The sequence below is a fragment of the Nilaparvata lugens genome, chromosome 1, assembly GCF_014356525.2.
Source record: "Nilaparvata lugens isolate BPH chromosome 1, ASM1435652v1, whole genome shotgun sequence".
In the NCBI taxonomy this organism is placed as follows: domain Eukaryota; kingdom Metazoa; phylum Arthropoda; class Insecta; order Hemiptera; family Delphacidae; genus Nilaparvata; species Nilaparvata lugens.
Window position 1 is genome coordinate 96,078,859 of NC_052504.1, and position 72,089 is coordinate 96,150,947.

The window sequence follows — 72,089 nt, forward strand, 5'->3', positions numbered from 1 at the left end:
AGTGTACAGTCTGTACAAAAAGATTTACTCAGTCAAGTCATCTGACACTTCATTTGCGTACTCACACTAAAGAGAAGCCATTCCAGTGTACAGTCTGTACCAAAAGGTTCTCTGAGTCTGGTACCTTGTCTGTTCATATGCGTACCCACACCAAAGAGAAGCCTTTTCAGTGTACATTCTGTAATAGAAGTTTCTCCCAGTCTGGTCTTTTAAGTTCTCATTTGCGTACTCACACTAAAGAGAAGCCATTCCAGTGTACAGTCTGTACCAAAAGGTTCTCTGAGTCTGGTGCCTTGTCTGTTCATATGCGTACCCACACCAAAGAGAAGCCTTACCATTGTACAGTCTGTACAAAAAGATTTTCTCATTCAAGTAGTTTGACATCTCATTCTCGTATTCACACCAAAGAAAAACCATTTCAGTGTACAGTCTGCACCAAAAGGTTCTCTTACAAATGTATTTTGACAGTTCATATGCGTACCCACACCAAAGAGAAGCCTTTTCAGTGTACATTTTGTAATAGAAGCTTCTCTCAGTCTGGTCATTTATCTTCTCATTTGCGTATTCACACCAATGAGAAGCCTTACCAGTGTACAGTCTGTACAAAAAGATTTTCTCATTCAAGTAGTTTGACATCTCATTCTCGTATTCACACCAATGAAAAGCCTTACCAGTGTACAGTCTGTACAAAAAGATTTACTCAGTCAAGTCATCTGACACTTCATTTGCATACTCACACTAAAGAGAAGCCATTCCAGTGTACAGTCTGTACCAAAAGATTCTCTAAGTCTGGTGCCTTGTCTGTTCATATGCGTACCCACACCAAAGAGAAGCCTTACCAGTGTACAGTCTGTACAAAACGATTTTCTCAGTCAAGTCATATGACACTTCATTTGCGTACTCACACTAAAGAGAAGCCATTCCAGTGTACAGTCTGTACCAAAAGGTTCTCTGAGTCTGGTGCCGTGTCTGTTCATATGCGTACCCACACCAAAGAGAAACCATTCCAGTGTACAGTCTGTACAAAAAGATTTTCTCAGTCTGGTGACTTGACTAGGCATATGTGTACCCACACTAAAGAGAAGCCATTCCAGTGTACAGTCTGTACAAAACGATTTTCTCAGTCAGGTCATCTAACAGTTCATTTGCGTATTCACACCAAAGAGAAGCCATTCCAGTGTACAGTCTGTACAAAAAGATTTTCTCATTCAGGTCATCTAACACTTCATTTGCGTATTCACACCAATGAGAGACCATTCAAGTGAACAGTATTTAAAAAAGGTTCTCTCAGTGTGGAAAAATGTATCAGTATAGGCATTGGCACACATCAGTTTAGAATGACTGAGTTTCTTCTCTATTGGTGTGTTGTTTGTATGTCTATCTTTCCGATATAGTTATTATCAAAGAAAACTTAATTATTTGGAAGATTTGCATTGCAAAATAAGTCGACTGGATGTTCCATCCACAATAATTGTGAATTAATTCTTCAAATATCAATATCGTTTGTATAAAATAAGTTGTGACTTGAAAGAAATATGCATGTTGCCAAATTGTGCAAAATTTCCAATCTCTATTCAATTCGACAACACTGTCGTTGCTGAGTTGTCAATATGAATATATCCAGTCATATTGGCTTGCATGAACAATTGAAATTTCGCACAATTTGGAAACACGGATATTTTCTCCAAGCCTAAACTAATTTTATACAAACTCTTGTATCAAGTTATATTGTTCTTATAACGTAGCCCTATTATGGGTGAACTATTGAATGCTATTGATAGCATTAACACACTTCATTTGCGTATTCACAATGGAAATGGAAATGGTCACAGTGGAATGCTTGTTGAAATTTATTATTAAATCGAGAAATAATAAAGAAGGTTCAGAAATGTATTAGAAATACTCCTTGTAAATAACATTGATTTTCGTTGTCTTTATTCATTTCAAGGATTTGTTGTTGTTGATTTTATTATGTATTTTGACCTAGTTGTGATTTCGTTGTGTGCTGTGATTTAAGTTGTGATTGCGTTGTGCTGAATAAATTGTTTGATACATAATTGTTTATTCATAGATACATAAGGCGGTTCCCAGCTACATAATAGTGTATTCATAGATACGTAAGCTTGCATTGTAAAATTGTGGAATAAATAAATGAATAGATAAATAAATAAGGCGGCTCCCAAATTTGAGGATTAAGCAACAATCAAAATAAATAAATAAACATGAGACATTAGTGCAATATTTTCACATACAGATCGTTCTTCAACAATGTAGATCTATACTTAATTTACAAAATACTCTATCTAAATATTATGTAAATTTATTATTGAATCGAGAAATAGAGTAGGCTATAATGGCAGTATTTGATTAACATTGGCGTTGCTATCCTTGTCTAACATTCAACAAAGCAGATAGCGCTATCATTTTACACCTCTGCAAATTTGCCGGATTGTTCTTCAACTATGTATAAATATTATTAATCAACAAAATACTTATCTCAATTGTTGAAATTTATTATTAAATCTATAAATAATAAAGAAGGTTCAGAAATGTGTTAGAAATACTCCTTGTAAATAACATTGATTTTCGTTGTCTTTATTCATTTCAAGGATTTGTTGTTGTTGATTTTATTATGTATTTTGACCTAGTTGTGATTTCGTTGTGTGCTGTGATTTTGTAAAGTGTTTTGTGACGTGGCCTTATATACTGCTGTATCACCGGGCTGAATAAATTGTTTGATTGATACATAATTGTTTATTCATAGATACATAAGGCGGTTCCCAGCTACATAATAGTGTATTCATAGATACGTAAGCTTGCATTGTAAAATTGTGGAATAAATAAATGAATAGATAAATAAATAAGGCGGCTCCCAAATTTGAGGATTAAGCAACAATCAAAATAAATAAATAAACATGAGACATTAGTGCAATATTTTCACATATAGATCGTTCACCAGTTTGTTCTTCAACAATGTAGATTTTTACTTAATTTACAAAATACTGTATCTTAATATTATGTAAGTTTATTATTGAATCGAGAAATAGAGTAGGATATAATGGCAGTATTTGATTAACATTGGCGTTGCTATCCTTGTCTAACATTCAACAAAGCAGATAACGGTATCATTTTCCACCTCTGCAAATTTGCCGGATTGTTCTTCAACTATGTATAAATATTATTAATCAACAAAATACTTATCTCAATTATTGAAATTTATTATTAAATCGAGAAATAATAAAGAAGGTTCAGAAATGTGTTAGAAATACTCCTTGTAAATAAACTCTTTTATGGAGATAAATTATATTAAAGGGATTTTGAAGTCAATATAAAATAATGTATTGTAGTATATGAATGTATATTTGAGTCCAATTCTCTTTGGCTGTTTAATATTGTAAGAATAAGATGTTGATATTAACATTAAAGTGGTATTGACAATATCACATCTTATTCTTTCAATTATGAAGATATATCACAACATCTCTTAACATACTATCAAAGTGTTTAATATTGTGTTGTATAAACCTTGTTTTTATTGTACTGTGTTGACTGGTCTATATATAAAACTAGGATATCGGGGATGATATTCTACATCCAATTCTGACGTTGAATTGGACATTTGAGAAAGTTGAAATATTACATGAATTGGCAACCTTGTAATTTCTTCGGATGGAAGGTCAAGTCTCAACTTATTTTACACAGACCATAGTGCAAGCAATATTTTTACTTATTACCATAGGTAAGGAAAGTATTGCACACACACACCCAAAAACCACTTTTGGGACTCAGGGGACCTTGAAACGTATAGAAATTTAGAAATTGGGGTACCTTAATTTTTTTCGGAAAGCAAAAATCGCTCAGACATCGTAATCTTATGGTGTTTGAAGCGAGAAACACAAATCTGGAACCAGATTTGGCAAAATTCCTTACCGTTCAGGAGATATGACCATTTGAGAATTTTATGTTTACAGCTTCATAACTCATCCTGTATAGTGCCAAATTTGGCTAGAACATTTCTCAGGTCTATAGCTTTATCTATGGTGCAAATTTCAGCCAAATCTGAGATAATTTTTGTTGTGTGTTTCACGATGGTTAGACCATGGTTTTTATCAATTTTTTTGTGAAAGCAAAAAATCACTCAAACTTCGTGATCTTAAGGTCTTTGATGCGAGAAACACAAATCTGGAATCAGATTTGCGAAATTCCTTACTGTTCAAGAGATATGCCCATTTGAAAATTTGATGTTTGCAGCTTCATAACTCATTCTGTATAGTAGCTGGGGGTGCCAAATTTGGCTCCGACATTTCTCAGGTCAAGCTTCATCTATGGTGCAAATTTCAGCCAAATCTGAGATACTTTTTGTTTCAGTGTGTTTCACGATGGTTTTATCAATTTTTTGTGAAAAATAAAAATCCACTCTCCAAGTCTCTAAGAAAATATAAATAAGCACAAATGATTATTTATCTCAGTTTCAGTGTGTGATTAAATCATATAGTATAGCAAAAAAATTCGAAGAAAGTTACAATTTGATTATTATAAAGTAATGACATAGTGAAACAATAGCGCACCTTATGCTATCTTAGCGTGCTCAGCGTATCTATGGTAATGATGTCTAGACCTAAGGTTTAAATTTCCCTCTTCACTGTTCCCCATCTGTATGTTTATTTTCTAGTTTTTGTTGACAGTTCAAGTAAGAAGGTTATATAGAATAAATTATCATTTCAGGTAACAAGATAATAAATTAGCGTAGATATACAGTATATATCTTGAAATTTTCATCATAAATAAGTTTGTTAACTAAGGTAATAGGATATCTTGATCAAGAAGGCTATGCTAATTTGACAATCAACATGGAGAAATTTTTGGATTTTGATGTTCGTTTATAAACACGGGTCTGAATTGTGTTCTGTTTGTTAAAATATCAAATTATGGAATTAGAATTTATTTTCTGTGGATTCAGACTTATTTTATGATAAACATTCTTGTTAAGGACAATGGCTTAGGTATTATAACCTCAAACATGATTCTTTGGTAAGTAGTGTCAGAGTACCTACTGGAATTTGTAAATGAGGTTATTCAAGAATTTTTCAAAAGTAGTTCAATAATGATTATTACTATCAAGCAACATATTACATCTATTTATTTGGTATCAGGTGTAGTAAAATAAACGTTATCAAGTTCTTTATACTTCTGGTTTTTTAAATTCTGATAGTCCTGACAGAAGATTATGCAAATTCACAAATTGGCCAAATAGACAGTTTCTTCATACAAATCGTTATAAGATAGTTTTGTTCTCATTTCAAACAGCATATCTTACTTAATTTTTTTCATTTTTCTAATTACAAATGGAATAATCAGAAAATTAATGAGCTTGCTAGTTATTCAACTTAGTTGTTAGAGGTATCATTAAAATTCAACATGTATACAATAAACGTTTGAGTTTAATTCTAAATTTCAATAAATTGTGCATTGCAATCTCAAAGCAAAAACGTAGATTTATATAGATTTAAGCTATTTTTCAGTCAGTGTGTAATCTTATATATTAAAAGAAGTGTCGTTCTTACATTTGTTATTTAAAGCTCAACAGTCAAACCCAGAGAGAAAGACACACTTTACTGTAAAACAGACTGTTATAACCTTTTAAAGGATGTTGAGAACCAACCTATTTCACCTTACAGTAATGCCCACATTGTACACCTTACAGATCGTTCTGTCTATAAGAAAAGTTTTAATAAGTATGTTTTGTTTTAGTTTTCTGCTAATTCAAACGTGAAATTATTATAATTATTGGCACTTTTAACTTGAGTGATAGACCGTTTTTACACCTAGCCTACCAACTGTCGGCCGACCCTCAAAATTGCCCTCCGATTGGCTGAGAATCAGCTGTTAGTGGGATTAGCTGCTAGCCAATCAGAGAATAATTCGGAGTGTCGGCCAACAATTTATTGGTAAGTGTGAAAACTGTCATACTTGTACATTGGGGCCATGCTTCAAAATACTGGAAAAACCTGTCGGGTACAGAAAATGTCGGTAATGATTGCAATCGTCTGTTAGGGCCAAGCCACACGTGGAGTTTTTCAGTCGTCAGGACAGGAAGCTCTCTGTTTACGTTGGCGTATCGACTGAGCTCCCTATCCAGCCAATGGGAGAGCTTCCTGTCTTGTCATGCAGAGTGAAAAACGCATCCTTTGGCTTGTCCCTTATATGTTTTGATCTAATAATGAATACAATATTGTAATTTATAATATTTTGCTTTTAAATCTATTAAAATAAAGTAGTAGTTTTACCAGGCTTCAATTTATTTGAAATAATTTTTGTTGCAGACGAAGACAGGTCCAACTCTATTGCCTGAAATGATTTCCGAAGTGCCAATAATATGGCTGCTGTCGTTGTGCAGTATGGGCTCAATCGTAGCAATTGTATTTGGCTGTGTGTGTGGCTGCCGAAAGAAAGTTCCCAAGTAAGATTATTTATTTAAAATGAGAAGAATATTAGTGCCGGTTGCACAAAAGCCCGTTGAATTATAATCGTTATTAGTTCTATAAAAACCAATTAGAGAAGCCTTCTTTTCGAAAAAGCCTTCTCTGATTGGTTCTTGTAAAACTAATCATAATTAAAACTAAACCAGCTTTTGTGCGAGTGGGCACAAGACATTAAGGGCCGTTTGCACAGTATAGATTGCTTAACTCGATTAAGTTAATCGAGTTTAAGTTAATCTGAAAGTTTAAATTTGAATCGGGTTTCTCAGTGCATTTACTAATCCAGTTTAAGTTAAACTAGTTTAGCTTGTCTACTTTAGAATGTCATCGTTTGTAATATCAGGAAAGGTAATTTTTACAGGAAATTTGCTATTTGTTTACAAACCATCAGTAAATTGAGGTTATGTAGCTACTATTTCCTGGTTCAAAATCCACAGAGCTGTAAGCTGTACGGTAATGAAAGTGAAAAGCGATCAAGAAATTCTTCAAAAAATGATGAAATGCTATATTACTATTAGAAACAAACTTATATTTAGTTGGCACCAAAAAATATAATGTAGAATGTAAGATAAAAACCTTATTTTGTTATGAAAATCCACTTAAATCTACTACGGTCTTCCTCGTTTATTAGAAATCTCTCGAAAGCAAAATATCTCGGTTATGTGTTATTAAAAACATGTTTTCTAATAAAAAATCACTGATAAAAATTGTCTTATTTTCTATCAAGTGGCTTATTTAATCAAATACTAAATTGGCACTTGCTTGACTCAAGCAAAACCGTTAAAAAAATTCTCTATCATCCCAGAAATTTAAATGATTCGTTTTTTGCCCAATTTTTCTCAGTTCCAAAATTTCTTTGGAGTCATCTCTATCAATCGCATTGAAAACTTTTATCAATTCCTGTCAATTCTATCAATAATGATTCACTATAACCTAAACAATATCATCGTTTACAGAAGCATAAAAACAAACGTCGAAAAATAATTTACTATTAGCTGTTTCCCCATCAAATTTTACAGATGTCTAGTTTATCCAAATTATTTGGTTTAAACCTCCTGTTTTGGAGGTTTAAACTTTCCCAGAGTTTAAACTCAATACAGAGTTTAAACTGATACTGCGCAAACGGAATTTTAGTTTAAACCAAAAAAAGATCCAGATTTGGTTTAAGCTTTAGTTTAAACTTACACTGTGCAAACGGCCCTAAAGATGACAATAACAGTATTGACAACATCAATGTATCATTTTCTATTATGTTCAAATACAATAACATCTCTCCCTATATAATCAAATTACAAATGATTTATTATTTATTTATTATTATATATTATTATTATTATTATTATTATTATTATTATTATTTTTATTTATTATTTATCTATTTATTACTTATTTATTATCATTCAAGTACAAGCACAAATCAGATATAGAATGATTGGGAGAGGACAACAGGTTAAGTCGCAAACGATCCCTCTCCCGAATTTAGATTTATTATGTTTCCAAAAATATTGTTATGTTCTCACTTGTATTAATATTGTCCGTCCTATTAAAAGTAAATAAAAAATACTATTTAGTAATATTTCATGTTTTTCAAATAAATTTAATTTCAATACGTTCTTATTCATTCTAGTTTATTGTTGAGTCATATTTTCATTACCAATTGAATCAAGTAAATTCAATATTAGTTTGATTTGTCGAAACTGTGTAATGATTGCAGAATTCACCGTTTCAGTGTATTAATTTATGTTTGAACTTTGTTATAAACACTGCTAATCTGATATTTATGATTTCGACCAAATTGAATATGTTCAAATTCAATAACAGGAATGAATTGATGGGTCTGGCTGGTATGGTGAAACTGACCAATCCTGAAGCAACAATCAGTTACAATTCGACGATTGTCGACTCAGTTCAAGTCGACCCGAACTCTGCCACTGCGGCGGACGGTGGTGCACATTTTCACCATCACACTGACATGAATAAAAGGTTCCTTTTTGTCACAGATCTTGCATGGGTGATGGGGCCTGCCTTGCTATTTTCCAATTTTGCAAATGTTTATTGAAAGTTTTCCGTATTATTTCGATCATTGTTGTACTACTGTGCTTGTAGTCTGATTGAAAGCCATGCAAGTTTCAATAATTTTCCGTATTAGTTATAGAGAAAAAATAGCATAAGTAGATAGATATCCCATGGTATAGGGTAGGGGTCTCCAACCTTTTCCATCCAAGGGCCACATTTTTAATTCTAGGGAGGCTTAGAGGGCCAATAAAAAGGATGTACGTGGAATTTGACTTGTGGGCCACAAACGACAGGGGATTTGGGGGGTGTAAAATTATTATATTTCCATTCAAATAATATGAGGAGTTTTAAGTAGGTTTGATTAAAAACACAGGAAGGAACAAACCAATTCATTTCATTTCAATACAAAGTCAAATTTATTGAGTGTAAAAAGGTCATAAGAAAACTTGAGAATGCATGAGTTTAGCAAGTTGAACAAAATATGATAACTTTTTTTCAATAATAATAAGACAACTTGATTGAATGAAAAAGACTAAGAAATTGTCAAAAAACCACTGATTTATTGATAATTAGAAAGACCGGTTTCGGTTATTACACCATTGTCAATCTCTGATAAACGAGTTTATCAATTATCAATAAATCAGTGGTTTTTTGACAATTTCTTAGTCTTTTTCATTCGATATGAATAATTACCACAATATCAACTTCTCAACTACACAAAAAGACAACTTGACAATACACGAATTTCCATAAGTTACTAAGCTAAAAGATAATACTTATTTTTAGTGAGAATATTGCATTTGTTTTTCACTCAAAATGTATGCCCATTTAGGATCAAACTTAGTGGTTCCAATTATTAAAATTTATTTCAAATGTTCATCTGATAAGGAGGATTTGTATTTGGATTTAACAAACTTCATTTTTGAAAATGTCTGCTCACACTTGTAGGGAGATCCAAAAAGAGAAAACATAGCTTCAGCATGGTTTTTTATGTTTTTAGTCTTTTTCTGGGAGAAAACTGTAAAATGGAAGTAGGCTACCTTCTTTGTGTAAATATATACAGTATTTTAAAAAATCTGTTGCAATAACTCTTGGCGGGCCGGATGTGGCCCGCGGGCCGTAGGTTGGAGAGCCCTGGTATAGGGCGTTTATGTCGCAACTTTTCATGTTATCTCAAGCCGATTACTGTTGATTATTGTCGATTTGTACTGTTTTGTTGGGGTGAGAATGTATGAACGGCACAATATGAGAGACTACCAGCGTCACACAGCTTCACGAGAAAGAACTACGTGGACTATCGGCTTGAGATAACATTAAAAGCTGCGAAATAAACGCCCTATACCATGGGATATCTACTTATGCTATTTTCCTCTACGGTTATACTATTAGTTACTTTTCATGAATAATATAGTCTAACAAAAAAAGATCACTGAAGATGATGCGTCAACTGCATTTAAACTTTATTTCCACTCAAATAGATTATGTGGAACTTAACTTTAGTTTATGACACTTGATATTGCTGAAAGTCCATTGATTTATGAGTTATTGTAATAATATACGGTTTACAAGGCAATAAAATGTAACAATCAATAACAGTGATAAAATTTCTCTCATATTTCAGAATCTTTTCTTGACATTTGACAGAATAGTGATTGCGCACAATCATCGTATTTTGAATGATTCAACAATATTGATAACAATATTCAAAACATCAATATTAATATTGTCACAGCACATCTCTTGAGCCGGCTAATTGAGCTCGTAAATGGAAGATTAGGTGACTCACCAGTAAATTATTATATTATTCATTCTTTCATGTTATTTTGTCAATTGGAGAAGTTCATAATGTAATAAATTCATCATTTCACTCACTGTTTTTCGGGGACATAACCACAAACTGCCGAATTGCTTGTTTACAATATTCAATTATGAATAAAAATGTTCAGTTAATTTTTTTTGTTTAAACGCATTCAAACCTCATAAACCAGGATTCAAATGAGACAGAACAGACAAAAAATAGGGCATTTGAATAATATTATTTCTTTATTTATTCATCATCTTTTAAGAAAATCTCTGATTTGATCAATAAAATACCAGAATTGTGAGTTTTAATTGCAATATCAATATCGAGGTGATGGAAGAATTCAGATTTGATTTGTTAATTATTTATTTATTTAGCGTATGGCAGATACACAACAAATATATAGCTAATGAGTCTCAAATGCCTAGATATACACTGTATATTTCCAAATTCTTTGAGATGTTGTGTAGTTTTCGGTCAGGAGAACATAAGTTTGTCTGACCGCCATTATTTGCTAGTCCATTTAGCGTTACCCAATGTGCACCATGGAGGCGAACAATTAATGTACAATTAATTATTATTATTTGTTAATTATTAATGTACATGATTAATGTGGCAGTGCCACAGCCACTGTCAGATGGTAGAAATGAGATTTGAATTGTTAAGGAATGAATGTAACTTTTCAGACCATCCATTGCTAGAATTAAGATTTGATTTGTTAATGATTTAATGTACCTTTTCAGACCATCCATTGCTAGAATTAAGATTTGATTTGTTAATGATTGAATGTACCTTTTCAGACCATCCATTGCTAGAATCAAGATTTGATTTGTTAATGATTGAATGTACCTTTTCAGACCATCCATTGATAGAATTGAGATTTGATTTGCTAATGATTAACTGTGCGTTTTCAGACCAACGACTGCCACAGCTACTGCCACCCGTAGTCTTCCTGATCTTCCGGTGGAGCCTGGAATGTCTGCTTGGGACCACAACGACACCAGCTCGGATCTTTATGCCACAGTAGATGAGAATAAGGGTATGATCACATCATAGGATGCACGTAATTTAATATTAAACCGTGTAATTCAATAATAAAGAGTGGCCGCGAGAAACATTTACATTTTAGAAATAAAAAATCTGGTGTGGTGCACTCACACAACTTTCCTTGACTTTATGAAAATTGATTCTCTGACGCTAGTGTTCACGCCCATCTCAAGTCTACTATTTAAATATCTGTGCCAGCTAGTGACAGGACAATACGCTGGAGACACACGAGGTCTGCTATCTTATTTAATTTTTTTAAATAAGTGCAATATTTCTAAAGTTTTTAATTTATTGTCATTCATTTAGAGTATAAAATCAACCTTCAAAATTCAAAATTTTAAATCATCATTTCTGGACTGAAAATGAAGTGACGAAGCAGTGTGTGACTATATAACCTTATCTTTTGGACAACATTAACATTTTATCACAATTTTTGGAGAGAAATAGTACAGGCCTAGCCTAGTTTTTCCTCCAATGTCATAATTGTATTATGATTATAGAATTTTATACAATAAATAAATAAAATAAAAAATAAAAATAAATCTCTTCATAGTGAATGATTTAATAGAATCAACAGTTGCCAACAGTTTGCAATTGAATAATCAAATTTTCTCGAATTTCGAGCTTATTTTCAATTTTAGGTGAAAATGTTACAAGACATTAATTGAAGAGATTTTCATGCTCAATCTTTTTCACTTGAATTTTTTGTTTAAATTGTATCTGAAGCCTGATAATTGGGAAACTAAAATCATACTTTGCATAGATGGGGCGGAGCTCCTGAAATTTTTACAGATATGGTACTTGTGGCAGTTGATAGATATTATCAATAACTATTCTAGGTATAAATTTGATAAAAATCGTTGGAGCCGTTCTCGAGAAAATCGCGAAAAACCCTGTTTTTGACAACATTTTCGTCATTTTAGACACCATCTTGAATCGCATTTGATCGAAATTGTTCGTGTCGGATCCTTATAGTGTAAGGACCTTAAGTTTCAAATTTCAAGGCATTCCGTTAACTGGGAGATGAGATATCGTGTACACAGACGCACATACACTCATATACACACACACATACAGACCAATACCCAAAACCCACTTTTTTGGACTTAGGGGACCTTGAAACGTATAGAAATTTAGAAATTTAGGTACCTTAATTTTTTTCGGAAAGCAATACTTTCCTTACCTATGGTAATAGGGCAAGGAAAGTAAAAAAAAACATTAATTTTTCAAGATACTATTTATACAACTTGAGTAAAATAGTTGAAGGTATATGCCATTTACTTTTCGTAGAGAAAATTATATGTGGAAAGTGACGTCCTTCCTCCCTGAAGCAATTTTCCATTCTGTTCAGGAAGCTTTTCCACACTCGTTCCAGTGCATCCTCAGTTATGAACTTGAATAAGAATCGCCGCTTTGAAGTAATTTAAAGTGATTTTTATTTGTGGAGACATTTGAAAGAGCAAGTCTATCGCCCCTTACTTTAGATGACTTGAAAGCGGCGATACAGTGGCGCCATTTCACCAAACTGCTAGGGGGGGGGGTAAAAACCAACAGGTATGAGGGGGGAAGGAATACCCCCAAAAGATAGAGGGTCCTGGGTTTTTCCCCATAAATGTTACATTCAAAGATATTATTATATTCTTCATTTTTCCAGTTTTATACAAATGTGGTTGAAGTATCAATACAAACATATACATTATTAGTTATTAAATCATGAAGTACTTATTAGAAATATAGCCCTGAAGTAGAAATACACTGAAACAGATTTCTTAAAAATCATGGAAACCGATAAATTTTTCTTCTACTATGAAAATTCCATCTATTTCAATGGGGATCATATTCTAATTGGAACATAACTTTCAGTGAGAAAGCTAAAGAAACATTAAGCTGTTCCCATAATTCTCACCAACTCTGTAATACATTTTTGATTGTCTGATTGTGCCCTTTCTTTTGCTTTCACTGTGACATCTTGCAACTTGTTAATTCTCACGTTGAAACTCATGCAATAACTCACTTATTGTGCCCTGATCAATAATTGTACCCATTCTATATTTAAGCTTCAACTATACTACAGGAAAATATATTCTTTATTACTCCGTACCCGTAGCCATACTTTCAAGGCAATTTTGCTACATTGTTGATACTGTAGAAGGAATTATACTACTGCTGTTTAAACAAAGTATTAAATCAGTATGAGATTCTAAGGATTCGTGTAGATAGACCCGAATTTTCATTATTTATCTGATCCTTGGGGGGGGCTAGCCCCCCCCTGAATGGCGCCCCTGCGGCGATACCTACTGAGGTGGCGTGGATCACTGAGGACACACTGGAACGAGTGCGGCAGAGCTTCCTCAATATGATAGAAAATTGCCTCAGAGAAGAAGGACGTTACCTTCCTGAAATAATTTTCTCTACGTAAAGTAAATGGCATATACTCACAACTATTTTACTCAAGTTGAATAAATGGTATATTGAAGAATTAAAATTGTTTTTTTATTCCAAAATGTAAATGTTTCTCGTGGTCACTCTATATAACCACCCGTACACCCATACCACAGTATACATACAGTACGGAAACTTGGATAGTACCCTGACGCTAAAATCCGCCATCTTGTTAGGAAGCGCCGCATTGTAATAGTATTGATGGTAGGTTCGGATCACTTCAATGATCCGGATCAATTGATCTCGTTCACTGCTACGAGCCAATGTGAAGACCAGGATTGGAACTTCCCAAGGTCACGTGACGTGTTTAGTATTGGGGTCATGTAAAAAGCATTGGTTAGATAGGCGATTGATTACAAGTTTCCATTCTGTACCTATTCTGTGCCCATACATCTACATTTACTATAATGGCATTTATAGGTTAGCACAAACAATACAATGATCGGAAAATAAAAAACAGGCTATGCTCAAAACTTTTTCAATTTCCTAATTTAGTTCCAAATTGTCCAAATATTATACATAGGTTCAATTTTCTACACCAAATCACATCTAAAAATATAGATTAGAATAGAACAAACATTTTCAAACTTGGATAGATTGATAGTAAAACTTCCCTAAAAACATGAAACAAACTTTTAATTCACAAAATAAAGAATAAAACCACTTAGATTTTGAGCTCGAAAATATCACGAAAATTTATCCCAATATAGCCTAGATCCACAATGAATGATTACCCGACTAAAGGTGCATTTTCGTTTTTGCGTAAATTTCCGCAGTCGACGACGACGACTTGTTGACATTCATATTGTCCAAATTTCAAGTGTGCTAAAACAGCTGATCAAATAACTTTTCATTATTTGTGTTTATTATTCAAGAATCAAACATTTCTAATAATATCAAAATATTGCCATTTAAAAGTATAAAAAAGCATTGTTGACATTCATATTGTCCAAATTTCAAGTGTGCTAAAACAGCTGATCAAATAACTTTTCATTACTTGCGTTTATTATTCAAGAATCAAACATTTCTAATAATATCAAAATATTGTCATTTAAAAGTATTAAAAAGCATTGTTGACATTCATATTGTCCAAATTTCAAGTGTGCTAAAACAGCTGATCAAAAACTTTTCATTATTTGTGTTTATTATTCAAGAATCAAACATTTCTAATAATATCATAATATTGCCATTTAAAAGTATAAAAAAGCATTGTTGACATTCATATTGTCCAAATTTCAAGTGTGCTAAAACAGCTGATCAAATAACTTTTCATTACTTGTGTTTATTATTCAAGAATCAAACATTTCTAATAATATCAAAATATTGCCATTTAAAAGTATAAAAAAGCATTGTTGACATTCATATTGTCCAAATTTCAAGTGTGCTAAAACAGCTGATAAAATAACTTTTCATTATTATTGTGTTCATCATTCAAGAATCAAACATTTATCAAAATATTGCCATTTAAAAGTATAAACTGAACCTCTCCCATTAAAACATAACTGAACAAAATCTTTTAGGTTATTCAGACAAATTGAAATCTACCTAATCTGAGATCCTCACCCTGTCGTGGTCGACGACGGCATTTACTCACAAAGGAAACCGCAGCTTTATGGAATGATCACATCGTATGCCCCTATGTGCAAGTGCACGCTTCGTCATGCATGCTCAAATGAAAATCAAAATCTGGAAAGAGCTATAGGAACATTCACACTGAACGCGTGCACTTGCTGGTGACGTTCAGTGTGAGCAGCTACGACAGGCACGTCATAACGCGTTTCTATGGACCTTTCATGCATGACCACGCGTGTACTTGCACATATGCATTTACCTCAACATCGCTCTACAATCATGAATGATTATCAGACTTGGGGTATGATCACATTGCTTGCACAAACGTGCATCCAATGTGATCATAGCCTAAGTCTGATAATCATTCATCATTGTAGAGCGATGTTGGGGTAAATGCTACTATAGTTCGATTCACGTAATAAGGTCGGTAGAAATGATATAACTACAGAGTTGCCGATTCTCTGTCACCATCGCCTTCTGTGGTAGACCTTCTGTGGAGATTCAAGTCATCCCCACTGATCAAGTTGCATACTGATTGCACTTGACACTGTAGAGCGACCCAACATGCAGCAACGCGCTTTGTATTCAGCAAAAGCGCATGCGCTTTGTATTTAATCGTAGTACCATGAAAAGCCACTGACAGTGAGTCAGTGACACTTCTTGCCCAAACTTTTACAGCTAATCGCTAATGTCTTTACCGCTAATCGATTTTTTCCAATAATTGTGAGTTGTATAACTCACAGTTTTCTTATGGATTACAAAATAACTAAGAAATTATGGAAGTGTAAAGAATCATATTAACTTGTAGACGTACCGTATGCAAAGAATACCGTATTTCACTAATAATATGCTATAAATACTTCACTAACACTACAAATTGATGTTCAATAATATACAAATACGAAATACAAGTTTGCAAGATGAAAGAAAATTCAGATTCAAATTCTGTTGCTTTCAAAGTGTTAGTGCCGGTTGAATTTTAATCGTGGATAATTCCACAAGAACCAATCAGAGAAGCCGTATTTTAAGAAATTCTTCTCTGATTGGTTCTCTTGAAATTAACCACGATTAAAATTCAACCGGCTTATGTGCAACCGGGCTTTAGTGTTCTACCTGTTGGCATTCGAATTCCAAAAAAAATTACTGTATGTTACACATACTGGTAACGGTAACTCAACTATTATATCAACAACTATTTTAGTTGTGGACAATATTTATCATCATAAAAATGAATCAACTAATAAATCAACAACTATTTCAGTTGTAGACTAAAGACTGTTCTCTTATTCTGAATTATCAGTTATTATTTTAGTTATTTTTTTGACTGAATTTTCAGTTTATCAGGTACAATAATAATTATTAGCCTATTCAAATTGTGGAAGACTCATTTATTTAAGAGAGAAAGCAATAGGAATGCCATATACAAACATTAGAGCATCAGTTTATGAATGCAGAATGAACGAATGATTGCAAAATTCTGAGATGTAGTAGTAGTCTCGCTCGAATTCGCGCTGTATCTATGAGACCGTGAGACAGCTCATGAAAGAGCGGATGAGGTAGCGCATTGTACTACGATTGAATACAAAGCGCATGCGCCGTTGCTGAATACAAAGCGCGTTGCTGCATGTTGGGTCGCTCTACAGTGTCAAGTTACTGATTGCTGATTCTTGTTGATAGTGATCAATTATATCTCAAATATATTGTTTGAAAATATATCTTTCCATGATTTAATCATAAATTTTCGCAACTGGAATTGAATTTCCTGGTAGTTCATTATACAGAGTGGGTGAAAAGTCCGAGAACGGCTTAATATCTCATACACAAAGATAATTTGACGGTGGGTGTGATTGGGGATCCTACTCAAATTGAAAAAAACTACTTTATAATGACTTTAAAAATCTGGTCCGCCATATTGGATCCGCCATATTGAATGCAACTTCATTTTTTTAAATAGGAAGGTGGTCGTGCGATACATGATTTCGATAGGGAATTTGAAGAAAAAATTAATGGTGGAAACCGCATATCGATATCTCGAACCGTTTCGGAAATATTAACATTATTAATCAATACTATTCTAAGCAGAAAAGAGAGAAAAACGTCTGAGAACGGCTTAGTATCTTATAAAAATAAGTGATTCCAAGGTGGGTGAGATTAGTGATGTTACTCAAATTGAAAATACTACTTTACTATGACTTTTTGAATGCAACTTTATTTTTTTAAATAGGAAGGTGGTCATGAGATACTTGATTTCGATACGGAATTTCAAAGAAAATTGAATGGCGAAAACCGCACATCGATATCGCAAACCGTTCAGAAGATATTCACATTATCAATCAGTACCATGCAAATCAGAAATGAGTGGTATTTATTGATAATGTGAATATCTTCTGAACGGTTTGAGATATCGATACGCGGCTTCCGCCATTCATTTTTTCTTGAAATTCCCTATTGAAATCATGTATCGCATTATCACCTTCCTATTTAAAAAATAGGAAGGTGCATTCAATATGGCGGACCAGATTTTCAAAGTCATTGTAAAGTAGTTTTTTCAGTTTGAGTAGGATCCCCAATCACACCCACCGTCAAATTACCTTTGTGTATGAGATATTAAACCGTTCTCGGATTTTTCACCCACCCTGTATTTCTACATAGTCTACAAACAGTTTGGTAACGGTGCTATGTTGGAAAAGGATAGAGCAATCTGCTTTGTCCAATGACAGGCAATAATAGCAAATTAATGTTAGCCTTTTCAACGTGAATGTTACTATAGCAGAGCATTATTGTTACGAGGGAACGTTCATCAGGAGCGAAGTTCTGGCTCAAAACAGGCTCACGATTCGTGTCATCTATATTTATGATTGAATTAATTAAATTGATGAATGAATGAAGCAAAAATATTGTTTCATAGAATTCATTTCAAGTCAGTTTTTTACCTGACGTGCCAGCAGAGTTGAACGTCTTGCAAATTTGGAATTGTAAATCCAATATAGGATCAAATCATTTTTGATCAATTGAAACCTACATTGATGGTTTCCAAGTAAAATCGTACGGGACTAACTATAGACATAGAGAAACAATAGCATAAGTAGATATCCCATGGCATAGGGCGTTTATGTCGCAACTTTTACTGTTATCTCAAGCCGATAGCCCACGTAGTTCTTTCCCGTGAAGCTTTATGACGCTGGTAGTCTCTCATATTGCCTTTTTGGTTGAGAGTTAGTGGGGAGGATATTTTTAATATTCTTTCCGAAGAATGGACATTGATATGTCCAAAGCTCCGCCAATTTATGTAGATGCATAACAATATAATTATTATCTATAGTTATTATACTGTATTACAAATTACTTTTTCATATCATATACAGTTCAATAATTATTTTCTTAGTCTATATCATGTAAATTCATCTATAATTTTGCTGTATTGTAAGCTATTGTATATAAGTGTATAAGACAGTATATATTGTAATCTACATAAATAAAGTACTCAATCAATCAATCAATATTGTGCCGTTCATACACTCTTACCCGGTCAAAACAGTAAAAATCAACAATAATCGACAGTAATGGGCTTGGGATAACAGTAAAAGTTGCGATTTAAACGCCCTATACCATGGGATATCTACTTACGCTATTGTTTCTCTATGCTATAGATCTGATGAGACTTAACACTCACCGATTATTGGCCGATATTTCTCGTCATGACACTCAGATTGTCTTCCGATTGGCCAACTCTCATTAACAGCTCAGATTCTCAGCCAATCGGAGGACACTGTTGATTTTGTGACGACACCCAGAATGTCCTCTGATTGGCCAATTCCCACCAACAGCTCTGATTCTCAGCCAATCGGAGGACATTGTTGATGTTGTGACGACACCCAGAATGTCCTCTGATTGGCCAACTCTCACCAACAGCTCTGAATCTCAGCCAATCGGAGGACATTGTTGATGTTGTGACGACACCCAGAATGTCCTCTGATTGGCCAACTCTCACCAACAGCTCTGAATCTCAGCCAATCGGAGGACATTGTTGATGTTGTGACGACACCCAGAATGTCCTCTGATTGGCCAACTCTCACCAACAGCTCTGATTCTCAGCCAATCGGAGGACATTGTTGATGTTGAGACGACACCCAGTATGTCCTCTGATTGGCCAACTCTCACCGACAGCTCTGATTCTCAGCCAATCGGAGGACATTGTGGGTGTCAACGATAAAGGCCGGCCGACAATCGGTAAGATTTTGAATCGGTTTAAATGTATTCCATTTTTTTCTGAATTGAAAGTAACATAATTTTGAAATGATTGCAGATAAACGACGATGCGTGATGCAGGGTCAGAGTGGAGATGACGGATACAATTCGCCCACACAGACTGATGACAGCCTCTCTCCTTATGCCAGGGTCAAGGGAGAACATCCCTACGATCAACTCAAGCAAAGTAAGCACGCTATGATATGTCTGCATTTATTCATTAAAGCCGTTCTATTGCAGTAAAAATTGCCTAAGTATACTCATTCAGTCCCTTGTCGCCATGTGGTGGAACGAGTTGTCTATAAAGGTGTGTACAGATATACGCGCCTCCAACACGCTCCGCACTTGCTCCGCAATCGCTCCGATCATGAACGTTACGCGAGAAGCTACGCAAGGGTTCGATAGAGGTTCGAAGGATGATCGATCCGCTCTTTTCTTATTGTTGACTTCACTACAACCTAACCTCACAAATGTGAAAATTTCAATCCAGTTGATCGGGTGACAAAACTAAATAAAATATTCAGACCAGAGGATTGCTGGGTAGCCTAATAATATATTATGTTTATATAATAAATTTATAATGAATATTATGATTATTTCATTTATTTTAATGTTCTATTATAAAAGGTAATGTCTGTCAATGTTTCAAAAGGTGAAAAGCTTGATTGGGAGTTCGGCTTCTTTCTTCTAAATGCTAATATGCCGGTACCTATTATTATAAATGCTTTTATAACTTTATATTATTCAATTGATCATTAATTTTGATAATTTTATTTGCTAACACAGAGATCATAACTATTAATAAACATTACAAATAAACACTTTGACCACGCATGCGCAACTATTGGTTAGTTCGACCTATAGTGAGGTCCACGTTATTATGACAGTATTTAATCAACTTTAGTTTTGCTATCCTTGTCTATCATTCGACAAAGCCGGTGATACTATCCTTTTCTAGGTCCACAACGATGACAATTATGTTTTTGACAGTGTAGAAGTATAATAATTATTAATTAATGCAGAGAATCGGTATGGCTATTCTTCTATCTTTATTCACTGCCATTATAACGTGGATCACACTATAGGAGCTTGCCAAGCTCGATCTCTGTTACACGCTCTTCTCGCGTTCCACTCTTGCTCCACCTGCGATCATCAATCGCTCTGCTCGAGTGACGTTCGATTGCGGAGCAGAGCGAAAGTCTGTACGCACCTTTAGGGTTGATGTAGAGGCCAATTATTATTATTCAATATTAAAATAGAATTAGCCCAAAAAACAGGATGTCACAGTTGGATATATAGGCAAGTCGTAAAATACAACAACTATTATAATAGGCCTATATATAATACCAGCAGGTAACCCGTGCTCCGCAAGGCTCCAATTAAAAACTTGACAAACTGAAAACCTGATCTACTGAAATCTTGAAGAATTGAAAAAAGGCCAATAACCATCCTCGTTGAATTAAGAATCTATATGCAAAATTTCAAGTTAATCAGACCAGTAGTTCAGACGTGATGATGCTTTGTTAGTGAATTTCCTATCCCGTACGTGTGTATAAGACAATTCTTTCCTTTATTATATTCTACATTATATATCACAATATTGTATATTTACAATAACTATTGGCTTTTCATAATATAAAAAAGAACAGAATGACTTTTTCATTTGATGACGTGTCGAAGTTTGGTCAGTAACAAAGACCTTATAGATATATTTATTTATTTATTTAATTAATCAATGAGAATTACACAACTTACAGAAAAGTACCACAGGCTTATACGCCCAAAACGGTTCCAATTCTAATTTATACAACAGTCCTAATGTAGCTAGGTTATGTGTCACTCAACATTCTTCAATTACACACTCAATTTAAAATTCAGAACACAAAAAAATCATTCTTAATTAAAAAAAAAACTTCTAAATTGAATCAATCACAATTAATTAGAAAATTCCAAACTTTGAAAAAATATAGAATTTTGAGATCGAAAGTCAAACAAACTATTTAGAACCACAATGCCTATGCCTTCCCAATGATAGCTTTTACTTAAAATTGAAGGCCACCATTGGGGTATTTTAGCACGAGATATTATATCTATATATTTGTAATACTATATATTACAAAGGCATTGGTATGTAATAATCTTATAGGTTGCCCCCTCAATGGCCGATTTAAATTCAAAGTACGACACTACCGCTGCATGTGAGTCTATGCATCTTTAAGGTTACAGGTGGAATTAAATAGAGAATGCATTTATTCAAATGCTAATTAAATAAACTTTTTTTGCAGCATTTATTTAGGATTTTCGTTCAATAATAATTATTCATCTTAAAGGTCTTTGGTCAGTAATATCCACTCAAACACAACGTACTCATACACACACCGTATTCATTTGCAATAATTTCATTTTGTAGCTGGCCACTGACGAGCGAAGGCTAATTCTCACCACCAGCTGATTATTCTCAGCAAATCGTAGAACATCATGGGTATCGTGTTGGCTTGTTGCAACTCTCATTATTCGCCATCTTGAGATTTCATGTTCAATTAATACTTGTATAAGCATTATTTATTCCAATTGTTTATTCGAGTGCCGGCCAGATAGCCGAGTTGACTAAGGTATTGCACCCTTCAGTCTGCTAGTGCTACCTGGTCGCAGGTTCGAATACCATCGAATTGGCATGGACGTTTGCTCATCTCATAATATTATTCACCCTCGCACTTTCCCATTACTCACGCTCAAGCAAAATGCTCATGAGGGAATCATCCGCAAATAAAAAAAAAAGAAAAAGTATGTTATTGACAAGATACGAGGGGTTGGCTGATAACTAATGCACACATGCTTGTAGAGCACAAACTAAATAAACTTCAGAAGCGCGTCTGGTGGCATGTGGAAGTACTATTTCTCCTCTACACGGCTGCACAGTTTGAAGGCGTTGTGTTCATCCAGTTTGGTTTTGTTAGTTAAAGTATGGCGTCGTGTTTTGGTGTTATGTAAACGCAAATTAAACAACGCGCTGTTATCGAATTTTTAACTGCTGAGAAAGTGAATCCTAGTGAGATTCATCGTCGTTTAAAGGCTGTTTATTGTGACAATAATGTTGATAGGTCTACCGTGAATCGATGGGTTATAAAATTTCGAGATTGCCAACCTGGAAAAGCCTCAATTGTTGATGAAACACCCAGCGTACGTCCAATCACTGCCACAGACGATAATCATCATAAACTCGTCAAAGACTTGATTCAAAATGACCGGCGAATCACTCAACAGCATATCGCAAACCAAGTTGGAATATCCAAGTAACATGTCGGCCTCATTATTGAACAATTGGGATACCATAAAATCTGTGCACGATGGGTACCACGCCGTCTGACAGACGAGAATAAACAGCGTTGATTGGAATGCTGGGAACAATTTGAAGTGCTACCGTTAGGAAGGAGACGACTTCATAGATCATTATTGAGAAGAATCAAGAATTAAATAACCTTTAAACGACGATGAATTTCACCGGGATTCACTTTCTCAGCAGTCACAAATTCGATAACAGCGCGTTGTTTAATTCGCGTTTACATAACACCAGAACACGACGCCATTCTTTCACTAACCAAACCAAACTGGATGAACACAACACCTTCAAACTACGCAGCCGTGTAGAGGAGAAATAGAACTTCCACATGCCACCAGGCTCGCTTCTGGGGGTTATTTGGTTTGTGCTCTACAAGCATGTGTGCATTACTTATCAGCCTACCCTCGTAAAAAGGTTGAATATATCATTCCGTGATGTATGAATAAATTCACAAGATTAAAAGTTGTCATTTGCAAATTTAGGGAGAGAAGTCAAACCTAGGGGAAACCAATACTATACTATATGAGGCTGGGAATAATGGAATCTACGGTTGTGCCCAATAGTTATTTGTATATCTAGAGTGAAAAGAAAAGTGCTGTTTCTTCTCCCTGAGGGAAAAGTTTGAAGCCCGAGGCGAAGCCGAGGGCAACAATTTTTTTGAACGAGAAAAACATTTTTCACTCGTGATTTACACATCATTTTCCTCCACCCACATTTTTATAAAAACTGCAAATAAAATAATTTTTAAAAACGTACGTGACCAAACAATGTGTTACAACATAATCTAAAAAGTAAACAGAAACAGCTGGCTTGTAATCACAGTTCTTCGCCGACAGCGATATCTGTCGGCAAAAGTTGTAACAATAATGGCCGCCACAACTACAGCTATGATGAAGTTCCCGTTTCAAATTTGATTAGTTAATGAGGAATATTCGTTGGCTGGTATTTTGAATAACATGGAATAAAAAAATTATAAATTTTTTTAGTATAGTGATATGAAGTTTGTAATAATTTTAGCATACAACATAAATTTCATATATGATCAAATGTCTGGTTGAGGTATTGAATTTAGTTGGTTTAATGACTACTCTATATGCTTCCTCATCTGAGCATAGACCTTCTAACCTATTTCAAATGTACGTTTTTAAAATAGAAATGCTTCCTATGTTATTTAAAATGGAGTTACTTTTACGCTCTAGGGAGTTTTTCTGTTTTTGAGTACCGAGAGCAAAAAAGTGACACTTTAGTATTATGTTACAGGGACTAAAGTAAGCACTTTAGACAGGAGGTGGAGGAAAAAATATTTTTTTGGTAGATCTGTAGTTTATCTTAAGTACTATCCTCTCAAGTCCAAATCATCTGTTATCAGATAATAACAGAATTTGTTGTCTTCTCTTATTACTTTTATTCGAGTTACTCGAATTTCCTAATTTCTGATTTTAATTATTCATTTGCTAGGTGAACATCCTTACGCACAAGTTCATGCCAATGGAGTAGCAGGTGGATCCATTGCAAAGCACAACAACTCTGCTATACCATCAGCATCATCACAGTATGTTGTTTATCATTTTCTCTTCACGCTACAATATACAATATTTTTCCAGTTTTTGAACGAGCGTAGCGAATTATTACTTTTGACTTTGAAGTTCGAGTCGTTGTCAGTTTGAGGGTTTATGAAATTCAACAAGGAACTCTAAAAGAATAAGGCTCAACTTACACTTCCTCGACTCGAATCGTACGACTCCATTCATGGATACTCGAGTCTCTCGACCTTACGACTTTCTTGCTCATTTTCACTATTTCAGTTCCATGCTACTCCATTTCTAACCTCAAATTTTAATGAATATTATTTTATTATCTTAAACGATGAAACAAATTTCAGCAACAATAAATAACATGTTTCTTATCTGTGCTTTAACCTTAGACCAGTTATAGAATAGACATGCTGGGAAGTCTAGCCTCTGTAGCCAACATCTACTGCCATATCGCCACATTGTGACGTCAGCATCGGATAGAAAACTTTTCTGCAGAGTTTGTTTACATTGTTTTCCACAAAGACCTTAAAGAGATATAGACCCACAATGCCTATGCCTTCCCAATGATAGCTCTTACTTGAAATTGAAGGCCGCCATTGGGGTATTTTAGCACGAGTATTATATCTATATATATTTGTAATACAATAGATCACAAAGGCATTGGTGGCATTGGTATGTAATAATCTTATGGGTTGCCCCCTCAATGGCGGATTTCAATTCCAAGTACGACACTAGCGCTGTATGTGAGTCTATGCATCTTTAAGGTCTTTGGTTTTCCATAGCTGATTGTGTCTATTTCAGATGGAAGTAAATTATTATTTATGAAAATGGTAAACTCCCGCTGAAATAGAAAACAATGTAAACAAACTCTACAGAAGTTTTCTATCCGATGCTGACGTCACGATGGGGCGATATGGTAGTAGATGTTGGCTTCATCGACTTTCAGTATGAATATACAATGGGCTGTGTCTATTCTATAACTGGTCTAAGGCTTTAACCATGAAGATGTAACCTCAAAGCTCAAATTCTAACCTCACTTCATCAAAAATACATGGTACTACGCAACTCAAATGGAGACTCGACCGACATGTCGAGTCGACGCACGACTCAGTCTCACAGTCGTGAGGTCGCAGAGACTAGAATCAACTGGTCTGAGTGTCACCATTTGAAAACACATGCTGCGTCGAGAAGAGACTAGAGTTGCAGTCTCTTCTCGACTTGAGTCGCGTAAGTGTGAGTTGAGCCTTTATGCTTCTTATGCAGATATATATGAAAATGTATCCTATTATATTAAGCGAGCAATTCCTGTATATGGTTTCTTAAGAGTGTAATAGCCTATGTTATGCGAATAAAATTGAAGTCTATTTTTCGACATGTCTATCTAGATCAGTGCTTCCCCCAATAAGTGGTCCGCGAAAGCTCTGGAAGTAGTTCGTGAGGAGTCCGAGGGAAGAAAAATTTATGTTTCAAGCTTTATTTGTGTTTTTGAAATTATCTATATTGGTCTGTATTAAAGTATAATCAATTTCTCTTCAAAAATGTTATACCGAACTCATCATAAGTTTAAAATATGTTTCCAATCGGTAAAAGAAGTGATATATTTTACAATTGGAATGCAATAAGATAGGATTATAAAATTTGTTTGGAATCCTAATAACAGATTTGTACCACGTGACTAGCTAATCTGCCTGACATTTGATGGCCAAACTGTATTAGGCTCAGCCTAATTTTTCCTCCAATGTCATAATTGTATTATGATTATAGTGTTTTATACAATAAATGAATGTATTTTTAACCATAACCTAACCTAACCATTTTGTAATGCATTAATTTGAAGTGCCTAATTGTTTGATGTTGTTTGAACAGACCGCCGGAGCACAGTGTTAGCAGTCCAACAGCACCGCCGCGCATGCGCAAATCACTTGCGCTGTCAGACAGCAGTTCTCGTGACTCTCTGCCGCCTCCGCACGATTCGATTCCAGCCGCCTCCGCCATAGCGGGCAGCATCGCCGCCAGCCAGGAACTGCCCTATATGACGCCGCCCCTCGTCCTCTCTGCCGCCTCCACAGCAGCCCCCTCCGCTTCTAACCAGCAGCACTTCAGCGGCGATTCGCAGGATTCCAGCAGTAAGTTGACAACAACCGTTTTCAATAAGGATGATAATAATAAGATTAATAAATTTGACTGTATCTCTGTGTGAAAATGTACAAAACCAGTGAAAAATGAAGAATAAAAGCTTTAAGTTGGGAAAAGCTCAGGTTAGGAGAAGCTTTAGGTTAGGAAAATATTCGGTTAGGAGAATCTAAGGTTAGGAAAAGCTTAGGTTAGGAAAAGCTCAGATTAGAAAAAGCTTAGTTTAGGAGAGAGTTGGTCTTGGCTCAGGCTCAGTAAGCTTTGGTCAGACTTGGTCAGGTTAGCAATTATTATTTGACTTGATTTAAGAGTTCATTCAATTAAAAATTATTGTTGTAATAAGAAAATGTGCACAAGAGTAAAAGTTTGTACTTTTTCACCACTTTTTCAACTCCTAGTTCTGAACTTCAAAGTTCTTTCTATACTCCAAGACTTCTTATCTCTACCTTTTGAAAAACCTCTTTAATCTCAACTCTTGAATCCTTTCTCAATGTTCAATTCTATTCAATCTTCTCAATTACTATAAATAATGACTTGAGACTGGTTTAATTGGAATCGTCCTCAATAAAAAATACGATTCGTCAAATTTGAAGTCACCAAGAATTATTAAAAATACAAATAATAATGAACATTTCAATTCTTTCATTACAAAAAAATACCAATTTCTGTAGTGTTTCAGTTAGCTATACCGTAACAACTCTTTTGTTAAATTAATGAAAACTTTCTGGAATAATATCTTATTTATTTTTCATCAAGTAGTAATCAATTATATGGTATTTCAATGTCCATGTTTGCCTGCAGTAACACTTCAATCACTTTCGAAGAAGTTAAATTGATGCCTACATTCATTCGAGCAATCGCTTATTTTGAAATCTCTAACTAGGCCGTATCTCAGAGTTAGCTGTTGCATTGGCTTCTTACTTCATTGTTAACATAACCTCATTCTTCATTATTGACTCCCACTACAGACTCAAGTCTTTGTGGAGAGTATTCACTGTTAAATGTGTAAATGAATTTTATAAATTTGTATTATGTTTTGTGAATAAAAAGTTATTTGATTTGACTTCAGAAACTCAAACTTGTTTTTTAATGTTTAAATTAGTCTTTTAAGATACAATTTATATTACCGGCACCTATTTTTTTCCTCTTCAATTAAAAAAAAATTGAGTCGATATCTTTAAAAATAGTTGAGATACAATTGTGCCGTAATTAGTCACATATACCTTCAATAATTATGTGTGCATTGTGTTAATTTTTCGTTGGAAATGTTTCAGAAGGCTACACAAGCATCAGTGTTCGAGAGCCTTTGTCCACGATTCTTGGTGAGAGGAGTCGATCTCAGCGACAGGATTTGATCGATTCACACTACATGACTGTGTCTGATGACTCAGGTGATCATTCTCACCCAATTTTAGATAAAATGAGAGCTAAACTCCTCTAAATGCCATTTATAAGTTTAAAAATAATGCATGAATTATGTATAGTTGATGCGAATGAGTTTTAAAATAATCTTGATTTGGAACCCACCTAAATCTGTCCACTCATCTCTAGTAATCAAAAGTTCCACCACCCACGCACAAAGTACTCTTCATATTGAATTTCTTCATCTACAATATTTAATGTTTCATCTAGTTTCAACACCAAAATTACGTCTTGCAGAGTATAGTATGAGTGAAAATATGGAATATTTACTGACTGGAGCTTGCTTTCGAATCTTATAGGTCAATAGGACTGTTGGGGGCGTATTCCTAAATCCTATAGGGGCGTTTACATTTGTCAAGTTTACAAGAATAAAAACTTGAATCCACTTTACCCTTAGACCAGTTATAGAATAGACACGGCCTATTGTATATTCATACTGAAAGTCGATGAAGCCAATATCTACTGCCATATCTCCAAATCGTGACGTCAGCATCAGATAGAAAACTTTTCTGTAGAGTTTGTTTACATTGTTTTCCATAGCAGATTGTGTCTATTTCAGCGGGAGCGCAGCTGGAGTTTACCATTTTAATGAATAATAATTTACATCCTGAAATAGACACAATCTGAAAGTTTTCTATCCGATGATGACGTCACGATTTGGAGATATGGCAGTAGATGTTGGCTTCAGAGGCTAGACTTCCCAGCGTGTCTATTCTATAACTGGTCTAAGACTATACCAATGTAGACCCTTCTTCAAGATTTGATGATTCTAGTGGATGTTGAACATGTATGACTTTTGGGTTCAACTTGAAGGTGCAATCAATAATGAAACATCAATAGAGTTGAACAATAATGAGAAAATGAGATCAAAATCAGTTGTCGGTCAATGTAGAATGTATAAAAACAACTACATAAAAAACTAGAAAAATAAGAAGAAAATTCTGAGATTAAATAGATTTTTCACTTCATGATAAATATCGGGGACCGAGCTTCGCTGTAGAGTACAAAAGCATAAAAAAATCATTACGAAAGAAGAAATTATAATAATATTTATAGTTCATACAGAAATGTTCTATCTAATCACAGTGAATTGAGATTAATTCCCAGAGGAATACGAAAATTTCCCTCACAAAGGCCCGGTTGCACAAAAGCCGGTTAAATTTTAATCCTGATTAATTTTACGTCAGAGAAGACCATTTCAAAAAGATTGTTCTACTGGAATAAATCAGGATAAAAAATAACCCGGCTTTTTTGCAACCGGCACTAAGTACCTGATTGAATAATTACAAAAGTTCAACAGCTGAGTCATAATTTTGACACAGTCCCACACACATGAACTCGCTCACTCACTTCCATCATCAACAGACGACGAAATAATTATTATCAGCTGTTTTTCCAAGGATGAATAATAATTATCCTTTTAATGTCCTTCAGCGAGTTTTCCCAGGGATGAGACCTAGTGCAATCGAATCTCTATATTATAAACCTACTATGTTCTGAATTTCGTGAGAATCGTTAGAGCAGTTTTCGAGATCCGGTGAAATACAAACATATGTATAAACAGAAATTGCTCGTTTAATAGTATAGGATTATATACTTTTGAGGCTATGAAAACGTGCAAGTAAACTTGACTCTTGTCTTCAAGTTTCCAAAATCGTCCATTCACCTCAAACGTTAAAATGAACTTGAATATTCAAGGAATCTTGACTAATGTAAACCCTACCTATTCGATTCCAGAGCATGCTCCAATCAGTGAGTAAATATTTCATATTTTCACAATAATTGTAATCTGCAAGTCGTCATTTTAGTGTTTAAACTTGATGAAAGCCTTTTCAACAGATTATTTTTATCTTCATACAATATGTTTCTGCTCAGATAACTAGCAGTTCTGTGAACAGTAGACCTCACGCAGTTATAAACCGCAGCCTCCTCTTATACTGTCCATCAGAGTAAATCCTGTCTGTATGTCGTGTCGGCGAGATATCGGTGTGAAAACGGCTAATGGCTGTTCGGGTTGGTGTATCAAAAATGCTAACATCAAAAGCTAATCTCCTTCAAGACATACTGGCAACAGGACAGCCCGAGTTCAAAGCAGAGAAAGTTCGAGAGACAATACTATGTTTTTTAGTTATTAATTGCATGTGCTATTGCACGCAATCAATAGTTCATTTAATAGTGCATAAAAATTACATTCAATGAGGCATGCAATTAATAGTCTACACAGCTGCTGATTTTTTACCAAGTTACATTAAGATAATCCACTCGACAGCTGATTTATGATGAATAATTCTATAGCCTGATTTTTACTCTAATATTGGCGTATGAAGGAGGCTCCTTTTCCTTTTATATTTTCCTTGAAATGCATATTTCCAAAAACCGTGTATATACGTAGACGCGCAATTCAAAATGGAACATTCCTGTCAAATTTCATGAAAATCTATTGCTGCGTTTCGCTGTAAATGCGCAACATATAAACAAAAAACATAAAGAGAAATGCCAAACCGTCGACTTGAATCTTAGACTTCACTTCGCTCGGTCAATAATAAGATATGCTTTGTTCATGGACGAAATGTACGCGGCAATCGAATAGCATTTTTGTACGCGACATTTATTTTTATTTTCATACAACATGTTTCTACTCATTTACTCAGATAATTTAGATGAGTTGTGTTTTTGGGTATCATTAAATAAATTAATAATTTTATTTATTTTGTTGATAGACGAAATGTACGCGGCAATCGAAGAGCCAGGCCAGGCCGTGTACACGAGTGGGAGTGAGACGTACGCGCGCATCCGTCCCAACCCTCTCCCTCAGACGAGGCCTCCTCCCGCTCCCGTTCCCCCAGAAGACAGAGACAGAGACAGAGAGCTGGAGAGGCCTCCCTCGCAGCAGGCCAGGCGGATGTCGCATTCCCGGCAAGGTACAAGTTACAACTGTTAAACAGAGCACGGTATATAGAAGAAGACGGTAGGTGTCACGCGCATGTTTTTGATGAATTTCCGGTGTTGCTGACGTCATTTTATATACAATCATCTGGTTTTAACTAATAAGTTTTATAAATTGCAAATAGGTGTAAAAACCTCGGTTGGTGGCGATGACGTAATCTAGCTGGCTGGCCACTGCGCACACATTTCATGACCCCTACCGTTTTCATCTAAATACCGTGATACAGAGTATCCCACAAAAGTTGTAACAGCTAATGATTCAGCAGATTCTCTATTCATTCATACAATAAGTACATCATCAAAAATAATAGGGAGAGAAAAAAATAAGATAACCTTGTACTATTCCTCTCCCAAATTTAGATAAGGTTACCCATAGTCCGAAATAGGTTATTCATGATTATTCATGGTTATGGAGTCCATCTAAATACATCAGTTGTACTACAAGAATTATAGGTTTTATTATTTTATTTTATAATTTCACATAAAATCACACAGCAGAGCAGAGTTCCAGTGTTGTATGAAATGTCACAACTATTATAAATGGAAACAATGATAACAAAACATGAATAATGAATGATAAATAATACCCTTTAATATAGAGTATATTGAAATTTCAAAATAAAGTATTGAGGAATATGGTCAACGCTCCTTGGGAATAAAGTTGAGCATTTGCTTATACTTCTAAAATATGGAGCATTTGCTTCATTTTCTATGAATAAACGTGAGCAAAACATTTTGCTCATGCTCATCAAAAACAAAAAAAAGAGTTTGAGCATTTACTTGAAAGTGTATGAATAAACTAGAGCATTTGCTCAACTTTTGAAGCAAATGCTTCAAAAAAGGTGAGTCTAGTCTAGAGCAGCTTATCACTTTTTACTCATAGTAAAATGGCTCAACTAATTCGTATGAGGAAGAGGAAACTATACCAGATACGATCACAACCAATAGTTGAGAACTATAAAACTCTTTCTAGATTCAACCATGATATATATCACCATTATTTCTACAAAAGAATAAATTCAAAAGATAGCTATTTGATATAAAGATAGCCATCACAAAATAGGAAATAGACATTTAAGAAGATGAGAGTGTTGACGATTATTAGAAGGATATTGATATTATAAAATTATGCTAAATATTATTATAGAGATGACATTTTTTCACGCTATTATTTCAAAATTCTAAACTCAACAAACCTAAAACTCAATTCATAAATAGAAAACAGATCAGACGACGCAAACACAAGCGGTGTCTCCTACTTGCATATTTAGCGCGGCTTACGTGAGGCCGCTTTGTTTTTGTTATAAAAACTAAGTAAGGCCACAAAGGCGAATCAGCTGATGAAAAATCTTTAAAATACGTGAGCATTTGCTCCAGAGTTCAGGAGCATAAGGTAAGAGTATAAGGTAAAGCTTATTCCCGGTGTAGCTGACGTCATTTTATATCCAATCATCTGTTTTAAACAAATAAGTTTTATAAATTGCAAATAGGTGTTAAAAACCTCGGTTGGTGGCGAGGACGTAATCTAGCTGGCTGGCCACTGCGCACACATTTCATGACCCCTACCGTTTTCATCTAAATACCGTGATACAGAGTATCCCACAAAAGTTGTAACAGCTGAATATTCAGCAGATTCTTTATTCATTCAGACAATACGTACATCATCAAAAATGATAGGGCGAGAAAAAATAAGGTAACCTTGTGCTATTCCTCTCCCAAACTTAGATAGTCCGAAATAGGTTATTCATGATTATTCATGGTTATGAAGTTCATCTAAATACATCAGTTGTACTACAAGAATTATAGGTTTTATTATTTTATTTTATAATTTCACATAAAATCACACAACAGAGCAGAGCTCCAATGTTGTATGAAATGTCACAACTATTATAAATGGAAACAATGATAACAAAACATGAATAATTAATTATAAATGATACCCTATAATATAGAGTACTAACAGTAAACATACTGATATTAGGAAGTTGTCTATTTTCTTTAGGGCTACTTTTGAATATAAATGAAAATATAAATCTGAGCACCCTTTTTAAATTATTTCCTCACTACATGTTTTCGGCTACTAATGCTTTTTTCAAGTGATTGGAAATAGTATATTACGCTACAAGCACAGAAAGTTAGTGTTTACGGTATGAGGATAGTTTTCCTTATTACGGGAATATGTTATCCGAATACCGTAAACACCTTTCTGAGAGAGTCGCGTACGATATTTTTCGCCACACTACAGGTATAGTTGACGCCAAAAAGTTAGGCGGTTTCGTGGGTCTTTTGTGCGTTTCAACAGCTGATGTTGTCAAGTAGAGTTGTCATCTAGCTTGGCAATAGATAGATGCATTGCATCAGCTGTGAGTAGGTAACAGCATGTGACCCACGAAGCCGCCTAACTTTCTGGCATCAGCTATATAAGAATAATAAATTGAATAAGAATGTTTTATGAGGGGGGGGGAAACTTTGATGTCTCATATCTCAAGAACCAGACGTCGTAGGGTACTCAAAGTGGGGTGGAAATTTCCGATCTCACCCTCCTGAACACAATGCACCATATGGCACAGTTGTCCAAACACATTTCCAAAAAGCGGCCGGAAAGGGTACTCCGGCCTAGGCCGGAAAGAAACCTGTTCTGACGTCAGACGAGAGTAGTCTGCAATGTCTTTCAGATTTACGTACGGACTGGAAAACAGCTGCTTTCTTTGCAGTGTGGCGAAAATAAATAAATATTACTATTATTTCCAATCACTTGAAAATGGCATCAGTAGCAGAAACATGTAGTGAGGAAATAATTTAAAAAGGGTATTCAGATTTATATTTTTATTGATATTAGCATGCTATAGAGGAAATTGAAATTATTTATAGATGAAATTTGCAACAAAAAATTTCCTTTTGAACAATTAATTACGACATAGCAGGTATTTATATAAATAAAAGCTATTAGCTTCTACTTACATTAGTGTAGCGCTTTCGGACGCTAGGCCCTTCATCAACACTCTTTATTCGCTCAAGATATACAAAATATTCACAAAGTTCACTTTCCTGTCTAGAGCTACTTGTAAAGTATTTACATACAAATTAAAAATCAAAGTACCCTTTTCAACATATATTTTCATCATTCACAATATGTTTCAACTTCAACATTTCACTTGACAATGGCTTTGAAGTTGTCAGATGGCTTTGAGTGTTGATGAAGGGCCTAGTGTCCGAAAGCGCTACACTAAAGTAAGTAGAAGCTAATAGCTTTTATTTATATAAATACCTGACTGCTATGGTGTCGTAATTAGTTGTTCAAAAGTGATTATTTAACAAGCAGTCCGTAATGGAATCAAACATTGAAGAAAAAATGTCTGTTAAAATTTTCTTATATCGACCTTAGTTTTGGGGATACATAGATTTTACTTTTTCTTCACAACAGGTTTCAACTTCAAAGCCATTGTCAAGTGAAATGTTGAAGTTGAAACATGTTTTGAAAGATGAAAATATATGTTGAAAAGGGTACTTTGATTTTTAATTTGTATGTAAATACTTTACAAGTAGCTCTAGACAGGAACGTGAACTTTGTGAATATTTTGTATATCTTGAGTGAATAAACTATTTGATAATGCAGCAATGAAGTTCAGTTATTGAATAAAAGCATTGTCATTATTTATTATTGTAAGTTATTGAATAACTTACAATTGCTAGTTGTAAGTAATTTTCAAGCAAATGCTAGGATTCGAGTCAGCTCTATCAATTCTTATTTGTATAGCTAGAACCAATGATTAAATGCTAGTCACTAGATTCTAGTTGTTATTCAATCGATTTAATTCAATTAAATTGATTAATCGATGTGTTTGTGTTTCAGCATCATCATCTTCAGCAGCCAGTTCGGGGGGCATGAGCCCCAACTCGCCCAAGCCCGAAAAGCGGCAAGCCAACTCCCCCCTTCCGCGGCCACCCCCTGAACCTCTCCTCGGTCCCCCCGCCCCCCCTGCTGCCGTGGACGACATGTACGCCAAGGTATGTACATTGAATTATTTTCAAATTATTGTACAATTTTCCAATGATCTATTATCTTATTAATTCACGAATTACGCATCAACATGTCTGAACTGCTGGACTGATTGGTGAGCACTTTTTCACAAGGAGGAGAGCAGAGTCCCTGTCATGATAAGTATGACGTCATGGATACATACAGGGTCTGTATAATAAGTAACCGGACTGGCCTCAGGAAATTTTTTTATTGGCAAAATATGTAAAATTTTTCATTAGATATCTCCAAAGTAGTCCGTTTTGGAGTCGATAACACGCTGATACCGGATTTTCAGATCCCTGAACGCTCCCTGGAAGTCGGCAACCTCTATGCTTTCTAGAGCCCTCGTCGTAGCTCGTTGAACGTTTTCCAGAGTCCCGAACCGCGTCCCCTTAAGTTGTCTCTTGATCTTGGGGAACAAAAAGAAGTCCGGTGGTGCCATATCCGGGCTGTAAGGAGGATGTGGTGATGTTACCCTCGACTATTTGGCCAACTGCTCGGTGACGAGCAGGCAGGTGTGCGACGGAGCATTGTCGTGATGGAGTTTGTGCCACCCGGCCAAACTGTAAACGACCAGTACTACAGAGAGGTGCTCCGTCGACTAACCGCCCGGGTTCATCGAGTCCGTCCGGGGATTGCCGATTCGTGGATCCTCCATCACAACAATGATCCGTCGCATTATTTATCCACTTTCAGCACCATAACATAAACAACTCTTGCAAGATGAGACGCCTTCAACAACTATGTAAGCTAATGCCTTCACCAAATATATGATGGTGGGAAAAGAACTACTATATGTAATATGATAAAGTAAGATTAAAACTATTACCATCAGATTGGGTGGGTGTAAAGATAAAATCAAAGGGTGACCAATCTACTATATAATTTAATAAATCTTTAACATATATTTACATTAAAACAATCAAGATTACTTTATTATAAAGGAAACAATATTAAAATGAAATTAATGGGGAAACTACTCGCTGCTGCTAAAGATACAATCTTTGTGGTTATGGAAAATATAAAAAGAAAACTCAAAAAGGATAACACCTACCTTTTGAAGATGGCTTCCCCCTTTGGCATTCACTGGTTGAAACGCGACGTTAATTATTAGTTAAAAATCAAAATAACTGATCTAGTGGAATGGGTTCAGATCCAGTCTTATTTCAATAATACAATTCTCTTTAAACTGCCCGAACTGCGACAGGAAAACTATATTATAAGACAAGAGCAAAATCTATCCTTTTCACCAGAACAGCCGGACTTTACTCACAGTCCTAATGAACGAACTCTCTCAAAAGCTAATTTTTGGGTATTAATATAAACTCAATCAATGCCAAACGTGAAAGCCATTTCAAGTGCATATTTCTATCTGTCGCACAAGCGGCACGTTTGTTATTATAGTGCGGTCCACGTTATAATGACAGTATTTGATCAACTTTGGTTTTGCTATCCTAGTTTATCATTCGACAAAGCCGGTGGTACTATCCTTTTCTAGGTCCACAACGATGCCAATTATGTTTTTGACAGTGTAGAAATATAATGAATTAATGCCGAGAATCGGTATCGCTATTCTTCTATCTTTATCCTCTGCCATTATAACGTGGACCTCACTATAGAAACAGAGAGAAGCTAACGTTAATATTGACAACAAATAAAATAAACAATTTTTCTGTCGATGACAAAGATTCTTCAAAGACAAAATACTGTTTATTTAACTTTTAATTTAAAAACTCTAAAATCCTGATCAATATGAGATAAATATATGACTCATATATATGTCCCATATGACCAGGTGACAGATGTCAGTAGGTCAAGTTTTCAATTAGACCCTTGAGGAGCACGCCCCCCCCCCTGGAGTTCACTCATAAAATACAAACTACATGGATAATCTTCATTTAAGTTTAAAAGTATGAGTATAGTATAAGTATAGTGAGGTCCACGTAATAGTGGTATTGGAGAAAGATAAGTGAACAGCATTGCCTATGCTCTGTCTTGTCAGGCGTTCTATAGGGGATAGCTGATACCGGTATATCTTATGTAATATGAACGGTTCTTGTTTAAATTAATTATAAATGATAAATTTATGCGTCAAAAAATGTAGTTTTAAATGATTAAAAATATTGCATTTTCATAAATTGAGATTTGAGATTGAATACTTTGTCATATTCACTACATTTCTAAATTGTTGAAACACGACCTGGCAAGTTACTGAGCTAGTAAAAGATGGCGCTATCTGCTTTGTGAATGCCAAATCGTTATCGGTTGTTGACTTTGAAGAAAGATAATTAACCGAATATTTCATCTCAATTATGAAAATGTATTATTAAATCATGAGGAAATATAGTTTCTTGACAAATGAAATATATCTGAGATATAGTTGATCATTATTAACAAGAATCAGCAGTTAATAGTAAGCTACATCAGATATACTTTTATCACAGCTATCTCATATTGAAGTCGTCGGTAACTGAGAATCAGCAACCCTGTAGTCCTATCATTTCTACTGAATCTATACCGTGAATTTCACTATAGTAGAATAGAATAGAATTTATTTGTAATCAGGGCCATGCCCTATATACAAAGAGTTGAGTACATAGTATTCGTTTGACACAAAAAAAAAAACAAATTAGTTTGACACATATAATTAGGCTATTATTATTTAGAAATTGAGTCCAAGTGTCGGTTTAGCCTGTGGTACTTGAAATTAATGACCTAATTCTAACAGCTTCTACTCAAAAATTATATAAATTATTCATTTTTACAACAGTTGAATTTGACAAAAGAACCATAACTTTATCTGAATCCATTACAATATTTCTAATAAGTTTGCCAATGTAACGTTTTCTTGCGTCATTATACATGGGGCATATCAGTAAGAAATGTTGTACCGTTTCGTCGATTTTAAGATTGCAGATTGGACAGAGCTCCCTGCAGTTTATCCAAGTACCCTTCCCCTCAAGAAACAAGTAAAAGCATGTGTCACTGGCTAGTCTCAGTTGGGAAACACAGCGGATTTTGGAAAAAGCCAACTTGAAATTCAGTTGTTCACCTATTAGAAAATTTGGGTTTAAAAATGTGTACCTGGGTAATGAATGAGAATCAAGGGCCCTGCTAACATCTAAATTGAATAAGTTCTCGCTATGCTTATCTACCAAATAAGTATAAAACGTTTTTAGAGTATTCAGTTCTATCCCGTGATCGGTCCACAGGTTGCTCGCTGAGGCATAACGGAATTGACTCCTTACTTGATATTTAACCAGTTGTATTTGAGTTTTGTGTCTCTGACCCTACCATGAGCTAATTCTTGTCTCATAATTTCATAGCATTTTCTTGGGTATCTATTGACTGGCTTTTCTAATAGTCGTATTAACCAATTCAGAGCTTTTCGAAAAACTATATTAACCAGTTCAAGGTTACCTGTCTCGATGCGAATCGCCCAGTCAGGAGTACCCTTATAAAGGAATAGCAAGCTCTTGAAAAATTGACACTGGATTTTTTCCACTGGCTCCATGCATGACAACCCCCACACTTCAGAGCTATACAATACCCCCGGCAACAAAATAGTGTTAAACAGTTTTATTTTACTCTCCCAGGAATCAGACTTGGCCTGAGCTAAAGCATATCTGATAGCTGAACTAATACTTTTCACCTTAACACACAATGAGGAGCAAAATGAGTTGTAACGACCTGAGCTACAGAATTCAACGCCTAAATATTTATAGGTTTTGACAATTTCTATTTTTTCCTGGCAATAAGAAAAGGGCAAATGCTTTTTCAATTTTCCCTTGTGAAAGGGGATCACTTTTGTTTTTGTAGTATCTACCCTGAGCTGCAAACTCTGACAATAGGCCTCCAGGCATTTCAACTTTTTTCGCATATCTGAAGGGCTATCTGCCAGAATTACAATATCATCAGCGTACTGAAGCATCAGTACATCGAATTGACCATTCATAGTGATACCCACTAAGCCTTGACTTCTGAAATATCTTTCCATGTCGCATATGTATAATGAGAAAAGCAAAGGACTGACTGAATCTCCCTGTAAGACGCCCCTCTTATGAATTTCACTCTAGTACACAATGTAGAAAGACGTGCTCCAGCGTTTTACCTTCTTGGATGTTCCCATATAGTAAAGAAGGCAGATGAGGGTTGATTGAATATTTGAAATACATGACTATGATGGCTTTATGTAAAGCAACAAGTCTTGAATATTTATTCGAATCTTGATAAATAATTTATCAATTTATTGTTATGTATTAAATTTATCATTTAATAATTTATTCAGGTGATGAAGAAGCGGCGCTCGAGTCAGTCAGTGGCCAGCCTTGAAGAGGCGGCCTTGTCTTCCGGTGACATGCTGGCCAATGCGGCTCGGACATCGTCGGGCTACGAGCGCCTCTCCCACGACATCCTCGCCAATGCTCCATCCTCGGGCTACGAGCGATTGGCCTCCCCGCCGACCAGTTCGGCTGCCGAGCCCAACTACGAGGAACTCAAGCCACATGATCCGCTGCCCTCCGCCATTGAGGTATTCATTTATTTAACAGGCGCTAGCCCAAAACTTTGTGTGTTCCTAAATTGTGTCGTACAAAAAGTTTAAAGTAGGGTTTAGTTAATATCACAACAATTTTCATTTCAAAAATAAATAACTGGAATACACTTTAGAATTTACTTTTGTTTATAATTAACGTTTAGGCTTTAGGCTTATAAGTAATTCTGATTTTGAATTTTGATAGAAAAGCAAAATCATAAATTATAAACACAAACTCTTGAAAAATTCTAAAAATTGATAATTTGAAAAACTTTTGAGTCTAGAATTCAAACATGTTCACTTAAGATATGGTTTGACATAAAACATTTATTAGCTAACCAAATATAAATTCACTAAGGTGGGGTTTATAATTTTGATAGAAAAGCCAAATCATAAATTATAAACACAAACTCTTGAAATATTCTAAAAATTAATAATCTTGAAAAATTTCGAGTCTAGAATTGAAACATTTCCACTAAGATATGGTATGACATGAAACATTTATTAGCTAACAAATATAAATTCACCAAGGTGGGGTTTATATTAGTCAAGTTTTTGTGAATTCAAGGGAACTTCAAAGGAAGGAATTCAAACCTTGAATTCACTATACCAAAGTAACCCTTCTTCAAGTTGATTCAAACCTTGAACCATCAAGTTTTCTTGAATAATTTAGGGCCGGTTTTCGAGCTAAGTTCTAGACTTTAAACAGCTGGAGTAAGAAAATTTGCTTCCCGAAACGGGGCGTAGTGTAGTAATTATTGTCAAAGTCACGTTTGAATTAAATTTCAAAAAACTAGAAAATTAAACACAAAATAAAATAAAGAGAAAATATTGTAAAGTTTCAGTTATTTTTAATTATTTAGAAATTTTTAATTTCGTCAAAGAAAAACGTTCCCAATTATAGAAATGAGAAAATAGAAAACTGCGACAACGCCCCGTTTTGGAAAGCTAATTTTCTGACTCAAGCTGTTTAAAGTCTAGAACTTAGCTAAATCCCAAGCTTGGAAGCCGGCCCTTATTAGCTAACCAAATATAAATTTACTAAGGTGGGGTTTATATTAGTCAAGTTTTTGTGAATTCAAGGAAACTTAAAACAACAAAACCTTGAATTCACTATACCAAAGTAACCCTGATTCAAACCTTGAACCTTCAAGTTTTGTTGAATCATGTAGATGTGTATTCACTTTACCAAAGTAACCCTTCTTCAAGTTGATTCAAAACTTGAACTTTCAAGTTTTCTTGAATAATTGAATGAAAAAGACTAAGAAATTGTCAAAAAACCACTGATTTATTGATTATTAGAAAGACGTGCTCCAGCGTTTTACCTTCTTGGATGTTCCCATATAGTAAAGAAGGCAGATGAGGGTTGATTGAATATTTGAAATACATGACTATGATGGCGTTATGTAAAGCAACAAGTCTTGAATATTTATTCGAATCTTGATAAATAATTTATCAATTTATTATTATGTATTAAATTTATCATTTAATAATTTATTCAGGTGATGAAGAAGCGGCGCTCGAGTCAGTCAGTGGCCAGCCTTGAAGAGGCGGCCTTGTCTTCCGGTGACATGCTCGCCAATTCGGCTCGGACATCGTCAGGCTACGAGAGACTCTCCCACGACATCCTCGCCAATGCTCCATCCTCGGGCTACGAGCGATTGACCTCCCCCCCGCCGACCAGTTCGGCTGCCGAGCCCAACTACGAGGAACTCAAGCCACATGATCCGCTGCCCTCCGCCATTGAGGTATTCATTTATTTAACAGGCGCTAGCCCAAAACTTTGTCTGTTCCTAAATTGTGTCGTACAAAAAGTTTAAAGTAGGGTTTAGTTAATATCAAAACAATTTTCACTTCAAAAATGAATAACTAGAATACACTTTGGAATTTACTTTTGTTTATAATTAACGTTTAGGCTTTAGGCTTATAAGTAATTCTGATTTTGAATTTTGATAGAAAAGCCAAATCATAAATTATAAACACAAACTCTTGAAAAATTCTAAAAATTGATAATTTGAAAAACTTTTGAGTCTAGAATTCAGACATGTTCACTTGAGATATGGTATGACATAAAACATTTATTAGCTAACCAAATATAAATTCACTAAGGTGAGGTTTATATTAGTCAAGTTTTTGTGAATTCAAGGAAACTTGAAACAACAAAACCTTGAATTCACTTTACCAAAGTAACCCTTCTTCAAGTTGATTCAAACCTTGAACCTTCAAGTTTTCTTGAATCATGTAGATGTGTATCCACTTTACCAAAGTAACCCTTCTTCAAGTTGATTCAAAACTTGAACCTTCAAGTCTTCTTGAATCATTTAGGGCCGGTTTCCGAGCTCGGGATTTAGCTAAGTCCTAGACTTTAAACAGCTGGAATCAGAAAATTAGCTTTCCAAAACGGGGCGTAGTCGCAGTTTTTATTTTTTCATTTATATAATTGAGAACGTTTTTCCTTGACGAAATTAAAAATTTCTAAATAATTCAAAATAGCTGAAACTTTCCAATATATTGGAAAAACGTTTCCAATTATAGAAATGAGAAAATAAAAACTACTACTACTGTTATAAAAACTGCGACTACGCCCGTTTTGGAGAGCCAATTTTCTGACTCCAGCTGTTCCAGACTTAGCCAAATCCCGAGCTCGGAATCCGGCCCTTAGATGTGAATCTATAGTGAATCCACTATACCAATGTCAACCATTTCGGTTTTCAGTCGAACTACGCGAAAGTTAACAAGACGCGCACTAAGAATAACAACAACAACAACAACCTGAAACCGACGGTGGAGCCGGCATATGCGAGTTTGTCGTCGGCGGAAGTTGACGGCGGCAACCAAGACCCCGACTACGAGAGTGTCAGCGCCACCTCGCAGCATGACCCGAACTACGAGAGCCTCGAGAAGACTGACAGTGAAAACGATCCGCCCTATGAGAAGCTGCACTCCACTTCCTCGGCCTCAATTGATGATGACTACGAAACTGTGTTTAGGGTGGAGGGCCGTGAACGTCACACGTAGCCAAGTTGTAAAATAAATGACTATAATATAATTTGAGGTGAGACCAACAAAGGCTGAAGTGACGATGCCTCGCGGTCTTCACCGCAGCGGGGTTTCAGTCGACAGGGCAGGAAGCTCTCCGATTGGCTGATTGGGTTGGCGCATCTTCTTGTCCGACTGAAAAACGCTTCGTGTGGCTTGGCCCTAAGGTGGCTAATGTCGCATCTACATGATGAATGACCGCCGGCTAATTTGTGTGATTTTGTCATCAGAACAACCCACTAAATCGATTGCAACCGAAAATTCGACGCCAGGTAGGGTGGCCCACGGTATATAGAAGACTGTAGGTGTCACGCGCATGTTTGTGCTAAATTCTCGGTGTAGCTGACGTCATTTTATATCCAATCATCTGTTTTAACAGATAAGTTTTCTTGAATAATTGAATGAAAAAGACTAAGAAATTGTCAAAAAACCACTGATTTATTGATTATTAGAAAGACCGGTTTCGGTTATTACACCATTGTCAATCTCTGATAAACTATAAACGGTTATATAGTAAACAGTTTACTATTGATAATTAGAAAGACCGGTTTCGGTTATTACACCATTGTCAATCTCTGATAAACTATAAACGGTTATATAGTAAACAGTTTACTATATAACCGTTTATAGTTTATCAGAGATATAGTTTATTAGAAAGACCGGTTTCGGTTATTACACCATTGCCAATCTCTGATAAACTATATACGGTTATATAGTAAACTGTTTACTATATTGAGAATAGAGATTGACAATGGTGTAATAACCGAAACCGGTCTTTCTAATTATCAATAAATCAGTGGTTTTTTGACAATTTCTTAGTCTTTTTCATTCAAGTTTACTATATAAACTGTCAAAAAACCACTGATTTATTGATGATTAGAAAGACCGGTTTCGGTTATTACACCATTGTCAATCTCTGATAAACTATAAACGGTTATATAGTAAAAAAGTAAACTGTTTACTATATTGAGAATAGAGATTGACAATGGTGTAATAACCGAAACCGGTCTTTCTAATTATCAATAAATCAGTGGTTTTTTGACAATTTCTTAGTCTTTTCCATTCAATATGATTAATTACCACAATATCAACTTCTCAACTACACAACAAGTTTCTTGTATAATGTAGATGTGAATCCACTTTACCAAAGTAACCCTTCTTCAAGTTGATTCAAACCTTGAACCTTCAAGTTTTCTTGAATCATGTAGATATGAATCCACTATACCAATGTAAACCATTTTGGTTTTCAGTCGAACTACGCGAAAGTTAACAAGACGCGCACTAAGAATAACAACAACAACAACCTGAAACCGACGGTGGAGCCGGCATATGCGAGTTTGTCGTCGGCGGAAGTTGACGGCGGCAACCAAGACCCCGACTACGAGAGTGTCAGCGCCACCTCGCAGCATGACCCGAACTACGAGAGCCTCGAGAAGACTGACAGTGAAAACGATCCGCCCTATGAGAAGCTGCACTCCACTTCCTCGGCCTCGATTGATGATGACTACGAAACTGTGTTTAGGGTGGAGGGCCGTGAACGTCACACGTAGCCAAGTTGTAAAATAAATGACTATAATATAATTTGAGGTGAGACCAACAAAAGCTGAAGTGACGATGCCTCGCGGTCTTCACCGCAGCGGGGTTTCAGTCGACAGGGCAGGAAGCTCTCCGATTGGCTGATTGGGTTGGCGCATCTTCCTGGCCTGTCGTACCGACTGAAAAACGCTTCGTGTGGCTTGGCCCTAAGGTGGCTAATGTGGCATCCACATGATGAATGACCGCCGGCTAATTTGTGTGATTTTGTCATCAGTACAACCCACTAAATCGATTGTAACCGAAAATATGTGGTAGGGTGGCCATTTATCCACACTTACACCATTTTTATATTCACAATAGGACGACTATCAAGTATTGCCAACATGGACCCGGTTGCACAAAAGCCTGTTAGATTTTAATCATGATTAACAATGCCACGATACAGAGAAGACTTTTTGGAAAGAAGGTTTCTGTGATTGGGTCTCTTTGCATTTATTGACGGTTAAAAATTGAAAGGTTTTTGTGCAACCGAGCAACTAGGAAATTACCTCTCAAACTTTGCTAACCAACGCTCAAACGAAACAAGATTTTAAATTGCATTCATATTACCACACTACTTTAACAGATGTTTTATTTCGAACAGTGAGTTAACTTACCATCTTTAGCCAACGGCCATACATTTGTGGATTTAAATTAATGAGCCAAAGTATGGCCTCGTCTTTTTCGTTATGCAACTTTTGTATTATAGTCAGTCATATGGGCTGGCATGAAAATGTTGCACAATTGGCAACACTGATATGTTGTCGAAGTCTCAACTTGTATGTATATTTTTCTATTGCCTACCTCTATTTATTATGTTCTGTTGAATGAGAAAAATGATTGTTAAACTATTGTCACATATTACTATTATTGTTATGTAGTTGTAAACCTTTATGCATAATTCAATAATTATGATAGATTAATATTTATTTGATAATTTTATACGTAGTTCAAGAAAGTTAGATTTCTCCCCGTAATTAGTTATTTATGATTAATAGTTTTTCTTCATCACAAATTTTGTGAACAAGTTGTTAATTTTGTTATTAGTTTTTAAAAGATTATATTATTATGTAGTATCCTATTGTGTAAAGTTCTCTATTCAAATCAAAATAAAGTATTTTATAAAATGAAACAATCTAAGATAATGAAAAAAACTTGAGTTAACAATTATATGTTAAAAATATGACACTTCTTGATAATGGATATCAAATCATATTCTTTTAAATTAATAATTTTAGTGCCAGTCGCGCACTTTGATATCTTTTCCTGGGTTATTTTAGTTATTGTAAATTGAGAATTTCTTCTTTCAAATTCAGCTTTTCCTAATTCAAGGATTTGCTAAATTCGTATTAGTTAAAAGGAAACCTGCCAACTTATTTTATTACAATATTTGCAGATATGAAAAATGAATGAAGTTACTTTTGTATATAGAATACTCCTATTTATTTTTAGGGCTACTGAAATTATAGAAATACAATAAAAGTTATCAAGTACCCTTGTATTGTATCACAACACAAAAGGTGAAAGATAAAAAGGTACTTGAACCTTTGAAACGGTAACCTTCAAACTTGAAACCTTGAAAAGGTAACTTATATTGTGTTTTGTATATAGAAGTAGCCTACACTTTTCAAGGGTGATAATACTCTTTCAGGAACAGAGAAACCCCCGATTTTCAAAACTTAATCAAATTGAAAAAAAAAATTGTGGCACATTTTCAAGTTTTTATAAATGCTATCACCACGGAGTAAATAACTAAGCCTAATGTGTTCCTTCAGTGCTATCACAATGTATTGCCTCGCAGTCTGATACAACATGTTGCAAGGTTTAAAAAATAATTCCAATGTGTTAAACAAATTGCAAGGATTCCAGAAGCGTTAATGCTCTAACTTTTTATTTTATGAACCTTAGCTCAAACTGCTACAATAACTGATCAATTGACTCGCCTATAATTCACTCACAATATTTTCAACAAAAAACTCAGCTAAATAATTTCAATTAAAACTCTGGGCTAATAATTTACCACTGGAATGACAAAAAATATCACAAATACAAATATATATATATATAATATATATATATATATATATATATATATATATATAATATATATATATATATATAAAATAAATAATTTTCAAGATTTCTGCACGGATGACCGTGAAACGACTGAATAGTTTACCTGTCCTACATTTTCATTTTATTTTATTCAAACGTTGGCATTTACAGTGGTATTGTTCAACCCCAAATGTTACCTTCAGTTTTGTAGTTCCTTTGAACTAAGTTTGTAGAAACAGTTTTGTTTCATTGAAACTAATCAATTCCATTTTTGCATTATATTATTGTAACTTTATTGCATTTCATTTGTCTTCCATTTCTATTAATATAATTTTAGCGAAAGATCTAGTTATATATTCAGTAAATCTTAAATACAGTATTTTAATTGTTTGAAAATAGCGATAGTGTTGTAAGGATTTTTATTGTAATTTGTTTGTAGAAGCAATATTTTTATCAAATTCTAACTACTCCCTCGAGAACTCAAAGTTCTTCACAAGTATTATTACACTCTTTATGTTTTAGTGATGTATTTCTTATTTATTGCAGCTATATTGTTGCAACAACTACTTATGATATTTTATTTTGTGTAGTAGCAGGTGTGGTTCTCTAGATATGTTTGGTTAGATATTAACCATAATTCCCATTACCCTGAACAGTTCAATAATAAATGGTTCATCCACGATAAGACTGTTAGTTTATTAGTTTTAACAAACTTTGCTAAGCATTTTAAGTTATACAAACTTCTTCCATTAAACATAATTTTCTATTTTTATTGAAGAAAATAGATTACTGTACCTAATCAAATTTGTTATACATATTGTGAGCCAAATCTGTTTACTATTATTATAACTTGATTTTGTATGGTACCGTTTATAGGGCCTAAGAATTGATTTCATTTGATTTACAACCAAATCTTCACTAGTTGGCTTCAATTTTTTTTCTCATTTCTGATGGATGTAGTTTTCAATAATTACGTTCACCTGCCGTAGTCATTTAGCTTTGTGAGAATGGCCGTTTTCACACTTGCCGATTCCGGGACGATACGGCACGGCACGACAGGACAGTAAGTTCTCCGATTAGCTGATTGGGTTGACATCATCCAATCATAGGGCTGGTTTCCGAGCTCGGGATTCAGCTAAGTTCCAGACTTAGTCAGAAAATTAGCTTTCCAAAACGGGGCGTAGTCGCAGTTTTTATGATGATCTTTATTTTCTCATTTTTCTAATTAGATACGTTTTTCGTTGACGAAATGAAACATTTCTAAATAATTCATAATAGCTGAAACTTTGCACTATTTTCTCTTCATTCTATTTTGTGTTCAATTTTCTAGAAATGTGAACTGCGACTACGCCTCGTTTCGCAGAAACGCCAGAAAATTAGCTTTCCAAAACGGGGCGTTGTCGCAGTTTTTATTTTCTCATTTCTATAATTGGGAACGTTTTTCCTTGACGAAATTAAACATTTCTAAATTATTCAAAATAGCTGAAACTTCACAATATTTTCTCTTTATTTTATTTTGTGTTTAATTTTCTAGTTTTTTTGAAATTTACTTCAAACGTGACTTTGACAATGACTACGACTACGCCCCGTTTCGGAAAGCCAATTTTCTGACTCCAGCTGTTTAAAGTCTGGAACTTAGCTAATTCCCGAGCTCGGTAACCGGCGCATAGAGGTTCCTGAGAAGTTGTGTCGTCCCAGAACTGTTGAGTGTGAAAACGACCAATCGCATGACGGTGTTGATTTCAACCATTCAACCTTTGAAAATTTTGCCGTTTCAATCAACGTCCGAAGTCATACGATTCACAGTTGTGTTTCTGTAGGCCTACTAAAGGCTTTAATTAGGGTAGCCTACATTTGTGCGCTCTCAACGTGAACATACCTAGATGATTCTAATACTTGGTGCCGGTTGCTCAAAAGCCGGGTAAATTTTAATCGTGATTAATTCCACGAGAACCGTCTTATCAAAAGGCCTTATCTGATTGGTTCTCGTAAAATTAATCACGGTTAAAATTTTACCGGCTTTTGTGCAACCGGGCCTTATTAATTTAATAGAAATTCAAGTTGCACTAAAGATAGTGAGTTTATTGTCCAATCACAATTAATCAGTTTTCTATAATGGGTCAGTATTTCAGTAGATATTTTATGCATTTGCACTTGTTTCTATACTTCTGTAACAATTTTTGATAAAATAATTATATTATAGTACCAACATATTATAGTAAGGCGGGGTGCACAACGGAGAAACGCATTTCGTGAAGTCCTTTTAATGAAACTTGTTTCATGCAATCCGTTTCACTCACACATGCATACAAAAGAAAGTTTCCTGCTCTTATCAGTCGATTGCGAGCAACTTTCGTTTCACGTTTCCTGAAACTTTTTTCACGAAACGCGTTTCTCCGGTGTGCATCCCGCCTAAAAGTCATCCCGACTCAAATCTTGAATTGAGTTATGGTACTTGAGTACCGTTCAATTGAGTGTTCAAGGTTTACTATTGTGAATCTAGTGTTAACATTGAATATTAATTTATTTATATCACTATGAGAATAGTTATATTGATTTGAATTGGTAATAAATATTTATGTAATGCATTTTATTGTACAGTAAATTTACATATAGAGTCAAAATAAATATTTTTTTATAATTAACATTGAGTGTATTTGTCATCCTTCAACCGGACCTATTCTTACTTTCCTTGCCCTATTACCGTAGGTAAGGAAAGTATTGCTTTCCGAAAAAAAATTAAGGTACCCCAATTTCTAAATTTCTATACGTTTCAAGGTCCCCTGAGTCCAAAAAATTGTTTTTGGGTATTGGTATGTATGTATACCAAAATGTTTGTGTGTGTGTGTGTATGTGCGTCTATGTACACGATATCTAATCTCCCAATTAAAGGAATAACTTGAAATTTAGAACTTAAGGTCCTTACACTATAAGGATCCGACACGAACAATTTCGATCAAATGCAATACAAGATGGCGGCTAAAATGTTGTCAAAAACAGGGTTTTTCGCGATTTTCTCAAAAACGGCTCCAACGATTTCGATCAAATTTATACCTAATATAGTCATTGATAAGCTCTATCAACTGCCACAAGTCTCATATCTGTAAAAATCTAAGGAGTTCCGCCCCATCTATGCAAAGTTCGATTTTAGATTCCCAATTATCAGGCTTCAGATACAATTTAAACAAAAAAATTCAGGTGGAAAAGATTGAGCATGAAAATATCTACAACATTGTTCAGTAACATTTTCACCTAAAATTGAAAATAAGCTCGGAATTTGAGATAATGTGATTATTCAATTGCAAACCGTTGCAACTGATGATTCTATTAATCATTCACTATGAAGAGATAGCAGACCTCGTGTGTCTCCAGCGTTATTGTCCTGTCATCAGCTGGCTTAGATCTTGGAATAGTAGATTTGAGATGCGCGGGAACACTAGCATCAGGTGATCAATTTTCATAACGGCAAGGAAAGTTATGAGAGTGCGCCACACCAGATTTTTTTTGTTGTTGTCACTTTTCTTTTGAGATAGATATTAAACTGTGCTACTTTTCTTGCGGAGGAACTAATTTTAAGAAACTTATACAATATTCTATAATGATAGTAGGCCTAAATAATGTAATATATATAAAAATCATCCACAATATCACATCTGGAATTTATGATATTCTGCAGCTACTAGGTACTCTTATGCTAAGCAAAGTAGAAACCTAAAGATATACCTTGGTATAGGGCCTATACTGTCCTATATTTCACTGTTTGCTCAAGCCGATAGTTCACGTAGTTGGTTCTTCTTCGTCAAGCTATCTAACGCTGGTTGTCTCTCATACTGAGCCGTTTTACACCGTCTTCCGAGAAGTTATCGGCTTGAGCAAACAAAAACAATCTTGAAATTTGGAACATAACGCGGCACGCCCTATAACATCTATCATACATTATACGTTATGGTACCAATGAATACTTTTCTTCTCTTTGGTTAAAACAATCAGTTAGGTCTTTACCAGTTTAGGTAATTCTGCTATAGGCAAAATTAGAACAAGAGAACTCTTCAAAGAACTGTGTTTTTCTTAGTTAAATATATTTATTTATTACTATAAAACATTTCCAATAATTAACTAAGCATGTGTCCATCCAAAGTAATTTCTCCGAATATACCTCGTCGGAAAGCGTTCACAAAACTATAAGCTGCTTTATCAGTATCTGGTACTACGTTGGATCCATTATTCCAATTGTGTTTTGATTTTCTAAAATATTTTTTAGCAATTGCAGATAGAACTAAGACTTCATCAATGTTATCCGATGGCTCTTTCAAGTCTAAATAACTTATATAGCAGTAATTATTATTCTTATTTAACCAATACAATAGATAATCAGCCATAAAATGGAATCCAATATCAGTGTCTTTGAAAATAGCGCAAAGAGCCAGTTTCATACCAACTTCTACATTGGGAATGGACGGTTGGAGAATTCCTGGCGTGTCATAAATGTAGATTGGAGGAGATTCTAAGATTTTTACTCTTTCACCTACAGCCTTGGTGACTCCTGCTACAGCACCTACTTTCACAGCATTTGGTTTTTTCATGTTTCTATTTCTCAAAGTGTTAATTAAGGATGACTTTCCTACATTAGGCACACCAATAATCATAGCTGTAAATTCTTTTTCTTCGGAGCGATTGAACCGATTTGATGATGAAAAAATGTTCACCATTTCATGAATGATACGCTTTACACCAGCACACTGTTGATCTTTGGAGTTCGTATAAATTACTCTTGGAGAGCCCTGAGATTTTAAGGCGTCCGCAGCAACATCGTAGAGATTGGGATCAGCAAGATCCATTTTATTTAAAACTAAAATGTGGGGTCTAACAGAACAAATTTGCTCAGAAAATCTGGGGTTTCTCCCAGATAACGGAATTCTGGCGTCGTGAACTTCAATAATGCAATCTATATTTCTCAGTTTTTTCTGCATATCTATAAAACCGGTGTACATGTGTCCTGGATACCAATTTAGAATAGACTTATCAGGTAACTTGAAAGATGATCGAGTTTGAAAGTATTTTTGATACTTGAGCACTGACGTTAAGTTCACCATTATAAACCGCACTTTTACGTTACAAAAAGATGATTGACAACTAAAAGTGATCGAAGATTAAAGAGTTTATTTTCTGAAAAAAAAACAAACTAGGCTACACCACGTTCCATTTTAAACTATTACATTATTAATAACACTCACTATCTCACTAATGACTTAGAGCGAGGAGCCAAGGTTCGAAGACAAATGATTGAGGTTATGTTTACTTATGGTTCCTGGTAGGGATGGGTATCGATTAATGGGAGTTATCGATGGTTTTGAGAAATAATCGATTATTTGATGTCGGACATTAATCGAAGCGTCGATTACTCTATATTGATTAATCGATAATAGATATTTTGAAAAATGATTATAGAGATTGAGATTTCAAAGTAGAAAGTACCTAGTGCGGTCCACGTTATAATGGCAGTGTAGGAAGATAGGAGAAAAGGGTTGCCAGATCTCAGCCTTGCCACCCAAACAGCTGATACTGGTATATCTGATGAATTCAACTCTTCATTATTGTTGAAAATAGTTAATCATATTTTTATTTGTCAAGAAATTATATTTTTTAAAGATGTGATAATAAATTTTCATGATTGAGATTGAATATTCTGTCAATTAGTTGAATTTCTACATTGTTGATAAACGATATGGCAACATCGCAATGCATGAAAGAGATAGCGCCATCTGCTTTATTGATCGATAGACAAAGATAGCAACACCATTGCAAATAACACACTGCCATTATAACGTGGACCTCACTATAGTTGTTATACAAGTAATAGGCTATTACTGTTTCAAATATGTTTCAATATATATTTTATAAATATTCGATCACCAGATAAATTCAATGGTATTTTTAAACTAGTAGTTCTGTGAACAGTAGACCTCGCGCTCATTGAGTTACATTGACCTGTTGTTATGTTTTCTCAAAAAGTAATAAATAATTTATCAATTAAAAATATCTAGAAAAAATCCTAAATAAACATATAGCTTTCTGTCCTATATCGTACCGTGACGTGTCGTCCCGGAATGTGAGTGTGAGCGCTGTTATCAGGTCTGGCTGCAACTGTCTACAACGTTGATGGAAAGATACAATATTTTCAAGATGTTCGATGTTTTTGAACGGGTAGTATTATAGTCAACTGTCTACTAACGTTAATGGAAAGATACATTTTCAAGATGTTCGATGTTTTTGAACGGGTAGTATTATAGTCCACTAGACAGCTGATTTATGATGAATAATTCTATAGTCTGATTCTTAAGGTAATATTGGCGTATGAAGGAGGCTCCTTTTTCCTTTTATATTATCCTTGAAATGCAAAATTTCCAAAAACCTTGTATATACGTCGACGCGCAATTTAAAAAGGAACATACCTGTCAAATTTCATGAAAATCTATTACCGCGTTTTGCCGTTGTGGCGTGCGTGGCGAGCTTGACAGTGCTCTCCAGTAGCGCTGCCACCACCAGGTTTTTAGGGTCCTGGGCCCTGCTACTTTTATAGGATAATATTATTAAATAAATACGCAAATTCACCAAAACAATCTCGTTCTATTGAAAAAATCCATAACAAACATCTATACTCTCTCTCTAAACATAATCACTCCTCAATCACATTACTAAAAACTACATCTCACTATCTCACGCACAACCTTCCTCTAGCGCGTCTCGGAACGTTCTCCCCCTAGTTTCGCCTCTACGCGGTCATCACTCTCTCAGCTCACCAGTTCAAAAGTCCAATTTGGTGGCCTGAGTGATGACTCCGCTATTCTAATAATCAATAACCTATGAGAGCGGGGTGTTTGAATTGTTACACCGTAAATGCGCAACATATAAACATTAAGAGAAATGCCAAACCGTCGACTTGAATCTTAGACCTCACTCCGCTCGGTCAATTAATAAAAAAAGTAGATGATATGCTTTAATTTTTCTTTTAAAGTTATAGGCCTAGGTAAAGTTGGTTTTAAATATTATAATTTGTGATAAATTGAATTAAAATCAATGAAAGAATATTATTTATCATTAACAAGTACTCTATTGAGAAGAGTGTAAGCCATTCGTCTGTGATTATTACTTACATAAATATTTTACAGCTTCCTTAATTGGAATAAACCAAGAATTGCAGTGCAAGTGCCTGGTTATCAATTTTCATAGGTATGATTTTACAGGAGCGGCGATATTTTCCTAAAACATGTATTAATTTTAAGCCGCTCTGTCACCCTACTTTTTCTGTCAAAACATCTTTATCATCGTCCCTTTTCCCTTCCCTTGAATAAGGAAGAGCCAGCCCTATAACCACCTCTAAATTATAACAATAGACAAATGATTAAATCAACCTCCTTATAGCCAGCCCTAATCACCTCTAAATTATAACAATAGACAAATAATGAATGACTAAATCTCAATGAATTTATTTACAAACTAAAAGCTATAACGTACCTAAGTTTACAATAATTGGCCTCTTCTCAACACCCCTTATAGCCAGCCCTCTTCTTCTTACAGCTCAATCGTTTGATTGGTTGGCAGCCTTCCATCTAAATCTGTCCATTTTGCCACTCTCTTCCATTGTACATAGCTCATAGCACCCATATCCTTTGTCATTTGTCTTAAATATTGTAGCCAGACCTAACCACCTCTTAATTATTATTATAGACAAATGACTAAATCAGCCTCATCAACACCTCTTATAGCCAGCCCTAACCACCTATAAATTTTAAATTAACTGAGAAATTGTCAAAAACCACAGATTTATTGATAGTCAGAAAGACCGGTTTCGGTTGTTACACCATTGTCAATCTCTGATATAAACGCGCAATGACTGACAGTTCATCAGAGATTGACAATGGTGTAACAACCGGAACCGGTCTTTCTGACTATCAATAAATCTGTGTTTTTGACAATTTCTTAGTCTTTTTATTTAATATGAACAATTACCACAATATCAACTTCTCAACAGAGAGTATAGAATGTATACATTCTAGAATGGTAGATAAAATGATTGATAGAATTTATAGGTACATCCTCACTGCTTCTCAACTACACAAAAACTGAAAGCACCTATGAATTATTATAATAGTCATATACGACTATAGTGAGGTCCACGTTATAAAGGCAGTGGATAAATATAGACGAATAGCGATGCCGATATTCTCTGCATTAATTAATTATACTTCTACACTGTCAAAAACATAATTGGCATCGTTGTGGACCTAGAAAAGGATAGTACCACCGGCTTTGTCGAATGATAGACAAGGATAGCAAAACCAAAGTTGATCAAATACTGTCATTATAACGAGGACCTCACTATATTAATAATGAATCACAATGACTATAATCACAATGAATTCGGATTTGTCACCATGGAACATGCGCAATTGAAAACTCAAAATATACAGATGGATATTGTATTTTTTCAATAATTATTAAATAACGATGAATAATATTATTGTTATTGAACGAAAATCGAAATTAAAATGCTGTGAACCACACCGAAGACTTCAGCTCACAGTGTTTAACTTTGGATTTTTGTTTAATTATAATTGAATTATCAAAATATACGTTTTTTAAGGGTGTCTGTGTGTATTATTTGAATAATAAAATTCCAACTTACTGCAGACGAGTCACATCAGTAACAACCTAGGTACTTCATTATTGCAACTAGCGAGTAAAAAACATATTACATATATTTCTAAAAACCATAGAACTTCTCATTTCTCAAGTACATAAGAATATACACAGTAAATATTGAGTAAACTGCTGTTCAAAAACTGAGAGGACTTCAAATATATTGAAAGATTGGTAGCACAAGTAGTAGGTAGAGAAATAAAACTTTATCAAAAATCTGGTGTGGCGCACTCACACAACTTTCCTTGCCGTTATGAAAATTGATCACCTGACGCTAGTGTTCCCGCGCATCTCAAGTCTACTATTCAAAGATTTGAGCCATCTGGTGACAGGGCAATAACGCTGGAGACACACATGAGGTCTGCTATCTCTTCATAGTGAATGATTTAATAGAATCAACAATAATTTGCAATTGAATAATCACATTTTCTCGAATTTAAAGCTTATTTCAAATTTTAGGTGAAAATGTTACTGAACATTAATTGTAGAGATTTTCATGCTCAATCTACTGCACTTGATTGTTTTTGCTCCAATTGTATCTGAAGCCTGATAATTGGGAATCTATCTGCATTGATGGGGCGCAGCTCCTGAAATTTTTACAGATATGGGACTTGTGGCAGTTGATAGAGCTTATCGATGACTATTTCAGGTATGAATTTGATCAAAATCGTTGGAGCCGTTTCCGAGAAAATCACGAAAAACCCTTTTTTTGACAACATTTTCGCCATTTTAGCCGCCATCTTGAATTGCATTTGATCGAAATTGTTCGTGTCGGATCCTTATAGGGAAAGGACCAAATTTCAAGTCATTCCATTAATTGGTAGATGAGATATCGTGTACACAGACGCACATACACTCATACACACACACACACGTACAGACCAATACCCAAAAACCAGTTTTTTGGACTCAGGGGACCTTGAAACGTATAGAAATTTAGAAATTTGGGTACCTTAATTTTTTTCGGAAAGCAAAGTAAAGTAAAAATAAGTAAAAGTAAAAGAAAGCAAGGAAAGTAAAAATCTGATGTGACGCACTCACACAACTTTCCTTGCCATTATGAAAATTGATCACATACAGACCAATACCCAAAAACCACTTTTTGAACTCAGGGGACCTTGAAACGTATAGAAATTTAGAAATTGGGGTACCTTAATTTTATTCAGAAAGCAATACTTTCCTTACCTATGGTAATAGGGCAAGAAAAGTAACACAGTAAATATTGAATAAACTGCTGTTCAAAAACTGAGAGGACTTCAAATAGATTGAAAGATTGGTAGCACAAGTAGTAGGTAGAGGAATAAAGCTTTCATCAAAAATAGAATACAGTCAGCAGCTGGGACTTATTCTGTGTTGGCTCTGCATTTGTCTCTGGGCTGAATGAAGAAAAAACTAGGCCAATGCTATACAGTGAGATTCACTTAAAATTGTCAGCATTATTCCAATTTAAAGAGCCTGAACACTTTCCCATTCAACCAATGCCGGCAGTTTCAAGTGATTATCACCGTTCAGAATTTGAAAGTTCAACACCGAAGAGACTGCTTTCAATAATATTGAAGCTGAAGCTTTTCGACTTGATTAACCAAAATAGAATTATGTTATAGAAAGAAAAATAAAAATCTTAGTACCCTTTTAGAAATATTTAATCACAACATGTTTCGGACATTGATGCCATTTTCAACTTGAAAATGTTGTGATTAAATATTTCAAAAAGTGTACTAAGATTTTTATTTTTCTTTCTATTTCTATAAAAGTAGCCCTATACAGAAAAGAGATAAATCAAATTATGTTATATGTAGGCACAACAAAACTCAATAAAAACTATTCATATTCAGTTTGCTAGGTAATTTGATTTGGCTGTATAGGCCTACTTTGATACATATAGTTTAAATAATTATTATTAAACGAAAATCCCAATTAAATGCTGTAAATTGCCCCGAAGACTTCTGCTACTGCAAATATTGACAACAGGGTAAAGAGCTATAAAAAAAGTGAGGTCCACGTTATAATGACAGTATTTGATCAACTTTAGTTTTGCTATCCTTGTCTATCATTCGACAAAGCCGGTGATACTATCCTTTTCTAGGTCCAAAACGATGACAATTATGTTTTTGACAGTGTATAAATATAATTAATTAATGCAGAGAATCGGCATCGCTATTCTTCTATCTTTATTCTTTGCCATTATAACGTGGACCACACGAAAAATTTCATGGAAATTACATGGAAATTCGATGAGCGCTACTATACAAAAATTATTTGTCATTCCCGGGCTGACAAATATTTTTTTTATAGTAGGTAGCGCTCATTGAAATTCCATCTAGCTGTTTACCCTGTTGTCAATATTTGCAGTAGCAGAAGTCTTCGGGGTGATTTACAGCATTTAATTGGGATTTTCGTTTAATAATAATTATTCATTAATTAGCATTTGAACAAATGCAACTTTCAATTTATTTCCCTGTAGAAAGTTTAAATATTTTATTACTGTAATTAGAAGTAGTTTTAAGTCCATAAAATGTTTGTATAATATATGCACTCTGTAGGCCTACCGGTATGAAAACTGATGAAAAATTATAAGCTATGATCAAATATCAGTTTTGTATAATTATTCCTATGATTTATTTTCTGATAAACAAATAGCCAACTAATTTTGTAATGAAAGGTATTACTAAATAATTATATTCAAATGCTTAATTAAGACAGTGTTGCTGATATAACATTTACAATAAAACTTTCTGTTGAACTGAAAGGCTGGATATGTCAGGTAGCCTATTACTTTTGCTGATTTTTCTTTGAAAAAAAAATTATAAGCTATGATCAAATATCAGTTTTGTATAATTATTCCTATGATTTATTTTCTGATAAACAAATAGCCAACTAATTTTGTAATGAAAGGTATTACTAAATAATTATATTCAAATGCTTAATTAAGACAGTGTTGCTGATATAACATTACAATAAAACTTTCTGTTGAACTGAAAGGCTGGATATGTCAGGTAGCCTATTACTTTTGCTGATTTTTCTTTGCTAGTTATTCTTCTGAAAAAAGGTTCGTGAATATTACCAACGTAAAGCAACGGGAAAATACAATGTAGGATAAGGAATCAAGCCTTCAGCCTGAATAGCGATATATTCCCGCTTTACCAATCAAATATTAAAGTTTGGAGACTCACTAAAAATTTCAGTATTTATTTATATCAAAAGTAGCACCTTGATGTCTTTACTAGCTGTATAGTATGCTAGGTACCCTATTTTTAGTGCCAGGGTACCTTCTGAAATGAATATGTTTTTGACAGTGTATAAATATAATTAATTAATGCAGAGAATCGGCATCGCTATTCTTCTATCTTTATTCTTTGCCATTATAACGTGGACCACACGAAAAATTTCATGGAAATTACATGGAATTCGATGAGCGCTACTATACAAAATTATTTGTCATTCCCGGGCTGACAAATATTTTTTTTATAGTAGGTAGCGCTCATTGAAATTCCATCTAGCTGTTTACCCTGTTGTCAATATTTGCAGTAGCAGAAGTCTTCAGGGTGATTTACAGCATTTAATTGGGATTTTCGTTTAATAATAATTATTCATTAATTAGCATTTGAACAAATGCAACTTCCAATTTATCTCCCTGTAGAAAGTTTAAATATTTTATTACTGTACGGTAATGAGAAGTAGTTCCAAGTCCATAAAATGTTTTATAATATAATATGCACTCTGTAGGCCTACGGGTATGAAAACTGCTGATGGAAAATTATGAGTGATCAAATATCAGTTTTGTATGGTTATTCCCAAGGTACCTATAGAATACCGTACATTACCTAGAATTCACTCTAGGTACATTGGTTATATCCTATGATTTATTTTCTGATAAACAAATAGCCTACTCATTTTTTAATGTAGGTAAGGTATTTGTGAGTACCTACCTATATCAACGTTAGCAGACAGATGCTGTCTACTAAATATATTCAAATGCCTAATTAAGACAGTGTTGCTGATATAACATTTACAATAAAACTCTGTGAAAACTCTCAGTTGGTCTGAAAGGCTGGATATGTCAGTTATTTCTTTTCCTGATTTTTATTTGCTGGTTTTCTGAAAAAATGTTCGTGAATATTACCAACGTAAAGCAACGGGAAAATACAATGTAGGATAAGGAATCAAGCCTTCAGCCTTAAAAGCGATAGCCAAGTTTGATGTATTCCCGTTTTACTAATCAAATATTAAAGTTTGGAGACTCACTAAAAATTTCAGTATTTATTTATATCAAAAGTAGCACCTTGATGTCTTTACTAGCTGTATAGTATGTAGGTACCCTATTTTTAGTGCCAGGGTACCTTCTGAAATGAATATCTTATTGAAAGTAGATATAATATATTATTGTAAATATTTTTGGACAATTTGAAAATTTCAATAAAGGCTAGAAAAAGTTTTAATATTATGTTAGAAGTGGAAATGTATTTGAAGTTAAAATATACACATTTTATTGTGAAGTAAGATTATTAGGTACGGTACACAAATAATGCATGTAAATGATTCAGTTACACTACCTATATTTGTATTCGCAGATTATTTATTTATGCTAGCCTACAAAAATTTTTGTGAGAAGCAATTTTTAAATTTCTTTAAAGTTTTCAATCTCCTAAAAAAATCACGCGAATCATTTAATCAATGTGTTGATTGAGTCAGACAAGAAAGATTAAAATCTCTTAAATCATCAAAGAAAGTACCTAATGATGAAAGTGAAATCTTAAATGAGGACAGTAATGAGGTGGGAGGGAAGAGTGTGAGGAGTGAGTGAGAGAGAATGAAAAGAGGAGAAGAGGGGAGCAAAAATTTTGGCACTTACAAATAGATCAAGCGAATGCTGAAGTGGGCCAATCACAAGGATGGATAGCAATGATGGAAAGCTTTTCTCGATCAATGGAAAAATTTTCTGCTTCCAAACTGAATAAATTATTAAATAAATACTATCATCATGGAAAACATTTTTCATCGCGTTTTTCCTCTCAGCAGGGTTTTATTCAACCAAGCAGTAGCTTATAATTTAAAATTTTTCAAACAGTTTCACAACTTTAAGTTAGAATTGTTGATGTTTCTTGAGATTGTACATACTAAATCATTCTCACAATGCGCAGATTGGAGAAAAGTAGTCAAATAATAAAATATACCAAGATATATGATGCATCCATAATAAGGGATATAGGAAAAGTTGTAGAATTAAATGTAGGTAATTTATAAAATTCAAATTTTTAATTAAATAGTCATGTATGTGAAACGCATAGTTTTGAGATATATGCCACAACCCCACAACCCAAATATTAATACGGTACCTTATATATATGATATGTTTACCTCCTTACTACCCTAAACAAAGCTGTGGCGTCAAAAATTGTATTCCATTCATTTTTCTCTATAACACTTTTGAGCATCCATTGCCTAGACTATGATAGCTGTGTTCAATCATAGAGAAACGATAGCATAAGTAGATATCCCATGGTATAGGGCGTTTATGTTGCAACTTTTACTGTTATCCCAAGCCGATAGTTCACATAGTTCTTTCCTATGCAGCTGTGTGACGCTGGTAGTCTCTCAAATTGTGCCGTTCATACACTATCGCCCCAACAAAACAGTGAAAATTGACAATAGTCGACAGTAATCGGCTTGAGATAACAGTAAAAGTTGCGACATAAATTCCCTATACCATGGGATATCTAAATACGCTATTTTTTCTCTATGGTTCAATGTAGGTAGGTTATTTGTTAGTTTTATTTTTATTCTGTCTAATCCTTTAGGAGGCTGAATATTTTGTGTCCATGTGTACGCACATGCATATTTAGTTATTAACCTTCAAACCACTGCGACACCATACGCTTATAATATAATGTAGGTAGGCCTATATGAGTTCTTGTAAACATACAGTACGGTAGGTACCTACCATACTGTACACTCACAATATGGAACGTTTTGTAAACATACAGTAGGCTACGGTAGGTACCGTACTGTACACTCACAATATATGAAACATTTATTATTATGAAACATTTTTGTGAGATTCTCATGAATCAACAATAATAGACGACAACCTTTTTGTATAGCGCCTAGATGGAGATGAACTAAATTTAGATTAGCACTCTGACAGTGCTTTCAGAATATCTCAAATGCCCAACGGAATTGGATAACGTGGTCTGTTCAGTGGAGAGTTCCATATTCAGTATTGACTCGGTTACACCATACAAGTATAGCTTTCTTCATTTTTCTGTGAGGATGATTCCCGTATGAGTCTACGACTTGTGCGTGCATAATGAATTGGATGATTAAGTTGATAAATAAATTTTTATATTAATTTTTATTGTCATTAAGCAACATTGGCAATAGTCAAAGTCAAAACTATACTAGCATTATGCAAGTCAGAAGGTTATAAGTTAATGTAATTGAAAGTATATACGATATACATATATAAACACATAAACATAACTACATCTAAAGTAAGCCCAGAAGAATTCAAATATTCATCACTATACAAACAACAGTACAAACAAGGCCCTGTCAAAATGTTAAAACAAGAAAGAAAAGCTTTAAGCAATCAAGGAATCAAACATCAATAATCATATCGGAATCTAAGAACTCTTGTATAGAATACATTGGTGTTTTCACTAACCAGTTGAAAAGTTTCATTTTAAATCTATCTGTAGACTCATTTATTAAGCTTAGAGGTAACTTATTGTACAGTTTCAGACCAATAATATTGTAGCTATTCATTGACTTTGAAAGCCTTTGGAATGGTATATTCAGTCTATTCTTATTTCTTGTTGCATAAGAATGTATGGTATGTCTTGGAATTTTCTCTACCTTTGTTTTTACATGTATTGATGATGATGGTGACATGATGATGATGATGATGATGGTGATAAACTTTAGAATTTAGTAGATATGAATGATACATTTTTGAGGACAACTTTTCAAGGCAGGTTCAAAATATTCCATAGACTGATTCCACTATCCTATACTATTGAACGAGCAATTTCTGTTCATATGTTTATATGTTTGTATTTCACCGGATCTCGGAAACGGCTCTAACGATTCTCACGAAATTCAGAACATAGTAGGTTTATAATATAAAAATTCGATTGCACTAGGTCTCATCCCTGGGAAAACTCGCTGAAAGACATTAAACGGATTTATTCATCCTTGGAAAAACAGCTGATAATTTAGTCGTCTGCTGATGATGGAAGTGAGTTAGCGAGCATGTGTGTGGAACTGAGACAAAATTATGACTCAGCTGTTGAACTTTTGTAATCATTCAATCAGGTACTTAGTGCCGGTTGTACAAGAGCAGGTTAAATTTTAATCCTGATTAATTACAGTAGAACCAATCTGATAAGCTATCTTTTTGAAATAGTCTTCTCTGATTTGGATTAAAATTTAACATGCTTTTGTGAGAGAAATTTTTGCATTCCTCTGGGAATTATAATCTCAATCCACTGTGATTAGATAGAACCTCTCTGTATGAACTATAAATATATTATAATTTCTTCTTTCGTAGTAAATTTTATATGCTTTTGTACTACAGAGCGGAGCTCGGTGCCCCGATATTCAATTTTAAAGCAGTACCAAATGATATTGTTGGTACGGTACCTATTTTAATTTTTAAAGCAGCTTCCTCATCACAGAGAGATCCTGAATGCTTGTAATATCATCAATGCAAATTAATGGGCACTATTTGAAATTTGAAGTACCGTAATTAGATGGCAGTTACTGTAATAATACATGGTAACACATTGTGATGATATTACAAGCATTCAGGATCTCTCTGTGATGAGGAAACTGCTTTAAAAATTAAAATAACATGTCATGTTATCGTGGAAAACCATTATATTTAAGAAAATTGCTCTGTTGAAATGTAGAGATTATATGCGTGAAAGCATTGGATGAGTATCGTTTTTGTAGATTGATAAAAATATAATGATCAACTGATTTTGTTTTTTGCTACTTCACAACTTTTTTGAACGATCATTCTCTCCTTATAACCTAATAACTATTAAACAATAGTATTCCAGACAAGAACTTCGGATATGTTATATCAGGACTAATATGTGAATTAGAATAATAAATAAGTTACTACTTGCTGAGAGTAGGCCTACAATACTCTCTGCGTCTACAAGCAGGAATGAATCATCATTCGCAATATAAATAGCCTATGCTTTTCTGAAACTGATTATTCAAAATACAGTACCTACAGGAGCATTATCAAACTACCCCTTCAATGTTATTTATGTAATAAAATAATAATATATTCATAAGATACACAAAATAAAACTTATTTTTGACTTTTGACTAGCAAGTAACCGCGGTGGTTCGCAATAAGGGTCTAATTAAAAACTTGACAAACTGAAAACTTGACCTACTGAGATCTTGATTAATTAAAAATACGTCTATAACCATCCTCGGTAAATATTAATACGTATGCAAATTTTCAAGTCAATCATGCCCGGTTGCAGAGTCGCTACATAAAGTCCAGTAGTTCAGACGTGATGATACCGCGTTATTCGTGAACATCCTATCCCGTACATGTATAATCTAACTCTTCTCCTTATAATATATTATATATAATAGATATGCTCACATAAAAACACTTCACTTGAATGGGCTACTTTTTTACAAATTAATAAGAACAATATGAAAATCTGTAGTACCCTTTATTATTTAAAATATTACAACTATTTTAAATAGTAAAGGGTACTACAAGTTTTCATATTGTTCTTATTAATATGCTTACATATACAGAGTGTCCCATGAAAGGTGTAACAGCCGAAGACCATAGACTCTACATTAAATTTTCAACAAAAAATGTCAAGTAAAATTTTCTTATATCGACCTTAGTTTCTGAGATATTTCGATTTTTCGATATTTTTGAAAACGTCAATAACTAGAAAACTATCAGTCGAAATCTAATTCGGAGGAAAGAGGAAGAAATTTCCAATAAGATTCATATAAACTGTTCCTTTATTTCCCGTTTTTGAACTTTTTATGAGTGTTCAAACTTTTTGAAATTTGGCTTTGAACTCGACAAATGTACTTTTTTCAACTTTGAACGCTCATAAAAAGTTCAAAAACGTAAAACAAAGGAGCAAATATGAATCGTATTGGAAATTTCTTCCTCTTTCCAACCATGTCCTTGCAATTATGTTTTGAGTAATAATCGTTTTCTAGTTATTGTCGTTTTACAAAAATATCGAAAAATCGAAATATCTCAAAAACTAAGATCGATATAAGAAAATTTTACTGGATTTTTTTTTTTGCAAATTCAATGCAGAATCCATGGTCTTCGGCTGTTACACCTTCCGTGGGACACTCTGTATATACAATACCTAAGGATTGAGGAGCTTGTATATTTTACTTTACAATCCCTACAATCTTTATTATTTTATTCTATAATCTCGGCAGGCTGCTATGCGGTATTTGTCTGAAATTAAAGAGCGCTTTGGGTCAAGAAAACAAATGCCACCTCTCTGCTATAGTCAGTTTCACCGATTCAGTCAGCATTGGTTGAATGGTAAGCACGTTGATAAGGAATGCTGACGGTTCTTTGTGAACTAGGACAGTAACTACTGTCAGAGGAGTGGTATGTCTAACAGTGGATTAGCCAACAGTGTATGAGCCAAATCAGGACTTGGGCTGTGAGGGGTAACTAACCACTGGAGGGGTGCTGAGAAGGAAAGGAGGGGGTTTTGTTCTAGAATCTATTTTGAGCCGACGTTGCAAGATGATAAAATAGAACAACGGCGCGAGAAGGGAGTCTTAGTTGTGGACTGACTGCGTTCAGTCCTGCTTGACTCCTCAGCTTAGAACAACCTCAGAAGACATGGTGAGTGAACTTCAACAAATTCAAAATTTTCAAAATTTCAGAGTACCCTAGTCCAATTCAAACACACACTTCCACTTAAATACGTTCTGTATAGTTCAACTATTGGTGCATTGGTTAGAATTTGAAAAAAAATCATGATTCATGAACAAATCTACAGTGAAACTACTGTATATTAATATTTATGATGTATGAATTCAGAAGACATGGTGAGTGAACTTCAACAAATTCAGACTGTTCAAACTTTCAGAGTACCCTAGTCCAATTCAAACACACACTTCCACTTAAATACGTTCTGTAGTATAGTTCAACTATTGGTGCATTGGTTAGAATTTGAAAAAAAATCATGATTCATGAACAAATCTACAGTGAAACTACTGTATATTAATATTTATGATGTATGAATTCAGAAGACATGGTGAGTGAACTTCAACAAATTCAGACTGTTCAAACTTTCAGAGTACCCTAGTCCAATTCAAACACACACTTCCACTTAAATACGTTCTGTATAGTTCAACTATTGGTGCATTGGTTAGAATTTGAAAAAAAATCATGATCAATGAACAAATCTACAGTGAAACTATATTAATATTTATGATGTATGAATTCAGGGCTACTTTCATTTATTTTTATAACCTGACGATGGTATGATCACCGGAACTAGTAGTTACATTACAATTTGTTACTAATAATTCAAACACACACCTCCACTTAAATACGTTCTGTATAGTTCAACTATTGGTGCATTGGTTAGAATTTGAAAAAAAAAATCATGATCAATGAACAAATCTACAGTGAAACTATATTAATATTTATGATGTATGAATTCAGGGCTACTTCCATTTATTTTTATAACCTGACGATGGTGTGATCACCGAAACTAGTAGCTACATTACAATTTGTATTCTTATTTTTTAATATTTTATCAATTTTAAAAGGGTACTATAATTCTTATAATAGGCTATTTATGAAGAATACCGATAACTGTTGGTGGATTATTGGTGGTTAGAATTCAAAATAAATAATGATTCATGAATAACTCTACAGTGGAACTATAATATTATCAATTATGAATAAAATTAACTATTATGAATAAATGATGAATTCATTGAGATGGTTGTTGGTGTTGTTTGAACAATTCAATATTGTACTTACACAAAGACACAAATCTAAATGACACACACAGTGATAGTATTAACACACACTCCCACTATCTAAATAGTTTGAAAAAATACATTGGACTATTGTAGTTGGTGAAGTAATAACACAAACTATTTCACTACCGTATCTAAAAAGTTTTTAAAAATAAAACATTTAAACACGGTAGGTATTGTAGTTGCTTGAACGGTTCAATTGAGCTTCAAGGAACATACCTGAATGATAGTGACCATGATCACACTATCACTATTTCCATTGTTGATTATTATCACAAATTATATTGATTCATACCAGAGAAAATATATGAATAGGTCATTTAATTGATCTACATAAAAATGGGTTTTGATTGACCAATAAACTCTGCACCACCAACTTGATAATGATAAATGTGTGATAACTTACTGTAGACAACTTAATAGTGATAATGATAAATCATGAGGGGAGGCTAGAATAAACGTTGTGAGTTTGAATTATGTACTTTCTTTTTCAAGTTTGACAGTTTATTGTTCTTCAAAAATCTGATTTGAAAAATGTTGTTTGAATTTGTTAGTTTTAGTGTTGATGAACAGGAGTGATATGTGTGTGTGCGATATTTGAAATTGAGTCAATAGAAAGTATAGAAAATAATTCATTTGTTGGAGCATTTATTTTATATTTTATGGATGAAGGTCCTTATTAGCTTATTACCGTACTCCTCCTCTGATTAAAGTTTCCGGTTTGGGGTTGATCTACTATTGAAGTTGCTTTCCATGACGAAACACTATATAATAACTTTGTTGAAGTTCTGCCACTGTGTTACTAGTAAATATTTGAAAAAACACTTACTTTTGATTGGAGTCTTAGTAAGTAAGTAAAAGTAAGTGTTTTTTCAAATATCTACTAGTAACACAGTGTCAGAACTTCAACAAAGTGATCTACTATGTTATTTTAAATCAATTCGGTCCCGACTACCTAAAAAGTAGTCGTCTTCTCTCATCATCGTCTCTCTCACTCATTATCCACGCACAAGCCTTAAGAGCTTATGTGGGCATCACCTTCAGTAAAAAAAATCAAAGAGCAACTCCCTTTTACATGGAATCAAGAATCGTTGTAAAGAAAAATTTAACTTTTTATTTCCAAAATAGAATTTTTTAAATAAAATACCGCATACATATATTAAGTGAGAATATTTGACGTTTTTTTAGATGTAGTGCTAAATGAATCGACGAAAGCGATTAAATTGCAAAATTCGGAACTTAAGTGTTATAATGTAGATAAAACATGATTGTGGAGAGTTGTTAGGCTACATGATAAATAGGAAGAGTATTTTTATAATATTCTCTATACTGGTACCGTACATCTTATTCTCTCTTGAATTAAAAATGTCTACAGTATAAAAATCAATAATATTCCTTCATGACAAAATTCATGTACAGTAGGCCTATTTTTAATAAAATAATTTATCAAATGATGAAGTGAAGGTAGGTTCCTTGCATGTATGGCAAAATTTAATTTAAAAATGTATCTCTTGTGACCTATAAATTGATGTCATGAAAATAGTCATGAAAATACTCAGTCACTAATAACATAGAGATAGAGAAACAATAGCATAAGTTACGCTATTGTTTCTCTATGCTAATAATCAGTTGATTTCACATCATGTTGATAGAAATGATAGATGCACAAAAATAATTTTGAACCAGTATCTTTGGGAATATTTCCATCAATTATATTTACTGTAGGTATAGATATTGATACCCGAGCCTATTTTACATCAGCTACTATAATTATTGCAGTCCCCACTGGAATTAAAATTTTCAGCTGAATCGCAACGATTTACGGTTCCAAAATGAACTTTTCCCCTCAAATAATTTGATCATTAGGATTCATTTTACTTTTCACTATTAAGAATGAGGCAACTCTCGGGATTCTAATAAATTTATGATTTTATTCATCCTGTGATTAGTTTGCATCCATAAAAGACTGTACAATGTAGTTTTGGGTGGTAAATTAAATCAATTTGAATAATTCGGATTTCAACTTGAACTTACTACAACTTGGAAAATAAATAAATAGGGTTCAAGTAAAAATAAGAGTTGGAAAAAATGATAGTGCTATTGTAAAAATAGTTTTAAATTGATAATTTAATATAAAATAATAGAATGTAACAATAATTACAAATTAAATACAATAATACTTAAAAATGAGAATTAAACTTCGCTAATCCAAAAGTGGATTTTCTAAGAAAATTAAACTTGCTAGTCATGGGTATAATATGAGGGTAAGCTGGAATTCAGAATTCATCTCTATAAAATAATATACTTTTATACTCTACTTTTATATTAATTTACTACTTTTATACTCTATACGTTTATACTAAACGCCTCGCTTTAAACCAATTCTGACAGTTTAAACCCAAACAGTTGAAACGTTGAATGAATTTTCAACTGAAGTATGTCTTTTTCGAAATGCTCTTGCACGATCAGAACTGCATACTATACCTACTAAAGTACGGTATACTTCTCCTCTAGGTTTAAATAGTTGTAGAATGGTTATCAAAATATTATCCAAAGCACTGACAAAGTATCTAGTAAGGTATGGAGTGGGTACGCAGGGGTGCCCGCAACCCCAAGCCCGAAAAATATCCTCAGTCGTTATATTAAACACTGCTGACCTTTTTTGGGACACCCCAAAAATGGATTTTAATCTCCTCCTCCCCCTAAATAAATTCAAGGACACACAATCTGCGTCCTCGCCTACCCTGAGGTACCGTACGGAACTTACAGTCAAATAGTAGAGCGAAATGATGACTCAAATTTAAATTTAAACTTTTGAGATTATCTGAGTCTAAATTATTAGTTTACACTCTGTTAGTATTAAGCTGGGTTTACACCAAAGTTATTAAGAAAATGTTAAAATAACTTCATCCTTATAGATTCTATTAGATTGAACATAACTTATCATACACATGATGATCATATGTGTTTGTCAAGTTCCGTTCAATCTAATAGAATCTATAAGGATTAAGTTATTTCAACATTTTACTAATAACTTTGGTGTAAACTCAGCTTTAATCATTGATAATTACGATGATCATTTTTGTAATGGGGTAATCCGGAACAATTTTGGCAAACGCACATAGTACGTTACATAATGACATGTTTTGAGTAACGCAATTTATTTAGGGCAACACAGTGAGCTGGATTTTGTTTGTGAATTTTTTGAAGCTGTGAGAGACGTTTATTTCAGGCCTGGCTCTCTGCCAGTTTGAAACCCATCTCAGAGCCAGTTTTGGTCTTCGCTCTTTCAGCTCATAGTCCAGCCGTTTTAAATTTAGCCACCCGCTCACAATTGCTGAGAGAAACCACTGAAAGAATCGTTAACGCTTCAGAAGAAAAGAAAAGCGAAACTCGTATCCACTTATTCAAATTTGAACTTCACCAAAATGTTAACGATATCTACATAATGAATAGTCTTCCATTCAATATTAATTACTCTTGCTCAAAGTATATTATAGAAAAATTATTTATTGGATATAATTGGAGCAAAATTCATTTCCACTTGTTCAAATTTAAACTGCATCAAAATGTTAACGATATCTACATTATGAATGATAATAATAATAATGGTTTTTGTTCATATGCATGTGTTCATAGCATGAATGCTTCATTAAATTAATATTAAATCTCCTAGATAATTCCAGAGTAATCTTTAGGAAAATTATAATATATTGAATAAAATAGAATACATTATAAATGCTTTATCAAATTAATACTAGTAGTTCTGTGAACAGTAGACCTCACGCAGTATTCTCATCCACAAGTACCTGATTGAAACTATAGACCTTATGAAAATACAGCAATAGACTGGCTTCTCCACACATCTGTGTAATCACTTGTCAGCTGATTTATGATGAATAATTCTATAGTCTAATTTTTTCTCCAATATTGGCGTATGAAGGAGGCTCCTTTTCCTTTAATATTATCCTTGAAATGCTAAATTTCCAAAAACCTTGTATATACGTCGACGCGCAATTTAAAAAGGAACATACCTGTCAAATTTCATGAAAATCTATTACCGCGTTTCGCCGTAAATGCGCAACATGAAAACATATAAACATTTAAACATTAAGAGAAATGCCAAACCGTCGACTTGAATCTTAGACCTCACTTCGCTCGGTCAATTAAATCTCCTAGATAATTCCAAAGTAAGTAGTCTTTAGGAAAATTATTTATTGAATAAAATAGAAGAGAAATTCATTCCCACTTATTCAAATTTGAACTATTTCAAAATGTTAACGATAAATTATGAATACTTCGTTCAATATTCATTACCCTAGCTCATTTCAAAATAATCCTTATAGGGAAATTATTTTTTGTTAAAATAGTGCAAATCTCAAATAATTAGTACTATTTAGCAGTTTCTGAGAGTCAGAAGATACCGGTACTATGTAGGCACTTTGAAAAATTTAGGCCTACTCTGCTATTGAGACATAACTGTACAGAAAGTAGGTAGTTAGAATGGGCGAAGGTTTAAATATACAGAGTGTTTATAAATAATATCCGGGCTGGCAAATAATTATTGGATAGTGGCGCTTTTTGAATTTCTTTCTAGCTGTTCAACCTGTTGTCAATATTTATTTATTTATGAAAATATGGAAGCATACATACAGGATTTTTCCCAAAAATTGCTTACATAACAATATATTATAATAATTCATTATACATAGTAATGTTGAAACATGTTGTGATTAAATAGTTCAAAAAGGGTACTGAGATTTTTCTTTTTCTTTCTATTTTTACATAGTAAGAGTACAAAAAAATTAAGAATATTACAAATAAAATTGAATTCCAGTAAAAATTGAATACTACTGTAGAGCTACACCACACCACAACAGATGCAATGAGTGATGAATTTATATTATTTTTATACTAAAGAAAAATTTATATAAAATACTGAAAATATATAGAATACAAAGTACAGCACTACAAGTATATCACCACAGCAATAAATTCAAGTAAACGACAAAAAACTTTATATATATATACTGACAAATCACAAATACAAACTGTAAATAACCTTTGGACTGTTTATTTTAAATCAAGGTTAAAGCAGTTTTGGGCGGCGGATGCCTGTTGTTTACACCTATATTGTATCCTATTGTCCGTAAATGAGTAAATAAATACTGAAGTTATTTGTAAAGTAAATATCAAATCATAGAATATGATATGCATACTCAAATGTATTAGAAAACACGATAATGTAAGGAAAATAAATTAAATGATTATTACAAAAATAAAACTTGCTGATACATATAAATCTATAGCATCTAACAAATTTTCAAATATTTCCAAGGTAGAAAAATTACTAAGTGAAAATGGGGAAAATGATAGAAAAAGAAATAAACAAATAAAAATACTACTGTTAATATCAGTGAGTACTAATAATTATGCTCTTGAGGACTAGCGCAAAAATAGATTCAATAAACATACAATACTGACTCAACAGAAAAGTGCCACACCAACAGTCCCAACACTCCCAGAAGTTGTCTACAATCTTTTGCAGTAGCAGAAGTCTTCCTGGTGGTTTAGAACATTTAAATTAGGAATGTATTTTAATATTGGAGTAATTATGTTAGAGAATTCCACTCTTAGCGCACTCCGCTTATTAGCACTTACTTTGGAGTTCATGATAATGTCTCTGCTGCTGTATTTTTTTTTCTTGTGTGAATAAAGATTATTTGAATTATACAGTTTTTCAATTGGGCATATGCGACTGACCAATTAAAAATCCTGGATAACTTTAAACGGACCTTACCAGTTAAGTTATCTTAACAGATTTACTATAACCCTATTTTAAAAACCATCTCAATTGAAAAACATTATAATAACTTTAATTGTAGCTTGATTCAATCCTCTGTATTACTTTGAACTCAGTAACACACCTCCGTTTAAACTGGCACACCCTGCAAACTGTACTTTTTTGTTTGAATGTGGTACACAAATGTTTTTGTCTGTGACAGGCGGATAAGGAGAAGAAGAAGAAGAAGAAGGTAAAGGAAGAGGCACCAGCTGATGCGGCGCCCGCCGCCCCTGAACCCGCCCCCGCCCCCGTAGAGGAGGCTCCCGCCCCCGTCAAGAGGCCGAGCTCCAAGGGATCCAAGAAGGCTGTCAAGCGAT

At 34.1% G+C, this 72,089-nt stretch overlaps 4 protein-coding genes across 6 annotated transcripts in view; 3 read left to right on the top strand and 1 right to left on the bottom strand.

The window, feature by feature from the left end:
* Window positions 1–2,011, top strand: part of LOC111054032 (zinc finger protein 271) — a 21,183-nt gene extending 19,172 nt beyond the window's left edge. Inside the window, exons 7-9 of the mRNA XM_039419679.1 lie at window positions 1–120; window positions 289–487; window positions 824–2,011. The exon at window positions 1–120 is cut by the window's left edge and continues 1,969 nt beyond it. Of these exons, the coding sequence (XP_039275613.1) occupies window positions 1–120; window positions 289–487; window positions 824–1,265 (761 nt within the window). The 3' untranslated portion in view covers window positions 1,266–2,011. The remainder of the gene's footprint in view (window positions 121–288; window positions 488–823) is intronic.
* A 2,827-nt stretch (window positions 2,012–4,838) lies between these two features.
* On the top strand, window positions 4,839–46,112 carry LOC111054031 (actin cytoskeleton-regulatory complex protein pan1). Of its 3 annotated transcripts, XR_005570362.1 has the most exons (13): window positions 4,839–5,031; window positions 6,324–6,460; window positions 8,301–8,462; window positions 11,211–11,335; window positions 19,664–19,792; window positions 24,404–24,497; window positions 26,347–26,606; window positions 27,888–28,004; window positions 30,756–30,956; window positions 34,835–34,989; window positions 39,291–39,533; window positions 43,826–45,685; window positions 45,735–46,112. XR_005570362.1 is itself a non-coding variant. In XM_039419681.1 (12 exons), the coding sequence occupies exons 2-12, from the start codon at window positions 6,354–6,356 to the stop codon at window positions 44,123–44,125; spliced, it is 1,893 nt and encodes a 630-aa protein (XP_039275615.1). In that variant the 5' UTR covers window positions 4,839–5,031; window positions 6,324–6,353; the 3' UTR covers window positions 44,126–46,112. The 3 variants fall into 3 exon arrangements, 2 of the variants coding, with proteins under 2 accessions (XP_039275615.1, XP_039275614.1); XM_039419681.1 differs by having other exon boundaries at window positions 43,826–46,112; XM_039419680.1 differs by lacking the exons at window positions 43,826–45,685; window positions 45,735–46,112 and adding an exon at window positions 42,252–42,585.
* A 4,178-nt stretch (window positions 46,113–50,290) lies between these two features.
* On the bottom strand, window positions 50,291–51,468 carry LOC120349467 (mitochondrial GTPase 1-like). Its single transcript, XM_039419682.1, has one exon. The coding sequence runs from the start codon at window positions 51,296–51,298 to the stop codon at window positions 50,318–50,320; it is 981 nt and encodes a 326-aa protein (XP_039275616.1). The 5' UTR covers window positions 51,299–51,468; the 3' UTR covers window positions 50,291–50,317.
* Window positions 51,469–65,031: 13,563 nt separating this feature from the next.
* Window positions 65,032–72,089, top strand: part of LOC111054035 (myosin regulatory light chain 2) — a 12,559-nt gene continuing 5,501 nt past the window's right edge. Inside the window, 2 exon segments of the mRNA XM_039419683.1 lie at window positions 65,032–65,191; window positions 71,933–72,089. The exon segment at window positions 71,933–72,089 is cut by the window's right edge and continues 56 nt beyond it. Of these exon segments, the coding sequence (XP_039275617.1) occupies window positions 65,174–65,191; window positions 71,933–72,089 (175 nt within the window). The 5' untranslated portion in view covers window positions 65,032–65,173.

Coding starts and splice junctions, on each gene's coding strand:
- LOC111054031 (XM_039419680.1), top strand. CDS start 6,354: ATGATTTCCGAAGTGCCAATAATATGGCTGCTGTCGTTGTGCAGTATG. Junction 24,498..26,346: donor ATACCATCAGCATCATCACA/GTATGTTGTTTA, acceptor TTGTTTGAACAG/ACCGCCGGAGCACAGTGTTA. Junction 26,607..27,887: donor CGATTCGCAGGATTCCAGCA/GTAAGTTGACAA, acceptor GAAATGTTTCAG/AAGGCTACACAAGCATCAGT.
- LOC120349467 (XM_039419682.1), bottom strand. CDS start 51,298: ATGGTGAACTTAACGTCAGTGCTCAAGTATCAAAAATACTTTCAAACT.